The sequence below is a fragment of the Coffea arabica genome, chromosome 8e, assembly GCF_036785885.1.
Source record: "Coffea arabica cultivar ET-39 chromosome 8e, Coffea Arabica ET-39 HiFi, whole genome shotgun sequence".
Taxonomy (NCBI): Eukaryota; Viridiplantae; Streptophyta; class Magnoliopsida; order Gentianales; family Rubiaceae; genus Coffea; species Coffea arabica.
This window is the reverse complement of record NC_092324.1, coordinates 9,778,421-9,850,509: the sequence shown is the minus strand read 5'-3', so window position 1 is coordinate 9,850,509 and position 72,089 is coordinate 9,778,421.

Here is a 72,089-nt window from a genome sequence, read left to right as displayed (position 1 = left end):
GATTGGGTAGTAAGGCTAATATAAAAGAATAATTTCCAAATAAAAGGGTATTTTTAAGAAAAATATAAAGAATTTTACGGGTCCTCACATAACTTATATAACTTGATAACGAAAACGCGAATATCCTAGATGGGTCAAGTGATAATCACTCTCAAGCCGTACGCAAGTTGCAAGCATCTACCTAATCCTCGAGCATAAATTTGGGCAACACGCCCTTTGAATTTACCTATTTTCCAGCAATTTATGGCTTCATTCTTTTCCTCAATCAATCCCAAAGTTACACACAAAATAATCTCATTTCAATAGCCGTTCAATAGGCTCAAGGTCATGCAAGTACAAAATCAAGCTAACGACATGTGCGGAAATGAAGTTTAGCAAAAGACAGATTTGACGTTGTTTTGCGTAACGGACACAACCGAAACTACGCTTTTTGGATTGGGGTGCAATTTATACCGTTTCGAAGCTAAGGCAGAGAGCTACAACTTTGATGAAGATCACCTAGTCCAGTTTGTAGTGTATCTAGGTCAAAATTTTGAATTACTAAACCAGAAGCGCACAAACAGGTCAGTTAACTGCGCTATGTTTAAACAACAATAACTCAGGCTACCGAAATCCAAACGAGGTGATTCCAAGGGCGTTGGAAAGATAAGACATAGCACTACAACTTTCATGTTTTGGCTAAATGCTAATTCAGTACAAATCAGGGTGAACAGACACGGTTAGTGTTGTGTAATATCAAAATTGTCCATTGGGCTAAACCTATGAGAGTCAGGGGTATTTTTGTCTTTTCATAAGCTACGTTGCTCCGATTGAGGTGAAATTTTGTAGAAAACTATAAAAAATCATTCTCTACAACTTTCATGTTTTATGGTAAGTCTAATTCGGCCTCTAACATAATGAACTGGAACCGGGCAGAACTGAAGCTACAATTTCCAGAAATCTGGAATTTTGTTATAATTCACATTTTTACCTTAACGCTACCACTACTTTCTCCTTTACAAGATTATATACCATATATATACATCATATAACACCTAACCCACAAGAAATATAAGTGAATCAATCAAAACCCTAACTCAAAATCATCACTCCAATCATCAAAACCATTTGAAACAAGCATCACAAGCACAATTCTAACATTAATACCCAACTTAATCATGATTAATGGAGAAAGAAAGGTTGATCAGCCATTATACCTCAAGACAAGAGCTTGCAAGAAGGATCCTCCACTTCTCCTTGAAATTTTTTGGTTCCTCAAGCTTCCCAAGCTTCCAAACTAGTGATTAATCGGTTTAGTTTTTCTTGTTTGCACTCAAAAGGTTGGATTCAAGGTTGAAAATTGAAAACTCTCTTCACTCTTTTGCCTCTCCTTGCTCTCGGCCAAAACAGAAAAAAAATGGTGAAGAATGAACTCAAATGAAAGATAAGAAGGTAAGACATTGGCTTGGTCAAGGAACTATAGGTGGCCAACACTTGTCACCACCAAAACCAACTAAAATTTTGTTTTCTTTTCCTTGCATTTTGGGTCAAATATTTCGGCTATAAGGGCTGAGGATGAGGGAGATATTTTGCAACAATATCAAGGAAATATGGTGGTAGGGAAGTGGTAGTCAAGTGGTGTGTTCAATCGGTAGTGATCGATACCCGTCGGTTTGAGCTGATTTTTCTTAAATCGCGTATACTAGGGTTTTTAACTTATAATCACTAACTTATTATTATCACTTCTAATCATATAATATTTCCGCATCCAAAAGTCACTCTTACCTACCAAATTTGATCCTCACTCCGTACCAAATAATCACACTACGAAAAAACGTGAAAATCCTAATTCGCGCTAACTTGAAAACGGAAAGAGAAAACCCTTACTTCTATATTCATTTGCACTTATTGTGGAGTGATTGGGTAGTAAGGCTAATATAAAAGAATAATTTCCAAATAAAAGGGTATTTTTAAGAAAAATATAAAGAATTTTACGGGTCCTCACATAACTTATATAACTTGATAACGAAAACGCGAATATCCTAGATGGGTCAAGTGATAATCACTCTCAAGCCGTACGCAAGTTGCAAGCATCTACCTAATCCTCGAGCATAAATTTGGGCAACACGCCCTTTGAATTTACCTATTTTCCAGCAATTTATGGCTTCATTCTTTTCCTCAATCAATCCCAAAGTTACACACAAAATAATCTCATTTCAATAGCCGTTCAATAGGCTCAAGGTCATGCAAGTACAAAATCAAGCTAACGACATGTGCGGAAATGAAGTTTAGCAAAAGACAGATTTGACGTTGTTTTGCGTAACGGACACAACCGAAACTACGCTTTTTGGATTGGGGTGCAATTTATACCGTTTCGAAGCTAAGGCAGAGAGCTACAACTTTGATGAAGATCACCTAGTCCAGTTTGTAGTGTATCTATGTCAAAATTTTGAATTACTAAACCAGAAGCGCACAAACAGGTCAGTTAACTGCGCTATGTTTAAACAACAATAACTCAGGCTACCGAAATCCAAACGAGGTGATTCCAAGGGCGTTGGAAAGATAATACATAGCACTACAACTTTCATGTTTTGGCTAAATGCTAATTCAGTACAAATCAGGGTGAACAGACACGGTTAGTGTTGTGTAATATCAAAATTGTCCATTGGGCTAAACCTATGAGAGTCAGGGGTATTGTTGTCTTTTCATAAGCTACGTTGCTCCGATTGAGGTGAAATTTTGTAGAAAACTATAAAAAATCATTCTCTACAACTTTCATGTTTTATGGTAAGTCTAATTCGGCCTCTAACATAATGAACTGGAACCGGGCAGAACTGAAGCTACAATTTCCAGAAATCTGGAATTTTGTTATAATTCACATTTTTACCTTAACGCTACCACTACTTTCTCCTTTACAAGATTATATACCATATATATACATCATATAACACCTAACCCACAAGAAATATAAGTGAATCAATCAAAACCCTAACTCAAAATCATCACTCCAATCATCAAAACCATTTGAAACAAGCATCACAAGCACAATTCTAACATTAATACCCAACTTAATCATGATTAATGGAGAAAGAAAGGTTGATCAGCCATTATACCTCAAGACAAGAGCTTGCAAGAAGGATCCTCCACTTCTCCTTGAAATTTTTTGGTTCCTCAAGCTTCCCAAGCTTCCAAACTAGTGATTAATCGGTTTAGTTTTTCTTGTTTGCACTCAAAAGGTTGGATTCAAGGTTGAAAATTGAAAACTCTCTTCACTCTTTTGCCTCTCCTTGCTCTCGGCCAAAACAGAAAAAAAATGGTGAAGAATGAACTCAAATGAAAGATAAGAAGGTAAGACATTGGCTTGGTCAAGGAACCATAGGTGGCCAACACTTGTCACCACCAAAACCAACTAAAATTTTGTTTTCTTTTCCTTGCATTTTGGGTCAAATATTTCGGCTATAAGGGCTGAGGATGAGGGAGATATTTTGCAACAATATCAAGGAAATATGGTGGTAGGGAAGTGGTAGTCAAGTGGTGTGTTCAATCGGTAGTGATCGATACCCGTCGGTTTGAGCTGATTTTTCTTAAATCGCGTATACTAGGGTTTTTAACTTATAATCACTAACTTATTATTATCACTTCTAATCATATAATATTTCCGCATCCAAAAGTCACTCTTACCTACCAAATTTGATCCTCACTCCGTACCAAATAATCACACTACGAAAAAACGTGAAAATCCTAATTCGCGCTAACTTGAAAACGGAAAGAGAAAACCCTTACTTCTATATTCATTTGCACTTATTGTGGAGTGATTGGGTAGTAAGGCTAATATAAAAGAATAATTTCCAAATAAAAGGGTATTTTTAAGAAAAATATAAAGAATTTTACGGGTCCTCACATAACTTATATAACTTGATAACGAAAACGCGAATATCCTAGATGGGTCAAGTGATAATCACTCTCAAGCCGTACGCAAGTTGCAAGCATCTACCTAATCCTCGAGCATAAATTTGGGCAACACGCCCTTTGAATTTACCTATTTTCCAGCAATTTATGGCTTCATTCTTTTCCTCAATCAATCCCAAAGTTACACACAAAATAATCTCATTTCAATAGCCGTTCAATAGGCTCAAGGTCATGCAAGTACAAAATCAAGCTAACGACATGTGCGGAAATGAAGTTTAGCAAAAGACAGATTTGACGTTGTTTTGCGTAACGGACACAACCGAAACTACGCTTTTTGGATTGGGGTGCAATTTATACCGTTTCGAAGCTAAGGCAGAGAGCTACAACTTTGATGAAGATCACCTAGTCCAGTTTGTAGTGTATCTAGGTCAAAATTTTGAATTACTAAACCAGAAGCGCACAAACAGGTCAGTTAACTGCGCTATGTTTAAACAACAATAACTCAGGCTACCGAAATCCAAACGAGGTGATTCCAAGGGCGTTGGAAAGATAAGACATAGCACTACAACTTTCATGTTTTGGCTAAATGCTAATTCAGTACAAATCAGGGTGAACAGACACGGTTAGTGTTGTGTAATATCAAAATTGTCCATTGGGCTAAACCTATGAGAGTCAGGGGTATTTTTGTCTTTTCATAAGCTACGTTGCTCCGATTGAGGTGAAATTTTGTAGAAAACTATAAAAAATCATTCTCTACAACTTTCATGTTTTATGGTAAGTCTAATTCGGCCTCTAACATAATGAACTGGAACCGGGCAGAACTGAAGCTACAATTTCCAGAAATCTGGAATTTTGTTATAATTCACATTTTTACCTTAACGCTACCACTACTTTCTCCTTTACAAGATTATATACCATATATATACATCATATAACACCTAACCCACAAGAAATATAAGTGAATCAATCAAAACCCTAACTCAAAATCATCACTCCAATCATCAAAACCATTTGAAACAAGCATCACAAGCACAATTCTAACATTAATACCCAACTTAATCATGATTAATGGAGAAAGAAAGGTTGATCAGCCATTATACCTCAAGACAAGAGCTTGCAAGAAGGATCCTCCACTTCTCCTTGAAATTTTTTGGTTCCTCAAGCTTCCCAAGCTTCCAAACTAGTGATTAATCGGTTTAGTTTTTCTTGTTTGCACTCAAAAGGTTGGATTCAAGGTTGAAAATTGAAAACTCTCTTCACTCTTTTGCCTCTCCTTGCTCTCGGCCAAAACAGAAAAAAAATGGTGAAGAATGAACTCAAATGAAAGATAAGAAGGTAAGACATTGGCTTGGTCAAGGAACCATAGGTGGCCAACACTTGTCACCACCAAAACCAACTAAAATTTTGTTTTCTTTTCCTTGCATTTTGGGTCAAATATTTCGGCTATAAGGGCTGAGGATGAGGGAGATATTTTGCAACAATATCAAGGAAATATGGTGGTAGGGAAGTGGTAGTCAAGTGGTGTGTTCAATCGGTAGTGATCGATACCCGTCGGTTTGAGCTGATTTTTCTTAAATCGCGTATACTAGGGTTTTTAACTTATAATCACTAACTTATTATTATCACTTCTAATCATATAATATTTCCGCATCCAAAAGTCACTCTTACCTACCAAATTTGATCCTCACTCCGTACCAAATAATCACACTACGAAAAAACGTGAAAATCCTAATTCGCGCTAACTTGAAAACGGAAAGAGAAAACCCTTACTTCTATATTCATTTGCACTTATTGTGGAGTGATTGGGTAGTAAGGCTAATATAAAAGAATAATTTCCAAATAAAAGGGTATTTTTAAGAAAAATATAAAGAATTTTACGGGTCCTCACATAACTTATATAACTTGATAACGAAAACGCGAATATCCTAGATGGGTCAAGTGATAATCACTCTCAAGCCGTACGCAAGTTGCAAGCATCTACCTAATCCTCGAGCATAAATTTGGGCAACACGCCCTTTGAATTTACCTATTTTCCAGCAATTTATGGCTTCATTCTTTTCCTCAATCAATCCCAAAGTTACACACAAAATAATCTCATTTCAATAGCCGTTCAATAGGCTCAAGGTCATGCAAGTACAAAATCAAGCTAACGACATGTGCGGAAATGAAGTTTAGCAAAAGACAGATTTGACGTTGTTTTGCGTAACGGACACAACCGAAACTACGCTTTTTGGATTGGGGTGCAATTTATACCGTTTCGAAGCTAAGGCAGAGAGCTACAACTTTGATGAAGATCACCTAGTCCAGTTTGTAGTGTATCTAGGTCAAAATTTTGAATTACTAAACCAGAAGCGCACAAACAGGTCAGTTAACTGCGCTATGTTTAAACAACAATAACTCAGGCTACCGAAATCCAAACGAGGTGATTCCAAGGGCGTTGGAAAGATAAGACATAGCACTACAACTTTCATGTTTTGGCTAAATGCTAATTCAGTACAAATCAGGGTGAACAGACACGGTTAGTGTTGTGTAATATCAAAATTGTCCATTGGGCTAAACCTATGAGAGTCAGGGGTATTTTTGTCTTTTCATAAGCTACGTTGCTCCGATTGAGGTGAAATTTTGTAGAAAACTATAAAAAATCATTCTCTACAACTTTCATGTTTTATGGTAAGTCTAATTCGGCCTCTAACATAATGAACTGGAACCGGGCAGAACTGAAGCTACAATTTCCAGAAATCTGGAATTTTGTTATAATTCACATTTTTACCTTAACGCTACCACTACTTTCTCCTTTACAAGATTATATACCATATATATACATCATATAACACCTAACCCACAAGAAATATAAGTGAATCAATCAAAACCCTAACTCAAAATCATCACTCCAATCATCAAAACCATTTGAAACAAGCATCACAAGCACAATTCTAACATTAATACCCAACTTAATCATGATTAATGGAGAAAGAAAGGTTGATCAGCCATTATACCTCAAGACAAGAGCTTGCAAGAAGGATCCTCCACTTCTCCTTGAAATTTTTTGGTTCCTCAAGCTTCCCAAGCTTCCAAACTAGTGATTAATCGGTTTAGTTTTTCTTGTTTGCACTCAAAAGGTTGGATTCAAGGTTGAAAATTGAAAACTCTCTTCACTCTTTTGCCTCTCCTTGCTCTCGGCCAAAACAGAAAAAAAATGGTGAAGAATGAACTCAAATGAAAGATAAGAAGGTAAGACATTGGCTTGGTCAAGGAACCATAGGTGGCCAACACTTGTCACCACCAAAACCAACTAAAATTTTGTTTTCTTTTCCTTGCATTTTGGGTCAAATATTTCGGCTATAAGGGCTGAGGATGAGGGAGATATTTTGCAACAATATCAAGGAAATATGGTGGTAGGGAAGTGGTAGTCAAGTGGTGTGTTCAATCGGTAGTGATCGATACCCGTCGGTTTGAGCTGATTTTTCTTAAATCGCGTATACTAGGGTTTTTAACTTATAATCACTAACTTATTATTATCACTTCTAATCATATAATATTTCCGCATCCAAAAGTCACTCTTACCTACCAAATTTGATCCTCACTCCGTACCAAATAATCACACTACGAAAAAACGTGAAAATCCTAATTCGCGCTAACTTGAAAACGGAAAGAGAAAACCCTTACTTCTATATTCATTTGCACTTATTGTGGAGTGATTGGGTAGTAAGGCTAATATAAAAGAATAATTTCCAAATAAAAGGGTATTTTTAAGAAAAATATAAAGAATTTTACGGGTCCTCACATAACTTATATAACTTGATAACGAAAACGCGAATATCCTAGATGGGTCAAGTGATAATCACTCTCAAGCCGTACGCAAGTTGCAAGCATCTACCTAATCCTCGAGCATAAATTTGGGCAACACGCCCTTTGAATTTACCTATTTTCCAGCAATTTATGGCTTCATTCTTTTCCTCAATCAATCCCAAAGTTACACACAAAATAATCTCATTTCAATAGCCGTTCAATAGGCTCAAGGTCATGCAAGTACAAAATCAAGCTAACGACATGTGCGGAAATGAAGTTTAGCAAAAGACAGATTTGACGTTGTTTTGCGTAACGGACACAACCGAAACTACGCTTTTTGGATTGGGGTGCAATTTATACCGTTTCGAAGCTAAGGCAGAGAGCTACAACTTTGATGAAGATCACCTAGTCCAGTTTGTAGTGTATCTAGGTCAAAATTTTGAATTACTAAACCAGAAGCGCACAAACAGGTCAGTTAACTGCGCTATGTTTAAACAACAATAACTCAGGCTACCGAAATCCAAACGAGGTGATTCCAAGGGCGTTGGAAAGATAAGACATAGCACTACAACTTTCATGTTTTGGCTAAATGCTAATTCAGTACAAATCAGGGTGAACAGACACGGTTAGTGTTGTGTAATATCAAAATTGTCCATTGGGCTAAACCTATGAGAGTCAGGGGTATTTTTGTCTTTTCATAAGCTACGTTGCTCCGATTGAGGTGAAATTTTGTAGAAAACTATAAAAAATCATTCTCTACAACTTTCATGTTTTATGGTAAGTCTAATTCGGCCTCTAACATAATGAACTGGAACCGGGCAGAACTGAAGCTACAATTTCCAGAAATCTGGAATTTTGTTATAATTCACATTTTTACCTTAACGCTACCACTACTTTCTCCTTTACAAGATTATATACCATATATATACATCATATAACACCTAACCCACAAGAAATATAAGTGAATCAATCAAAACCCTAACTCAAAATCATCACTCCAATCATCAAAACCATTTGAAACAAGCATCACAAGCACAATTCTAACATTAATACCCAACTTAATCATGATTAATGGAGAAAGAAAGGTTGATCAGCCATTATACCTCAAGACAAGAGCTTGCAAGAAGGATCCTCCACTTCTCCTTGAAATTTTTTGGTTCCTCAAGCTTCCCAAGCTTCCAAACTAGTGATTAATCGGTTTAGTTTTTCTTGTTTGCACTCAAAAGGTTGGATTCAAGGTTGAAAATTGAAAACTCTCTTCACTCTTTTGCCTCTCCTTGCTCTCGGCCAAAACAGAAAAAAAATGGTGAAGAATGAACTCAAATGAAAGATAAGAAGGTAAGACATTGGCTTGGTCAAGGAACCATAGGTGGCCAACACTTGTCACCACCAAAACCAACTAAAATTTTGTTTTCTTTTCCTTGCATTTTGGGTCAAATATTTCGGCTATAAGGGCTGAGGATGAGGGAGATATTTTGCAACAATATCAAGGAAATATGGTGGTAGGGAAGTGGTAGTCAAGTGGTGTGTTCAATCGGTAGTGATCGATACCCGTCGGTTTGAGCTGATTTTTCTTAAATCGCGTATACTAGGGTTTTTAACTTATAATCACTAACTTATTATTATCACTTCTAATCATATAATATTTCCGCATCCAAAAGTCACTCTTACCTACCAAATTTGATCCTCACTCCGTACCAAATAATCACACTACGAAAAAACGTGAAAATCCTAATTCGCGCTAACTTGAAAACGCAAAGAGAAAACCCTTACTTCTATATTCATTTGCACTTATTGTGGAGTGATTGGGTAGTAAGGCTAATATAAAAGAATAATTTCCAAATAAAAGGGTATTTTTAAGAAAAATATAAAGAATTTTACGGGTCCTCACATAACTTATATAACTTGATAACGAAAACGCGAATATCCTAGATGGGTCAAGTGATAATCACTCTCAAGCCGTACGCAAGTTGCAAGCATCTACCTAATCCTCGAGCATAAATTTGGGCAACACGCCCTTTGAATTTACCTATTTTCCAGCAATTTATGGCTTCATTCTTTTCCTCAATCAATCCCAAAGTTACACACAAAATAATCTCATTTCAATAGCCGTTCAATAGGCTCAAGGTCATGCAAGTACAAAATCAAGCTAACGACATGTGCGGAAATGAAGTTTAGCAAAAGACAGATTTGACGTTGTTTTGCGTAACGGACACAACCGAAACTACGCTTTTTGGATTGGGGTGCAATTTATACCGTTTCGAAGCTAAGGCAGAGAGCTACAACTTTGATGAAGATCACCTAGTCCAGTTTGTAGTGTATCTAGGTCAAAATTTTGAATTACTAAACCAGAAGCGCACAAACAGGTCAGTTAACTGCGCTATGTTTAAACAACAATAACTCAGGCTACCGAAATCCAAACGAGGTGATTCCAAGGGCGTTGGAAAGATAAGACATAGCACTACAACTTTCATGTTTTGGCTAAATGCTAATTCAGTACAAATCAGGGTGAACAGACACGGTTAGTGTTGTGTAATATCAAAATTGTCCATTGGGCTAAACCTATGAGAGTCAGGGGTATTTTTGTCTTTTCATAAGCTACGTTGCTCCGATTGAGGTGAAATTTTGTAGAAAACTATAAAAAATCATTCTCTACAACTTTCATGTTTTATGGTAAGTCTAATTCGGCCTCTAACATAATGAACTGGAACCGGGCAGAACTGAAGCTACAATTTCCAGAAATCTGGAATTTTGTTATATTCAAGCTATAATTCACATTTTTACCTTAACGCTACCACTACTTTCTCCTTTACAAGATTATATACCATATATATACATCATATAACACCTAACCCACAAGAAATATAAGTGAATCAATCAAAACCCTAACTCAAAATCATCACTCCAATCATCAAAACCATTTGAAACAAGCATCACAAGCACAATTCTAACATTAATACCCAACTTAATCATGATTAATGGAGAAAGAAAGGTTGATCAGCCATTATACCTCAAGACAAGAGCTTGCAAGAAGGATCCTCCACTTCTCCTTGAAATTTTTTGGTTCCTCAAGCTTCCCAAGCTTCCAAACTAGTGATTAATCGGTTTAGTTTTTCTTGTTTGCACTCAAAAGGTTGGATTCAAGGTTGAAAATTGAAAACTCTCTTCACTCTTTTGCCTCTCCTTGCTCTCGGCCAAAACAGAAAAAAAATGGTGAAGAATGAACTCAAATGAAAGATAAGAAGGTAAGACATTGGCTTGGTCAAGGAACCATAGGTGGCCAACACTTGTCACCACCAAAACCAACTAAAATTTTGTTTTCTTTTCCTTGCATTTTGGGTCAAATATTTCGGCTATAAGGGCTGAGGATGAGGGAGATATTTTGCAACAATATCAAGGAAATATGGTGGTAGGGAAGTGGTAGTCAAGTGGTGTGTTCAATCGGTAGTGATCGATACCCGTCGGTTTGAGCTGATTTTTCTTAAATCGCGTATACTAGGGTTTTTAACTTATAATCACTAACTTATTATTATCACTTCTAATCATATAATATTTCCGCATCCAAAAGTCACTCTTACCTACCAAATTTGATCCTCACTCCGTACCAAATAATCACACTACGAAAAAACGTGAAAATCCTAATTCGCGCTAACTTGAAAACGCAAAGAGAAAACCCTTACTTCTATATTCATTTGCACTTATTGTGGAGTGATTGGGTAGTAAGGCTAATATAAAAGAATAATTTCCAAATAAAAGGGTATTTTTAAGAAAAATATAAAGAATTTTACGGGTCCTCACATAACTTATATAACTTGATAACGAAAACGCGAATATCCTAGATGGGTCAAGTGATAATCACTCTCAAGCCGTACGCAAGTTGCAAGCATCTACCTAATCCTCGAGCATAAATTTGGGCAACACGCCCTTTGAATTTACCTATTTTCCAGCAATTTATGGCTTCATTCTTTTCCTCAATCAATCCCAAAGTTACACACAAAATAATCTCATTTCAATAGCCGTTCAATAGGCTCAAGGTCATGCAAGTACAAAATCAAGCTAACGACATGTGCGGAAATGAAGTTTAGCAAAAGACAGATTTGACGTTGTTTTGCGTAACGGACACAACCGAAACTACGCTTTTTGGATTGGGGTGCAATTTATACCGTTTCGAAGCTAAGGCAGAGAGCTACAACTTTGATGAAGATCACCTAGTCCAGTTTGTAGTGTATCTAGGTCAAAATTTTGAATTACTAAACCAGAAGCGCACAAACAGGTCAGTTAACTGCGCTATGTTTAAACAACAATAACTCAGGCTACCGAAATCCAAACGAGGTGATTCCAAGGGCGTTGGAAAGATAAGACATAGCACTACAACTTTCATGTTTTGGCTAAATGCTAATTCAGTACAAATCAGGGTGAACAGACACGGTTAGTGTTGTGTAATATCAAAATTGTCCATTGGGCTAAACCTATGAGAGTCAGGGGTATTTTTGTCTTTTCATAAGCTACGTTGCTCCGATTGAGGTGAAATTTTGTAGAAAACTATAAAAAATCATTCTCTACAACTTTCATGTTTTATGGTAAGTCTAATTCGGCCTCTAACATAATGAACTGGAACCGGGCAGAACTGAAGCTACAATTTCCAGAAATCTGGAATTTTGTTATAATTCACATTTTTACCTTAACGCTACCACTACTTTCTCCTTTACAAGATTATATACCATATATATACATCATATAACACCTAACCCACAAGAAATATAAGTGAATCAATCAAAACCCTAACTCAAAATCATCACTCCAATCATCAAAACCATTTGAAACAAGCATCACAAGCACAATTCTAACATTAATACCCAACTTAATCATGATTAATGGAGAAAGAAAGGTTGATCAGCCATTATACCTCAAGACAAGAGCTTGCAAGAAGGATCCTCCACTTCTCCTTGAAATTTTTTGGTTCCTCAAGCTTCCCAAGCTTCCAAACTAGTGATTAATCGGTTTAGTTTTTCTTGTTTGCACTCAAAAGGTTGGATTCAAGGTTGAAAATTGAAAACTCTCTTCACTCTTTTGCCTCTCCTTGCTCTCGGCCAAAACAGAAAAAAAATGGTGAAGAATGAACTCAAATGAAAGATAAGAAGGTAAGACATTGGCTTGGTCAAGGAACCATAGGTGGCCAACACTTGTCACCACCAAAACCAACTAAAATTTTGTTTTCTTTTCCTTGCATTTTGGGTCAAATATTTCGGCTATAAGGGCTGAGGATGAGGGAGATATTTTGCAACAATATCAAGGAAATATGGTGGTAGGGAAGTGGTAGTCAAGTGGTGTGTTCAATCGGTAGTGATCGATACCCGTCGGTTTGAGCTGATTTTTCTTAAATCGCGTATACTAGGGTTTTTAACTTATAATCACTAACTTATTATTATCACTTCTAATCATATAATATTTCCGCATCCAAAAGTCACTCTTACCTACCAAATTTGATCCTCACTCCGTACCAAATAATCACACTACGAAAAAACGTGAAAATCCTAATTCGCGCTAACTTGAAAACGGAAAGAGAAAACCCTTACTTCTATATTCATTTGCACTTATTGTGGAGTGATTGGGTAGTAAGGCTAATATAAAAGAATAATTTCCAAATAAAAGGGTATTTTTAAGAAAAATATAAAGAATTTTACGGGTCCTCACATAACTTATATAACTTGATAACGAAAACGCGAATATCCTAGATGGGTCAAGTGATAATCACTCTCAAGCCGTACGCAAGTTGCAAGCATCTACCTAATCCTCGAGCATAAATTTGGGCAACACGCCCTTTGAATTTACCTATTTTCCAGCAATTTATGGCTTCATTCTTTTCCTCAATCAATCCCAAAGTTACACACAAAATAATCTCATTTCAATAGCCGTTCAATAGGCTCAAGGTCATGCAAGTACAAAATCAAGCTAACGACATGTGCGGAAATGAAGTTTAGCAAAAGACAGATTTGACGTTGTTTTGCGTAACGGACACAACCGAAACTACGCTTTTTGGATTGGGGTGCAATTTATACCGTTTCGAAGCTAAGGCAGAGAGCTACAACTTTGATGAAGATCACCTAGTCCAGTTTGTAGTGTATCTAGGTCAAAATTTTGAATTACTAAACCAGAAGCGCACAAACAGGTCAGTTAACTGCGCTATGTTTAAACAACAATAACTCAGGCTACCGAAATCCAAACGAGGTGATTCCAAGGGCGTTGGAAAGATAAGACATAGCACTACAACTTTCATGTTTTGGCTAAATGCTAATTCAGTACAAATCAGGGTGAACAGACACGGTTAGTGTTGTGTAATATCAAAATTGTCCATTGGGCTAAACCTATGAGAGTCAGGGGTATTTTTGTCTTTTCATAAGCTACGTTGCTCCGATTGAGGTGAAATTTTGTAGAAAACTATAAAAAATCATTCTCTACAACTTTCATGTTTTATGGTAAGTCTAATTCGGCCTCTAACATAATGAACTGGAACCGGGCAGAACTGAAGCTACAATTTCCAGAAATCTGGAATTTTGTTATATTCAAGCTATAATTCACATTTTTACCTTAACGCTACCACTACTTTCTCCTTTACAAGATTATATACCATATATATACATCATATAACACCTAACCCACAAGAAATATAAGTGAATCAATCAAAACCCTAACTCAAAATCATCACTCCAATCATCAAAACCATTTGAAACAAGCATCACAAGCACAATTCTAACATTAATACCCAACTTAATCATGATTAATGGAGAAAGAAAGGTTGATCAGCCATTATACCTCAAGACAAGAGCTTGCAAGAAGGATCCTCCACTTCTCCTTGAAATTTTTTGGTTCCTCAAGCTTCCCAAGCTTCCAAACTAGTGATTAATCGGTTTAGTTTTTCTTGTTTGCACTCAAAAGGTTGGATTCAAGGTTGAAAATTGAAAACTCTCTTCACTCTTTTGCCTCTCCTTGCTCTCGGCCAAAACAGAAAAAAAATGGTGAAGAATGAACTCAAATGAAAGATAAGAAGGTAAGACATTGGCTTGGTCAAGGAACCATAGGTGGCCAACACTTGTCACCACCAAAACCAACTAAAATTTTGTTTTCTTTTCCTTGCATTTTGGGTCAAATATTTCGGCTATAAGGGCTGAGGATGAGGGAGATATTTTGCAACAATATCAAGGAAATATGGTGGTAGGGAAGTGGTAGTCAAGTGGTGTGTTCAATCGGTAGTGATCGATACCCGTCGGTTTGAGCTGATTTTTCTTAAATCGCGTATACTAGGGTTTTTAACTTATAATCACTAACTTATTATTATCACTTCTAATCATATAATATTTCCGCATCCAAAAGTCACTCTTACCTACCAAATTTGATCCTCACTCCGTACCAAATAATCACACTACGAAAAAACGTGAAAATCCTAATTCGCGCTAACTTGAAAACGCAAAGAGAAAACCCTTACTTCTATATTCATTTGCACTTATTGTGGAGTGATTGGGTAGTAAGGCTAATATAAAAGAATAATTTCCAAATAAAAGGGTATTTTTAAGAAAAATATAAAGAATTTTACGGGTCCTCACATAACTTATATAACTTGATAACGAAAACGCGAATATCCTAGATGGGTCAAGTGATAATCACTCTCAAGCCGTACGCAAGTTGCAAGCATCTACCTAATCCTCGAGCATAAATTTGGGCAACACGCCCTTTGAATTTACCTATTTTCCAGCAATTTATGGCTTCATTCTTTTCCTCAATCAATCCCAAAGTTACACACAAAATAATCTCATTTCAATAGCCGTTCAATAGGCTCAAGGTCATGCAAGTACAAAATCAAGCTAACGACATGTGCGGAAATGAAGTTTAGCAAAAGACAGATTTGACGTTGTTTTGCGTAACGGACACAACCGAAACTACGCTTTTTGGATTGGGGTGTAATTTATACCGTTTCGAAGCTAAGGCAGAGAGCTACAACTTTGATGAAGATCACCTAGTCCAGTTTGTAGTGTATCTAGGTCAAAATTTTGAATTACTAAACCAGAAGCGCACAAACAGGTCAGTTAACTGCGCTATGTTTAAACAACAATAACTCAGGCTACCGAAATCCAAACGAGGTGATTCCAAGGGCGTTGGAAAGATAAGACATAGCACTACAACTTTCATGTTTTGGCTAAATGCTAATTCAGTACAAATCAGGGTGAACAGACACGGTTAGTGTTGTGTAATATCAAAATTGTCCATTGGGCTAAACCTATGAGAGTCAGGGGTATTTTTGTCTTTTCATAAGCTACGTTGCTCCGATTGAGGTGAAATTTTGTAGAAAACTATAAAAAATCATTCTCTACAACTTTCATGTTTTATGGTAAGTCTAATTCGGCCTCTAACATAATGAACTAGAACCGGGCAGAACTGAAGCTACAATTTCCAGAAATCTGGAATTTTGTTATAATTCACATTTTTACCTTAACGCTACCACTACTTTCTCCTTTACAAGATTATATACCATATATATACATCATATAACACCTAACCCACAAGAAATATAAGTGAATCAATCAAAACCCTAACTCAAAATCATCACTCCAATCATCAAAACCATTTGAAACAAGCATCACAAGCACAATTCTAACATTAATACCCAACTTAATCATGATTAATGGAGAAAGAAAGGTTGATCAGCCATTATACCTCAAGACAAGAGCTTGCAAGAAGGATCCTCCACTTCTCCTTGAAATTTTTTGGTTCCTCAAGCTTCCCAAGCTTCCAAACTAGTGATTAATCGGTTTAGTTTTTCTTGTTTGCACTCAAAAGGTTGGATTCAAGGTTGAAAATTGAAAACTCTCTTCACTCTTTTGCCTCTCCTTGCTCTCGGCCAAAACAGAAAAAAAATGGTGAAGAATGAACTCAAATGAAAGATAAGAAGGTAAGACATTGGCTTGGTCAAGGAACTATAGGTGGCCAACACTTGTCACCACCAAAACCAACTAAAATTTTGTTTTCTTTTCCTTGCATTTTGGGTCAAATATTTCGGCTATAAGGGCTGAGGATGAGGGAGATATTTTGCAACAATATCAAGGAAATATGGTGGTAGGGAAGTGGTAGTCAAGTGGTGTGTTCAATCGGTAGTGATCGATACCCGTCGGTTTGAGCTGATTTTTCTTAAATCGCGTATACTAGGGTTTTTAACTTATAATCACTAACTTATTATTATCACTTCTAATCATATAATATTTCCGCATCCAAAAGTCACTCTTACCTACCAAATTTGATCCTCACTCCGTACCAAATAATCACACTACGAAAAAACGTGAAAATCCTAATTCGCGCTAACTTGAAAACGGAAAGAGAAAACCCTTACTTCTATATTCATTTGCACTTATTGTGGAGTGATTGGGTAGTAAGGCTAATATAAAAGAATAATTTCCAAATAAAAGGGTATTTTTAAGAAAAATATAAAGAATTTTACGGGTCCTCACATAACTTATATAACTTGATAACGAAAACGCGAATATCCTAGATGGGTCAAGTGATAATCACTCTCAAGCCGTACGCAAGTTGCAAGCATCTACCTAATCCTCGAGCATAAATTTGGGCAACACGCCCTTTGAATTTACCTATTTTCCAGCAATTTATGGCTTCATTCTTTTCCTCAATCAATCCCAAAGTTACACACAAAATAATCTCATTTCAATAGCCGTTCAATAGGCTCAAGGTCATGCAAGTACAAAATCAAGCTAACGACATGTGCGGAAATGAAGTTTAGCAAAAGACAGATTTGACGTTGTTTTGCGTAACGGACACAACCGAAACTACGCTTTTTGGATTGGGGTGCAATTTATACCGTTTCGAAGCTAAGGCAGAGAGCTACAACTTTGATGAAGATCACCTAGTCCAGTTTGTAGTGTATCTATGTCAAAATTTTGAATTACTAAACCAGAAGCGCACAAACAGGTCAGTTAACTGCGCTATGTTTAAACAACAATAACTCAGGCTACCGAAATCCAAACGAGGTGATTCCAAGGGCGTTGGAAAGATAATACATAGCACTACAACTTTCATGTTTTGGCTAAATGCTAATTCAGTACAAATCAGGGTGAACAGACACGGTTAGTGTTGTGTAATATCAAAATTGTCCATTGGGCTAAACCTATGAGAGTCAGGGGTATTGTTGTCTTTTCATAAGCTACGTTGCTCCGATTGAGGTGAAATTTTGTAGAAAACTATAAAAAATCATTCTCTACAACTTTCATGTTTTATGGTAAGTCTAATTCGGCCTCTAACATAATGAACTGGAACCGGGCAGAACTGAAGCTACAATTTCCAGAAATCTGGAATTTTGTTATAATTCACATTTTTACCTTAACGCTACCACTACTTTCTCCTTTACAAGATTATATACCATATATATACATCATATAACACCTAACCCACAAGAAATATAAGTGAATCAATCAAAACCCTAACTCAAAATCATCACTCCAATCATCAAAACCATTTGAAACAAGCATCACAAGCACAATTCTAACATTAATACCCAACTTAATCATGATTAATGGAGAAAGAAAGGTTGATCAGCCATTATACCTCAAGACAAGAGCTTGCAAGAAGGATCCTCCACTTCTCCTTGAAATTTTTTGGTTCCTCAAGCTTCCCAAGCTTCCAAACTAGTGATTAATCGGTTTAGTTTTTCTTGTTTGCACTCAAAAGGTTGGATTCAAGGTTGAAAATTGAAAACTCTCTTCACTCTTTTGCCTCTCCTTGCTCTCGGCCAAAACAGAAAAAAAATGGTGAAGAATGAACTCAAATGAAAGATAAGAAGGTAAGACATTGGCTTGGTCAAGGAACCATAGGTGGCCAACACTTGTCACCACCAAAACCAACTAAAATTTTGTTTTCTTTTCCTTGCATTTTGGGTCAAATATTTCGGCTATAAGGGCTGAGGATGAGGGAGATATTTTGCAACAATATCAAGGAAATATGGTGGTAGGGAAGTGGTAGTCAAGTGGTGTGTTCAATCGGTAGTGATCGATACCCGTCGGTTTGAGCTGATTTTTCTTAAATCGCGTATACTAGGGTTTTTAACTTATAATCACTAACTTATTATTATCACTTCTAATCATATAATATTTCCGCATCCAAAAGTCACTCTTACCTACCAAATTTGATCCTCACTCCGTACCAAATAATCACACTACGAAAAAACGTGAAAATCCTAATTCGCGCTAACTTGAAAACGGAAAGAGAAAACCCTTACTTCTATATTCATTTGCACTTATTGTGGAGTGATTGGGTAGTAAGGCTAATATAAAAGAATAATTTCCAAATAAAAGGGTATTTTTAAGAAAAATATAAAGAATTTTACGGGTCCTCACATAACTTATATAACTTGATAACGAAAACGCGAATATCCTAGATGGGTCAAGTGATAATCACTCTCAAGCCGTACGCAAGTTGCAAGCATCTACCTAATCCTCGAGCATAAATTTGGGCAACACGCCCTTTGAATTTACCTATTTTCCAGCAATTTATGGCTTCATTCTTTTCCTCAATCAATCCCAAAGTTACACACAAAATAATCTCATTTCAATAGCCGTTCAATAGGCTCAAGGTCATGCAAGTACAAAATCAAGCTAACGACATGTGCGGAAATGAAGTTTAGCAAAAGACAGATTTGACGTTGTTTTGCGTAACGGACACAACCGAAACTACGCTTTTTGGATTGGGGTGCAATTTATACCGTTTCGAAGCTAAGGCAGAGAGCTACAACTTTGATGAAGATCACCTAGTCCAGTTTGTAGTGTATCTAGGTCAAAATTTTGAATTACTAAACCAGAAGCGCACAAACAGGTCAGTTAACTGCGCTATGTTTAAACAACAATAACTCAGGCTACCGAAATCCAAACGAGGTGATTCCAAGGGCGTTGGAAAGATAAGACATAGCACTACAACTTTCATGTTTTGGCTAAATGCTAATTCAGTACAAATCAGGGTGAACAGACACGGTTAGTGTTGTGTAATATCAAAATTGTCCATTGGGCTAAACCTATGAGAGTCAGGGGTATTTTTGTCTTTTCATAAGCTACGTTGCTCCGATTGAGGTGAAATTTTGTAGAAAACTATAAAAAATCATTCTCTACAACTTTCATGTTTTATGGTAAGTCTAATTCGGCCTCTAACATAATGAACTGGAACCGGGCAGAACTGAAGCTACAATTTCCAGAAATCTGGAATTTTGTTATAATTCACATTTTTACCTTAACGCTACCACTACTTTCTCCTTTACAAGATTATATACCATATATATACATCATATAACACCTAACCCACAAGAAATATAAGTGAATCAATCAAAACCCTAACTCAAAATCATCACTCCAATCATCAAAACCATTTGAAACAAGCATCACAAGCACAATTCTAACATTAATACCCAACTTAATCATGATTAATGGAGAAAGAAAGGTTGATCAGCCATTATACCTCAAGACAAGAGCTTGCAAGAAGGATCCTCCACTTCTCCTTGAAATTTTTTGGTTCCTCAAGCTTCCCAAGCTTCCAAACTAGTGATTAATCGGTTTAGTTTTTCTTGTTTGCACTCAAAAGGTTGGATTCAAGGTTGAAAATTGAAAACTCTCTTCACTCTTTTGCCTCTCCTTGCTCTCGGCCAAAACAGAAAAAAAATGGTGAAGAATGAACTCAAATGAAAGATAAGAAGGTAAGACATTGGCTTGGTCAAGGAACCATAGGTGGCCAACACTTGTCACCACCAAAACCAACTAAAATTTTGTTTTCTTTTCCTTGCATTTTGGGTCAAATATTTCGGCTATAAGGGCTGAGGATGAGGGAGATATTTTGCAACAATATCAAGGAAATATGGTGGTAGGGAAGTGGTAGTCAAGTGGTGTGTTCAATCGGTAGTGATCGATACCCGTCGGTTTGAGCTGATTTTTCTTAAATCGCGTATACTAGGGTTTTTAACTTATAATCACTAACTTATTATTATCACTTCTAATCATATAATATTTCCGCATCCAAAAGTCACTCTTACCTACCAAATTTGATCCTCACTCCGTACCAAATAATCACACTACGAAAAAACGTGAAAATCCTAATTCGCGCTAACTTGAAAACGGAAAGAGAAAACCCTTACTTCTATATTCATTTGCACTTATTGTGGAGTGATTGGGTAGTAAGGCTAATATAAAAGAATAATTTCCAAATAAAAGGGTATTTTTAAGAAAAATATAAAGAATTTTACGGGTCCTCACATAACTTATATAACTTGATAACGAAAACGCGAATATCCTAGATGGGTCAAGTGATAATCACTCTCAAGCCGTACGCAAGTTGCAAGCATCTACCTAATCCTCGAGCATAAATTTGGGCAACACGCCCTTTGAATTTACCTATTTTCCAGCAATTTATGGCTTCATTCTTTTCCTCAATCAATCCCAAAGTTACACACAAAATAATCTCATTTCAATAGCCGTTCAATAGGCTCAAGGTCATGCAAGTACAAAATCAAGCTAACGACATGTGCGGAAATGAAGTTTAGCAAAAGACAGATTTGACGTTGTTTTGCGTAACGGACACAACCGAAACTACGCTTTTTGGATTGGGGTGCAATTTATACCGTTTCGAAGCTAAGGCAGAGAGCTACAACTTTGATGAAGATCACCTAGTCCAGTTTGTAGTGTATCTAGGTCAAAATTTTGAATTACTAAACCAGAAGCGCACAAACAGGTCAGTTAACTGCGCTATGTTTAAACAACAATAACTCAGGCTACCGAAATCCAAACGAGGTGATTCCAAGGGCGTTGGAAAGATAAGACATAGCACTACAACTTTCATGTTTTGGCTAAATGCTAATTCAGTACAAATCAGGGTGAACAGACACGGTTAGTGTTGTGTAATATCAAAATTGTCCATTGGGCTAAACCTATGAGAGTCAGGGGTATTTTTGTCTTTTCATAAGCTACGTTGCTCCGATTGAGGTGAAATTTTGTAGAAAACTATAAAAAATCATTCTCTACAACTTTCATGTTTTATGGTAAGTCTAATTCGGCCTCTAACATAATGAACTGGAACCGGGCAGAACTGAAGCTACAATTTCCAGAAATCTGGAATTTTGTTATAATTCACATTTTTACCTTAACGCTACCACTACTTTCTCCTTTACAAGATTATATACCATATATATACATCATATAACACCTAACCCACAAGAAATATAAGTGAATCAATCAAAACCCTAACTCAAAATCATCACTCCAATCATCAAAACCATTTGAAACAAGCATCACAAGCACAATTCTAACATTAATACCCAACTTAATCATGATTAATGGAGAAAGAAAGGTTGATCAGCCATTATACCTCAAGACAAGAGCTTGCAAGAAGGATCCTCCACTTCTCCTTGAAATTTTTTGGTTCCTCAAGCTTCCCAAGCTTCCAAACTAGTGATTAATCGGTTTAGTTTTTCTTGTTTGCACTCAAAAGGTTGGATTCAAGGTTGAAAATTGAAAACTCTCTTCACTCTTTTGCCTCTCCTTGCTCTCGGCCAAAACAGAAAAAAAATGGTGAAGAATGAACTCAAATGAAAGATAAGAAGGTAAGACATTGGCTTGGTCAAGGAACCATAGGTGGCCAACACTTGTCACCACCAAAACCAACTAAAATTTTGTTTTCTTTTCCTTGCATTTTGGGTCAAATATTTCGGCTATAAGGGCTGAGGATGAGGGAGATATTTTGCAACAATATCAAGGAAATATGGTGGTAGGGAAGTGGTAGTCAAGTGGTGTGTTCAATCGGTAGTGATCGATACCCGTCGGTTTGAGCTGATTTTTCTTAAATCGCGTATACTAGGGTTTTTAACTTATAATCACTAACTTATTATTATCACTTCTAATCATATAATATTTCCGCATCCAAAAGTCACTCTTACCTACCAAATTTGATCCTCACTCCGTACCAAATAATCACACTACGAAAAAACGTGAAAATCCTAATTCGCGCTAACTTGAAAACGGAAAGAGAAAACCCTTACTTCTATATTCATTTGCACTTATTGTGGAGTGATTGGGTAGTAAGGCTAATATAAAAGAATAATTTCCAAATAAAAGGGTATTTTTAAGAAAAATATAAAGAATTTTACGGGTCCTCACATAACTTATATAACTTGATAACGAAAACGCGAATATCCTAGATGGGTCAAGTGATAATCACTCTCAAGCCGTACGCAAGTTGCAAGCATCTACCTAATCCTCGAGCATAAATTTGGGCAACACGCCCTTTGAATTTACCTATTTTCCAGCAATTTATGGCTTCATTCTTTTCCTCAATCAATCCCAAAGTTACACACAAAATAATCTCATTTCAATAGCCGTTCAATAGGCTCAAGGTCATGCAAGTACAAAATCAAGCTAACGACATGTGCGGAAATGAAGTTTAGCAAATGACAGATTTGACGTTGTTTTGCGTAAGGGTTTTTAACTTATAATCACTAACTTATTATTATCACTTCTAATCATATAATATTTCCGCATCCAAAAGTCACTCTTACCTACCAAATTTGATCCTCACTCCGTACCAAATAATCACACTACGAAAAAACGTGAAAATCCTAATTCGCGCTAACTTGAAAACGCAAAGAGAAAACCCTTACTTCTATATTCATTTGCACTTATTGTGGAGTGATTGGGTAGTAAGGCTAATATAAAAGAATAATTTCCAAATAAAAGGGTATTTTTAAGAAAAATATAAAGAATTTTACGGGTCCTCACATAACTTATATAACTTGATAACGAAAACGCGAATATCCTAGATGGGTCAAGTGATAATCACTCTCAAGCCGTACGCAAGTTGCAAGCATCTACCTAATCCTCGAGCATAAATTTGGGCAACACGCCCTTTGAATTTACCTATTTTCCAGCAATTTATGGCTTCATTCTTTTCCTCAATCAATCCCAAAGTTACACACAAAATAATCTCATTTCAATAGCCGTTGAATAGGCTCAAGGTCATGCAAGTACAAAATCAAGCTAACGACATGTGCGGAAATGAAGTTTAGCAAAAGACAGATTTGACGTTGTTTTGCGTAACAGACACAACCGAAACTACGCTTTTTGGATTGGGGTGCAATTTATACCGTTTCGAAGCTAAGGCAGAGAGCTACAACTTTGATGAAGATCACCTAGTCCAGTTTGTAGTGTATCTAGGTCAAAATTTTGAATTACTAAACCAGAAGCGCACAAACAGGTCAGTTAACTGCGCTATGTTTAAACAACAATAACTCAGGCTACCGAAATTCAAACGAGGTGATTCCAGGGGCGTTGGAAAGATAAGACATAGCACTACAACTTTCATGTTTTGGCTAAATGCTAATTCAGTACAAATCAGGGTGAACAGACACGGTTAGTGTTGTGTAATATCAAAATTGTCCATTGGGCTAAACCTATGAGAGTCAGGGGTATTTTTGTCTTTTCATAAGCTACGTTGCTCCGATTGAGGTGAAATTTTGTAGAAAACTATAAAAAATCATTCTCTACAACTTTCATGTTTTATGGTAAGTCTAATTCGGCCTCTAACATAATGAACTGGAACCGGGCAGAACTGAAGCTACAATTTCCAGAAATCTGGAATTTTGTTATAATTCACATTTTTACCTTAACGCTACCACTACTTTCTCCTTTACAAGATTATATACCATATATATACATCATATAACACCTAAACCACAAGAAATATAAGTGAATCAATCAAAACCCTAACTCAAAATCATCACTCCAATCATCAAAACCATTTGAAACAAGCATCACAAGCACAATTCTAACATTAATACCCAACTTAATCATGATTAATGGAGAAAGAAAGGTTGGTCAGCCATTATACCTCAAGACAAGAGCTTGCAAGAAGGATCCTCCACTTCTCCTTGAAATTTTTTGGTTCCTCAAGCTTCCCAAGCTTCCAAACTAGTGATTAATCGGTTTAGTTTTTCTTGTTTGCACTCAAAAGGTTGGATTCAAGGTTGAAAATTGAAAACTCTCTTCACTCTTTTGCCTCTCCTTGCTCTCGGCCAAAACAGAAAAAAAAATGGTGAAGAATGAACTCAAATGAAAGATAAGAAGGTAAGACATTGGCTTGGTCAAGGAACCATAGGTGGCCAACACTTGTCACCACCAAAACCAACTAAAATTTTGTTTTCTTTTCCTTGCATTTTGGGTCAAATATTTCGGCTATAAGGGCTGAGGATGAGGGAGATATTTTGCAACAATATCAAGGAAATATGGTGGTAGGGAAGTGGTAGTCAAGTGGTGTGTTCAATCGGTAGTGATCGATACCCGTCGGTTTGAGCTGATTTTTCTTAAATCGCGTATACTAGGGTTTTTAACTTATAATCACTAACTTATTATTATCACTTCTAATCATATAATATTTCCGCATCCAAAAGTCACTCTTACCTACCAAATTTGATCCTCACTCCGTACCAAATAATCACACTACGAAAAAACGTGAAAATCCTAATTCGCGCTAACTTGAAAACGCAAAGAGAAAACCCTTACTTCTATATTCATTTGCACTTATTGTGGAGTGATTGGGTAGTAAGGCTAATATAAAAGAATAATTTCCAAATAAAAGGGTATTTTTAAGAAAAATATAAAGAATTTTACGGGTCCTCACATAACTTATATAACTTGATAACGAAAACGCGAATATCCTAGATGGGTCAAGTGATAATCACTCTCAAGCCGTACGCAAGTTGCAAGCATCTACCTAATCCTCGAGCATAAATTTGGGCAACACGCCCTTTGAATTTACCTATTTTCCAGCAATTTATGGCTTCATTCTTTTCCTCAATCAATCCCAAAGTTACACACAAAATAATCTCATTTCAATAGCCGTTCAATAGGCTCAAGGTCATGCAAGTACAAAATCAAGCTAACGACATGTGCGGGAATGAAGTTTAGCAAAAGACAGATTTGACGTTGTTTTGCGTAACGGACACAACCGAAACTACGCTTTTTGGATTGGGGTGCAATTTATACCGTTTCGAAGCTAAGGCAGAGAGCTACAACTTTGATGAAGATCACCTAGTCCAGTTTGTAGTGTATCTAGGTCAAAATTTTGAATTACTAAACCCGAAGCGCACAAACAGGTCAGTTAACTGCGCTATGTTTAAACAACAATAACTCAGGCTACCGAAATCCAAACGAGGTGATTCCAAGGGCGTTGGAAAGATAAGACATAGCACTACAACTTTCATGTTTTGGCTAAATGCTAATTCAGTACAAATCAGGGTGAACAGACACGGTTAGTGTTGTGTAATATCAAAATTGTCCATTGGGCTAAACCTATGAGAGTCAGGGGTATTTTTGTCTTTTCATAAGCTACGTTGCTCCGATTGAGGCGAAATTTTGTAGAAAACTATAAAAAATCATTCTCTACAACTTTCATGTTTTATGGTAAGTCTAATTCGGCCTCTAACATAATGAACTGGAACCGGGCAGAACTGAAGCTACAATTTCCAGAAATCTGGAATTTTGTTATATTCAAGCTATAATTCACATTTTTACCTTAACGCTACCACTACTTTCTCCTTTACAAGATTATATACCATATATATACATCATATAACACCTAACCCACAAGAAATATAAGTGAATCAATCAAAACCCTAACTCAAAATCATCACTCCAATCATCAAAACCATTTGAAACAAGCACAATTCTAACATTAATACCCAACTTAATCATGATTAATGGAGAAAGAAAGGTTGATCAGCCATTATACCTCAAGACAAGAGCTTGCAAGAAGGATCCTCCACTTCTCCTTGAAATTTTTTGGTTCCTCAAGCTTCCCAAGCTTCCAAACTAGTGATTAATCGGTTTAGTTTTTCTTGTTTGCACTCAAAAGGTTGGATTCAAGGTTGAAAATTGAAAACTCTCTTCACTCTTTTGCCTCTCCTTGCTCTCGGCCAAAACAGAAAAAAAAATGGTGAAGAATGAACTCAAATGAAAGATAAGAAGGTAAGACATTGGCTTGGTCAAGGAACCATAGGTGGCCAACACTTGTCACCACCAAAACCAACTAAAATTTTGTTTTCTTTTCCTTGCATTTTGGGTCAAATATTTCGGCTATAAGGGCTGAGGATGAGGGAGATATTTTGCAACAATATCAAGGAAATATGGTGGTAGGGAAGTGGTAGTCAAGTGGTGTGTTCAATCGGTAGTGATCGATACCCGTCGGTTTGAGCTGATTTTTCTTAAATCGCGTATACTAGGGTTTTTAACTTATAATCACTAACTTATTATTATCACTTCTAATCATATAATATTTCCGCATCCAAAAGTCACTCTTACCTACCAAATTTGATCCTCACTCCGTACCAAATAATCACACTACGAAAAAACGTGAAAATCCTAATTCGCGCTAACTTGAAAACGCAAAGAGAAAACCCTTACTTCTATATTCATTTGCACTTATTGTGGAGTGATTGGGTAGTAAGGCTAATATAAAAGAATAATTTCCAAATAAAAGGGTATTTTTAAGAAAAATATAAAGAATTTTACGGGTCCTCACATAACTTATATAACTTGATAACGAAAACGCGAATATCCTAGATGGGTCAAGTGATAATCACTCTCAAGCCGTACGCAAGTTGCAAGCATCTACCTAATCCTCGAGCATAAATTTGGGCAACACGCCCTTTGAATTTACCTATTTTCCAGCAATTTATGGCTTCATTCTTTTCCTCAATCAATCCCAAAGTTACACACAAAATAATCTCATTTCAATAGCCGTTCAATAGGCTCAAGGTCATGCAAGTACAAAATCAAGCTAACGACATGTGCGGGAATGAAGTTTAGCAAAAGACAGATTTGACGTTGTTTTGCGTAACGGACACAACCGAAACTACGCTTTTTGGATTGGGGTGCAATTTATACCGTTTCGAAGCTAAGGCAGAGAGCTACAACTTTGATGAAGATCACCTAGTCCAGTTTGTAGTGTATCTAGGTCAAAATTTTGAATTACTAAACCCGAAGCGCACAAACAGGTCAGTTAACTGCGCTATGTTTAAACAACAATAACTCAGGCTACCGAAATCCAAACGAGGTGATTCCAAGGGCGTTGGAAAGATAAGACATAGCACTACAACTTTCATGTTTTGGCTAAATGCTAATTCAGTACAAATCAGGGTGAACAGACACGGTTAGTGTTGTGTAATATCAAAATTGTCCATTGGGCTAAACCTATGAGAGTCAGGGGTATTTTTGTCTTTTCATAAGCTACGTTGCTCCGATTGAGGCGAAATTTTGTAGAAAACTATAAAAAATCATTCTCTACAACTTTCATGTTTTATGGTAAGTCTAATTCGGCCTCTAACATAATGAACTGGAACCGGGCAGAACTGAAGCTACAATTTCCAGAAATCTGGAATTTTGTTATATTCAAGCTATAATTCACATTTTTACCTTAACGCTACCACTACTTTCTCCTTTACAAGATTATATACCATATATATACATCATATAACACCTAACCCACAAGAAATATAAGTGAATCAATCAAAACCCTAACTCAAAATCATCACTCCAATCATCAAAACCATTTGAAACAAGCATCACAAGCACAATTCTAACATTAATACCCAACTTAATCATGATTAATGGAGAAAGAAAGGTTGATCAGCCATTATACCTCAAGACAAGAGCTTGCAAGAAGGATCCTCCACTTCTCCTTGAAATTTTTTGGTTCCTCAAGCTTCCCAAGCTTCCAAACTAGTGATTAATCGGTTTAGTTTTTCTTGTTTGCACTCAAAAGGTTGGATTCAAGGTTGAAAATTGAAAACTCTCTTCACTCTTTTGCCTCTCCTTGCTCTCGGCCAAAACAGAAAAAAAATGGTGAAGAATGAACTCAAATGAAAGATAAGAAGGTAAGACATTGGCTTGGTCAAGGAACCATAGGTGGCCAACACTTGTCACCACCAAAACCAACTAAAATTTTGTTTTCTTTTCCTTGCATTTTGGGTCAAATATTTCGGCTATAAGGGCTGAGGATGAGGGAGATATTTTGCAACAATATCAAGGAAATATGGTGGTAGGGAAGTGGTAGTCAAGTGGTGTGTTCAATCGGTAGTGATCGATACCCGTCGGTTTGAGCTGATTTTTCTTAAATCGCGTATACTAGGGTTTTTAACTTATAATCACTAACTTATTATTATCACTTCTAATCATATAATATTTCCGCATCCAAAAGTCACTCTTACCTACCAAATTTGATCCTCACTCCGTACCAAATAATCACACTACGAAAAAACGTGAAAATCCTAATTCGCGCTAACTTGAAAACGGAAAGAGAAAACCATTACTTCTATATTCATTTGCACTTATTGTGGGGTGATTGGGTAGTAAGGCTAATATAAAAGAATAATTTCCAAATAAAAGGGTATTTTTAAGAAAAATATAAAGAATTTTACGGGTCCTCACATAACTTATATAACTTGATAACGAAAACGCGAATATCCTAGATGGGTCAAGTGATAATCACTCTCAAGCCGTACGCAAGTTGCAAGCATCTACCTAATCCTCGAGCATAAATTTGGGCAACACGCCCTTTGAATTTACCTATTTTCCAGCAATTTATGGCTTCATTCTTTTCCTCAATCAATCCCAAAGTTACACACAAAATAATCTCATTTCAATAGCCGTTCAATAGGCTCAAGGTCATGCAAGTACAAAATCAAGCTAACGACATGTGCGGAAATGAAGTTTAGCAAAAGACAGATTTGACGTTGTTTTGCGTAACGGACACAACCGAAACTACGCTTTTTGGATTGGGGTGCAATTTATACCGTTTCGAAGCTAAGGCAGAGAGCTACAACTTTGATGAAGATCACCTAGTCCAGTTTGTAGTGTATCTAGGTCAAAATTTTGAATTACTAAACCAGAAGCGCACAAACAGGTCAGTTAACTGCGCTATGTTTAAACAACAATAACTCAGGCTACCGAAATCCAAACGAGGTGATTCCAAGGGCGTTGGAAAGATAAGACATAGCACTACAACTTTGATGTTTTGGCTAAATGCTAATTCTGTACAAATCAGGGTGAACAGACACGGTTAGTGTTGTGTAATATCAAAATTGTCCATTGGGCTAAACCAATGAGAGTCAGGGGTATTTTTGTCTTTTCATAAGCTACGTTGCTCCGATTGAGGCGAAATTTTGTAGAAAACTATAAAAAATCATTCTCTACAACTTTCATGTTTTATGGTAAGTCTAATTCGGCCTCTAACATAATGAACTGGAACCGGGCAGAACTGAAGCTACAATTTCCAGAAATCTGGAATTTTGTTATATTCAAGCTATAATTCACATTTTTACCTTAACGCTACCACTACTTTCTCCTTTACAAGATTATATACCATATATATACATCATATAACACCTAACCCACAAGAAATATAAGTGAATCAATCAAAACCCTAACTCAAAATCATCACTCCAATCATCAAAACCATTTGAAACAAGCATCACAAGCACAATTCTAACATTAATACCCAACTTAATCATGATTAATGGAGAAAGAAAGGTTGATCAGCCATTATACCTCAAGACAAGAGCTTGCAAGAAGGATCCTCCACTTCTCCTTGAAATTTTTTGGTTCCTCAAGCTTCCCAAGCTTCCAAACTAGTGATTAATCGGTTTAGTTTTTCTTGTTTGCACTCAAAAGGTTGGATTCAAGGTTGAAAATTGAAAACTCTCTTCACTCTTTTGCCTCTCCTTGCTCTCGGCCAAAACAGAAAAAAAATGGTGAAGAATGAACTCAAATGAAAGATAAGAAGGTAAGACATTGGCTTGGTCAAGGAACCATAGGTGGCCAACACTTGTCACCACCAAAACCAACTAAAATTTTGTTTTCTTTTCCTTGCATTTTGGGTCAAATATTTCGGCTATAAGGGCTGAGGATGAGGGAGATATTTTGCAACAATATCAAGGAAATATGGTGGTAGGGAAGTGGTAGTCAAGTGGTGTGTTCAATCGGTAGTGATCGATACCCGTCGGTTTGAGCTGATTTTTCTTAAATCGCGTATACTAGGGTTTTTAACTTATAATCACTAACTTATTATTATCACTTCTAATCATATAATATTTCCGCATCCAAAAGTCACTCTTACCTACCAAATTTGATCCTCACTCCGTACCAAATAATCACACTACGAAAAAACGTGAAAATCCTAATTCGCGCTAACTTGAAAACGGAAAGAGAAAACCCTTACTTCTATATTCATTTGCACTTATTGTGGGGTGATTGGGTAGTAAGGCTAATATAAAAGAATAATTTCCAAATAAAAGGGTATTTTTAAGAAAAATATAAAGAATTTTACGGGTCCTCACATAACTTATATAACTTGATAACGAAAACGCGAATATCCTAGATGGGTCAGGTGATAATCACTCTCAAGCCGTACGCAAGTTGCAAGCATCTACCTAATCCTCGAGCATAAATTTGGGCAACACGCCCTTTGAATTTACCTATTTTCCAGCAATTTATGGCTTCATTCTTTTCCTCAATCAATCCCAAAGTTACACACAAAATAATCTCATTTCAATAGCCGTTCAATAGGCTCAAGGTCATGCAAGTACAAAATCAAGCTAACGACATGTGCGGAAATGAAGTTTAGCAAAAGACAGATTTGACGTTGTTTTGCGTAACGGACACAACCGAAACTACGCTTTTTGGATTGGGGTGCAATTTATACCGTTTCGAAGCTAAGGCAGAGAGCTACAACTTTGATGAAGATCACCTAGTCCAGTTTGTAGTGTATCTAGGTCAAAATTTTGAATTACTAAACCAGAAGCGCACAAACAGGTCAGTTAACTGCGCTATGTTTAAACAACAATAACTCAGGCTACCGAAATCCAAACGAGGTGATTCCAAGGGCGTTGGAAAGATAAGACATATCACTACAACTTTCATGTTTTGGATAAATGCTAATTCAGTACAAATCAGGGTGAACAGACACGGTTAGTGTTGTGTAATATCAAAATTGTCCATTGGGCTAAACCAATGAGAGTCAGGGGTATTTTTGTCTTTTCATAAGCTACGTTGCTCCGATTGAGGCGAAATTTTGTAGAAAACTATAAAAAATCATTCTCTACAACTTTCATGTTTTATGGTAAGTCTAATTCGGCCTCTAACATAATGAACTGGAACCGGGCAGAACTGAAGCTACAATTTCCAGAAATCTGGAATTTTGTTATATTCAAGCTATAATTCACATTTTTACCTTAACGCTACCACTACTTTCTCCTTTACAAGATTATATACCATATATATACATCATATAACACCTAACCCACAAGAAATATAAGTGAATCAATCAAAACCCTAACTCAAAATCATCACTCCAATCATCAAAACCATTTGAAACAAGCATCACAAGCACAATTCTAACATTAATACCCAACTTAATCATGATTAATGGAGAAAGAAAGGTTGATCAGCCATTATACCTCAAGACAAGAGCTTGCAAGAAGGATCCTCCACTTCTCCTTGAAATTTTTTGGTTCCTCAAGCTTCCCAAGCTTCCAAACTAGTGATTAATCGGTTTAGTTTTTCTTGTTTGCACTCAAAAGGTTGGATTCAAGGTTGAAAATTGAAAACTCTCTTCACTCTTTTGCCTCTCCTTGCTCTCGGCCAAAACAGAAAAAAAATGGTGAAGAATGAACTCAAATGAAAGATAAGAAGGTAAGACATTGGCTTGGTCAAGGAACCATAGGTGGCCAACACTTGTCACCACCAAAACCAACTAAAATTTTGTTTTCTTTTCCTTGCATTTTGGGTCAAATATTTCGGCTATAAGGGCTGAGGATGAGGGAGATATTTTGCAACAATATCAAGGAAATATGGTGGTAGGGAAGTGGTAGTCAAGTGGTGTGTTCAATCGGTAGTGATCGATACCCGTCGGTTTGAGCTGATTTTTCTTAAATCGCGTATACTAGGGTTTTTAACTTATAATCACTAACTTATTATTATCACTTCTAATCATATAATATTTCCGCATCCAAAAGTCACTCTTACCTACCAAATTTGATCCTCACTCCGTACCAAATAATCACACTACGAAAAAACGTGAAAATCCTAATTCGCGCTAACTTGAAAACGGAAAGAGAAAACCCTTACTTCTATATTCATTTGCACTTATTGTGGGGTGATTGGGTAGTAAGGCTAATATAAAAGAATAATTTCCAAATAAAAGGGTATTTTTAAGAAAAATATAAAGAATTTTACGGGTCCTCACATAACTTATATAACTTGATAACGAAAACGCGAATATCCTAGATGGGTCAAGTGATAATCACTCTCAAGCCGTACGCAAGTTGCAAGCATCTACCTAATCCTCGAGCATAAATTTGGGCAACACGCCCTTTGAATTTACCTATTTTCCAGCAATTTATGGCTTCATTCTTTTCCTCAATCAATCCCAAAGTTACACACAAAATAATCTCATTTCAATAGCCGTTCAATAGGCTCAAGGTCATGCAAGTACAAAATCAAGCTAACGACATGTGCGGAAATGAAGTTTAGCAAAAGACAGATTTGACGTTGTTTTGCGTAACGGACACAACCGAAACTACGCTTTTTGGATTGGGGTGCAATTTATACCGTTTCGAAGCTAAGGCAGAGAGCTACAACTTTGATGAAGATCACCTAGTCCAGTTTGTAGTGTATCTAGGTCAAAATTTTGAATTACTAAAGCAGAAGCGCACAAACAGGTCAGTTAACTGCGCTATGTTTAAACAACAATAACTCAGGCTACCGAAATCCAAACGAGGTGATTCCAAGGGCGTTGGAAAGATAAGACATAGCACTACAACTTTCATGTTTTGGCTAAATGCTAATTCAGTACAAATCAGGGTGAACAGACACGGTTAGTGTTGTGTAATATCAAAATTGTCCATTGGGCTAAACCTATGAGAGTCAGGGGTATTTTTGTCTTTTCATAAGCTACGTTGCTCCGATTGAGGCGAAATTTTGTAGAAAACTATAAAAAATCATTCTCTACAACTTTCATGTTTTATGGTAAGTCTAATTCGGCCTCTAACATAATGAACTGGAACCGGGCAGAACTGAAGCTACAATTTCCAGAAATCTGGAATTTTGTTATAATTCACATTTTTACCTTAACGCTACCACTACTTTCTCCTTTACAAGATTATATACCATATATATACATCATATAACACCTAACCCACAAGAAATATAAGTGAATCAATCAAAACCCTAACTCAAAATCATCACTCCAATCATCAAAACCATTTGAAACAAGCATCACAAGCACAATTCTAACATTAATACCCAACTTAATCATGATTAATGGAGAAAGAAAGGTTGATCAGCCATTATACCTCAAGACAAGAGCTTGCAAGAAGGATCCTCCACTTCTCCTTGAAATTTTTTGGTTCCTCAAGCTTCCCAAGCTTCCAAACTAGTGATTAATCGGTTTAGTTTTTCTTGTTTGCACTCAAAAGGTTGGATTCAAGGTTGAAAATTGAAAACTCTCTTCACTCTTTTGCCTCTCCTTGCTCTCGGCCAAAACAGGAAAAAAAATGGTGAAGAATGAACTCAAATGAAAGATAAGAAGGTAAGACATTGGCTTGGTCAAGGAACCATAGGTGGCCAACACTTGTCACCACCAAAACCAACTAAAATTTTGTTTTCTTTTCCTTGCATTTTGGGTCAAATATTTCGGCTATAAGGGCTGAGGATGAGGGAGATATTTTGCAACAATATCAAGGAAATATGGTGGTAGGGAAGTGGTAGTCAAGTGGTGTGTTCAATCGGTAGTGATCGATACCCGTCGGTTTGAGCTGATTTTTCTTAAATCGCGTATACTAGGGTTTTTAACTTATAATCACTAACTTATTATTATCACTTCTAATCATATAATATTTCCGCATCCAAAAGTCACTCTTACCTACCAAATTTGATCCTCACTCCGTACCAAATAATCACACTACGAAAAAACGTGAAAATCCTAATTCGCGCTAACTTGAAAACGGAAAGAGAAAACCCTTACTTCTATATTCATTTGCACTTATTGTGGGGTGATTGGGTAGTAAGGCTAATATAAAAGAATAATTTCCAAATAAAAGGGTATTTTTAAGAAAAATATAAAGAATTTTACGGGTCCTCACATAACTTATATAACTTGATAACGAAAACGCGAATATCCTAGATGGGTCAAGTGATAATCACTCTCAAGCCGTACGCAAGTTGCAAGCATCTATCTAATCCTCGAGCATAAATTTGGGCAACACGCCCTTTGAATTTACCTATTTTCCAGCAATTTATGGCTTCATTCTTTTCCTCAATCAATCCCAAAGTTACACACAAAATAATCTCATTTCAATAGCCGTTCAATAGGCTCAAGGTCATGCAAGTACAAAATCAAGCTAACGACATGTGCGGAAATGAAGTTTAGCAAAAGACAGATTTGACGTTGTTTTGCGTAACGGACACAACCGAAACTACGCTTTTTGGATTGGGGTGCAATTTATACCGTTTCAAAGCTAAGGCAGAGAGCTACAACTTTGATGAAGATCACCTAGTCCAGTTTGTAGTGTATCTAGGTCAAAATTTTGAATTACTAAACCAGAAGCGCACAAACAGGTCAGTTAACTGCGCTATGTTTAAACAACAATAACTCAGGCTACCGAAATCCAAACGAGGTGATTCCAAGGGCGTTGGAAAGATAAGACATAGCACTACAACTTTCATGTTTTGGCTAAATGCTAATTCAGTACAAATCAGGGTGAACAGACACGGTTAGTGTTGTGTAATATCAAAATTGTCCATTGGGCTAAACCTATGAGAGTCAGGGGTATTTTTGTCTTTTCATAAGCTACGTTGCTCCGATTGAGGTGAAATTTTGTAGAAAACTATAAAAAATCATTCTCTACAACTTTCATGTTTTATGGTAAGTCTAATTCGGCCTCTAACATAATGAACTGGAACCGGGCAGAACTGAAGCTACAATTTCCAGAAATCTGGAATTTTGTTATAATTCACATTTTTACCTTAACGCTACCACTACTTTCTCCTTTACAAGATTATATACCATATATATACATCATATAACACCTAACCCACAAGAAATATAAGTGAATCAATCAAAACCCTAACTCAAAATCATCACTCCAATCATCAAAACCATTTGAAACAAGCATCACAAGCACAATTCTAACATTAATACCCAACTTAATCATGATTAATGGAGAAAGAAAGGTTGATCAGCCATTATACCTCAAGACAAGAGCTTGCAAGAAGGATCCTCCACTTCTCCTTGAAATTTTTTGGTTCCTCAAGCTTCCCAAGCTTCCAAACTAGTGATTAATCGGTTTAGTTTTTCTTGTTTGCACTCAAAAGGTTGGATTCAAGGTTGAAAATTGAAAACTCTCTTCACTCTTTTGCCTCTCCTTGCTCTCGGCCAAAACAGAAAAAAAATGGTGAAGAATGAACTCAAATGAAAGATAAGAAGGTAAGACATTGGCTTGGTCAAGGAACCATAGGTGGCCAACACTTGTCACCACCAAAACCAACTAAAATTTTGTTTTCTTTTCCTTGCATTTTGGGTCAAATATTTCGGCTATAAGGGCTGAGGATGAGGGAGATATTTTGCAACAATATCAAGGAAATATGGTGGTAGGGAAGTGGTAGTCAAGTGGTGTGTTCAATCGGTAGTGATCGATACCCGTCGGTTTGAGCTGATTTTTCTTAAATCGCGTATACTAGGGTTTTTAACTTATAATCACTAACTTATTATTATCACTTCTAATCATATAATATTTCCGCATCCAAAAGTCACTCTTACCTACCAAATTTGATCCTCACTCCGTACCAAATAATCACACTACGAAAAAACGTGAAAATCCTAATTCGCGCTAACTTGAAAACGCAAAGAGAAAACCCTTACTTCTATATTCATTTGCACTTATTGTGGAGTGATTGGGTAGTAAGGCTAATATAAAAGAATAATTTCCAAATAAAAGGGTATTTTTAAGAAAAATATAAAGAATTTTACGGGTCCTCACATAACTTATATAACTTGATAACGAAAACGCGAATATCCTAGATGGGTCAAGTGATAATCACTCTCAAGCCGTACGCAAGTTGCAAGCATCTACCTAATCCTCGAGCATAAATTTGGGCAACACGCCCTTTGAATTTACCTATTTTCCAGCAATTTATGGCTTCATTCTTTTCCTCAATCAATCCCAAAGTTACACACAAAATAATCTCATTTCAATAGCCGTTCAATAGGCTCAAGGTCATGCAAGTACAAAATCAAGCTAACGACATGTGCGGAAATGAAGTTTAGCAAAAGACAGATTTGACGTTGTTTTGCGTAACGGACACAACCGAAACTACGCTTTTTGGATTGGGGTGCAATTTATACCGTTTCGAAGCTAAGGCAGAGAGCTACAACTTTGATGAAGATCACCTAGTCCAGTTTGTAGTGTATCTAGGTCAAAATTTTGAATTACTAAACCAGAAGCGCACAAACAGGTCAGTTAACTGCGCTATGTTTAAACAACAATAACTCAGGCTACCGAAATCCAAACGAGGTGATTCCAAGGGCGTTGGAAAGATAAGACATAGCACTACAACTTTCATGTTTTGGCTAAATGCTAATTCAGTACAAATCAGGGTGAACAGACACGGTTAGTGTTGTGTAATATCAAAATTGTCCATTGGGCTAAACCTATGAGAGTCAGGGGTATTTTTGTCTTTTCATAAGCTACGTTGCTCCGATTGAGGCGAAATTTTGTAGAAAACTATAAAAAATCATTCTCTACAACTTTCATGTTTTATGGTAAGTCTAATTCGGCCTCTAACATAATGAACTGGAACCGGGCAGAACTGAAGCTACAATTTCCAGAAATCTGGAATTTTGTTATATTCAAGCTATAATTCACATTTTTACCTTAACGCTACCACTACTTTCTCCTTTACAAGATTATATACCATATATATACATCATATAACACCTAACCCACAAGAAATATAAGTGAATCAATCAAAACCCTAACTCAAAATCATCACTCCAATCATCAAAACCATTTGAAACAAGCATCACAAGCACAATTCTAACATTAATACCCAACTTAATCATGATTAATGGAGAAAGAAAGGTTGATCAGCCATTATACCTCAAGACAAGAGCTTGCAAGAAGGATCCTCCACTTCTCCTTGAAATTTTTTGGTTCCTCAAGCTTCCCAAGCTTCCAAACTAGTGATTAATCGGTTTAGTTTTTCTTGTTTGCACTCAAAAGGTTGGATTCAAGGTTGAAAATTGAAAACTCTCTTCACTCTTTTGCCTCTCCTTGCTCTCGGCCAAAACAGAAAAAAAAATGGTGAAGAATGAACTCAAATGAAAGATAAGAAGGTAAGACATTGGCTTGGTCAAGGAACCATAGGTGGCCAACACTTGTCACCACCAAAACCAACTAAAATTTTGTTTTCTTTTCCTTGCATTTTGGGTCAAATATTTCGGCTATAAGGGCTGAGGATGAGGGAGATATTTTGCAACAATATCAAGGAAATATGGTGGTAGGGAAGTGGTAGTCAAGTGGTGTGTTCAATCGGTAGTGATCGATACCCGTCGGTTTGAGCTGATTTTTCTTAAATCGCGTATACTAGGGTTTTTAACTTATAATCACTAACTTATTATTATCACTTCTAATCATATAATATTTCCGCATCCAAAAGTCACTCTTACCTACCAAATTTGATCCTCACTCCGTACCAAATAATCACACTACGAAAAAACGTGAAAATCCTAATTCGCGCTAACTTGAAAACGCAAAGAGAAAACCCTTACTTCTATATTCATTTGCACTTATTGTGGAGTGATTGGGTAGTAAGGCTAATATAAAAGAATAATTTCCAAATAAAAGGGTATTTTTAAGAAAAATATAAAGAATTTTACGGGTCCTCACATAACTTATATAACTTGATAACGAAAACGCGAATATCCTAGATGGGTCAAGTGATAATCACTCTCAAGCCGTACGCAAGTTGCAAGCATCTACCTAATCCTCGAGCATAAATTTGGGCAACACGCCCTTTGAATTTACCTATTTTCCAGCAATTTATGGCTTCATTCTTTTCCTCAATCAATCCCAAAGTTACACACAAAATAATCTCATTTCAATAGCCGTTCAATAGGCTCAAGGTCATGCAAGTACAAAATCAAGCTAACGACATGTGCGGAAATGAAGTTTAGCAAAAGACAGATTTGACGTTGTTTTGCGTAACGGACACAACCGAAACTACGCTTTTTGGATTGGGGTGCAATTTATACCGTTTCGAAGCTAAGGCAGAGAGCTACAACTTTGATGAAGATCACCTAGTCCAGTTTGTAGTGTATCTAGGTCAAAATTTTGAATTACTAAACCAGAAGCGCACAAACAGGTCAGTTAACTGCGCTATGTTTAAACAACAATAACTCAGGCTACCGAAATCCAAACGAGGTGATTCCAAGGGCGTTGGAAAGATAAGACATAGCACTACAACTTTCATGTTTTGGCTAAATGCTAATTCAGTACAAATCAGGGTGAACAGACACGGTTAGTGTTGTGTAATATCAAAATTGTCCATTGGGCTAAACCTATGAGAGTCAGGGGTATTTTTGTCTTTTCATAAGCTACGTTGCTCCGATTGAGGCGAAATTTTGTAGAAAACTATAAAAAATCATTCTCTACAACTTTCATGTTTTATGGTAAGTCTAATTCGGCCTCTAACATAATGAACTGGAACCGGGCAGAACTGAAGCTACAATTTCCAGAAATCTGGAATTTTGTTATATTCAAGCTATAATTCACATTTTTACCTTAACGCTACCACTACTTTCTCCTTTACAAGATTATATACCATATATATACATCATATAACACCTAACCCACAAGAAATATAAGTGAATCAATCAAAACCCTAACTCAAAATCATCACTCCAATCATCAAAACCATTTGAAACAAGCACAATTCTAACATTAATACCCAACTTAATCATGATTAATGGAGAAAGAAAGGTTGATCAGCCATTATACCTCAAGACAAGAGCTTGCAAGAAGGATCCTCCACTTCTCCTTGAAATTTTTTGGTTCCTCAAGCTTCCCAAGCTTCCAAACTAGTGATTAATCGGTTTAGTTTTTCTTGTTTGCACTCAAAAGGTTGGATTCAAGGTTGAAAATTGAAAACTCTCTTCACTCTTTTGCCTCTCCTTGCTCTCGGCCAAAACAGAAAAAAAAATGGTGAAGAATGAACTCAAATGAAAGATAAGAAGGTAAGACATTGGCTTGGTCAAGGAACCATAGGTGGCCAACACTTGTCACCACCAAAACCAACTAAAATTTTGTTTTCTTTTCCTTGCATTTTGGGTCAAATATTTCGGCTATAAGGGCTGAGGATGAGGGAGATATTTTGCAACAATATCAAGGAAATATGGTGGTAGGGAAGTGGTAGTCAAGTGGTGTGTTCAATCGGTAGTGATCGATACCCGTCGGTTTGAGCTGATTTTTCTTAAATCGCGTATACTAGGGTTTTTAACTTATAATCACTAACTTATTATTATCACTTCTAATCATATAATATTTCCGCATCCAAAAGTCACTCTTACCTACCAAATTTGATCCTCACTCCGTACCAAATAATCACACTACGAAAAAACGTGAAAATCCTAATTCGCGCTAACTTGAAAACGCAAAGAGAAAACCCTTACTTCTATATTCATTTGCACTTATTGTGGAGTGATTGGGTAGTAAGGCTAATATAAAAGAATAATTTCCAAATAAAAGGGTATTTTTAAGAAAAATATAAAGAATTTTACGGGTCCTCACATAACTTATATAACTTGATAACGAAAACGCGAATATCCTAGATGGGTCAAGTGATAATCACTCTCAAGCCGTACGCAAGTTGCAAGCATCTACCTAATCCTCGAGCATAAATTTGGGCAACACGCCCTTTGAATTTACCTATTTTCCAGCAATTTATGGCTTCATTCTTTTCCTCAATCAATCCCAAAGTTACACACAAAATAATCTCATTTCAATAGCCGTTCAATAGGCTCAAGGTCATGCAAGTACAAAATCAAGCTAACGACATGTGCGGAAATGAAGTTTAGCAAAAGACAGATTTGACGTTGTTTTGCGTAACGGACACAACCGAAACTACGCTTTTTGGATTGGGGTGCAATTTATACCGTTTCGAAGCTAAGGCAGAGAGCTACAACTTTGATGAAGATCACCTAGTCCAGTTTGTAGTGTATCTAGGTCAAAATTTTGAATTACTAAACCAGAAGCGCACAAACAGGTCAGTTAACTGCGCTATGTTTAAACAACAATAACTCAGGCTACCGAAATCCAAACGAGGTGATTCCAAGGGCGTTGGAAAGATAAGACATAGCACTACAACTTTCATGTTTTGGCTAAATGCTAATTCAGTACAAATCAGGGTGAACAGACACGGTTAGTGTTGTGTAATATCAAAATTGTCCATTGGGCTAAACCTATGAGAGTCAGGGGTATTTTTGTCTTTTCATAAGCTACGTTGCTCCGATTGAGGCGAAATTTTGTAGAAAACTATAAAAAATCATTCTCTACAACTTTCATGTTTTATGGTAAGTCTAATTCGGCCTCTAACATAATGAACTGGAACCGGGCAGAACTGAAGCTACAATTTCCAGAAATCTGGAATTTTGTTATATTCAAGCTATAATTCACATTTTTACCTTAACGCTACCACTACTTTCTCCTTTACAAGATTATATACCATATATATACATCATATAACACCTAACCCACAAGAAATATAAGTGAATCAATCAAAACCCTAACTCAAAATCATCACTCCAATCATCAAAACCATTTGAAACAAGCATCACAAGCACAATTCTAACATTAATACCCAACTTAATCATGATTAATGGAGAAAGAAAGGTTGATCAGCCATTATACCTCAAGACAAGAGCTTGCAAGAAGGATCCTCCACTTCTCCTTGAAATTTTTTGGTTCCTCAAGCTTCCCAAGCTTCCAAACTAGTGATTAATCGGTTTAGTTTTTCTTGTTTGCACTCAAAAGGTTGGATTCAAGGTTGAAAATTGAAAACTCTCTTCACTCTTTTGCCTCTCCTTGCTCTCGGCCAAAACAGAAAAAAAATGGTGAAGAATGAACTCAAATGAAAGATAAGAAGGTAAGACATTGGCTTGGTCAAGGAACCATAGGTGGCCAACACTTGTCACCACCAAAACCAACTAAAATTTTGTTTTCTTTTCCTTGCATTTTGGGTCAAATATTTCGGCTATAAGGGCTGAGGATGAGGGAGATATTTTGCAACAATATCAAGGAAATATGGTGGTAGGGAAGTGGTAGTCAAGTGGTGTGTTCAATCGGTAGTGATCGATACCCGTCGGTTTGAGCTGATTTTTCTTAAATCGCGTATACTAGGGTTTTTAACTTATAATCACTAACTTATTATTATCACTTCTAATCATATAATATTTCCGCATCCAAAAGTCACTCTTACCTACCAAATTTGATCCTCACTCCGTACCAAATAATCACACTACGAAAAAACGTGAAAATCCTAATTCGCGCTAACTTGAAAACGGAAAGAGAAAACCCTTACTTCTATATTCATTTGCACTTATTGTGGGGTGATTGGGTAGTAAGGCTAATATAAAAGAATAATTTCCAAATAAAAGGGTATTTTTAAGAAAAATATAAAGAATTTTACGGGTCCTCACATAACTTATATAACTTGATAACGAAAACGCGAATATCCTAGATGGGTCAAGTGATAATCACTCTCAAGCCGTACGCAAGTTGCAAGCATCTACCTAATCCTCGAGCATAAATTTGGGCAACACGCCCTTTGAATTTACCTATTTTCCAGCAATTTATGGCTTCATTCTTTTCCTCAATCAATCCCAAAGTTACACACAAAATAATCTCATTTCAATAGCCGTTCAATAGGCTCAAGGTCATGCAAGTACAAAATCAAGCTAACGACATGTGCGGAAATGAAGTTTAGCAAAAGACAGATTTGACGTTGTTTTGCGTAACGGACACAACCGAAACTACGCTTTTTGGATTGGGGTGCAATTTATACCGTTTCGAAGCTAAGGCAGAGAGCTACAACTTTGATGAAGATCACCTAGTCCAGTTTGTAGTGTATCTAGGTCAAAATTTTGAATTACTAAACCAGAAGCGCACAAACAGGTCAGTTAACTGCGCTATGTTTAAACAACAATAACTCAGGCTACCGAAATCCAAACGAGGTGATTCCAAGGGCGTTGGAAAGATAAGACATAGCACTACAACTTTCATGTTTTGGCTAAATGCTAATTCAGTACAAATCAGGGTGAACAGACACGGTTAGTGTTGTGTAATATCAAAATTGTCCATTGGGCTAAACCTATGAGAGTCAGGGGTATTTTTGTCTTTTCATAAGCTACGTTGCTCCGATTGAGGCGAAATTTTGTAGAAAACTATAAAAAATCATTCTCTACAACTTTCATGTTTTATGGTAAGTCTAATTCGGCCTCTAACATAATGAACTGGAACCGGGCAGAACTGAAGCTACAATTTCCAGAAATCTGGAATTTTGTTATATTCAAGCTATAATTCACATTTTTACCTTAACGCTACCACTACTTTCTCCTTTACAAGATTATATACCATATATATACATCATATAACACCTAACCCACAAGAAATATAAGTGAATCAATCAAAACCCTAACTCAAAATCATCACTCCAATCATCAAAACCATTTGAAACAAGCATCACAAGCACAATTCTAACATTAATACCCAACTTAATCATGATTAATGGAGAAAGAAAGGTTGATCAGCCATTATACCTCAAGACAAGAGCTTGCAAGAAGGATCCTCCACTTCTCCTTGAAATTTTTTGGTTCCTCAAGCTTCCCAAGCTTCCAAACTAGTGATTAATCGGTTTAGTTTTTCTTGTTTGCACTCAAAAGGTTGGATTCAAGGTTGAAAATTGAAAACTCTCTTCACTCTTTTGCCTCTCCTTGCTCTCGGCCAAAACAGAAAAAAAATGGTGAAGAATGAACTCAAATGAAAGATAAGAAGGTAAGACATTGGCTTGGTCAAGGAACCATAGGTGGCCAACACTTGTCACCACCAAAACCAACTAAAATTTTGTTTTCTTTTCCTTGCATTTTGGGTCAAATATTTCGGCTATAAGGGCTGAGGATGAGGGAGATATTTTGCAACAATATCAAGGAAATATGGTGGTAGGGAAGTGGTAGTCAAGTGGTGTGTTCAATCGGTAGTGATCGATACCCGTCGGTTTGAGCTGATTTTTCTTAAATCGCGTATACTAGGGTTTTTAACTTATAATCACTAACTTATTATTATCACTTCTAATCATATAATATTTCCGCATCCAAAAGTCACTCTTACCTACCAAATTTGATCCTCACTCCGTACCAAATAATCACACTACGAAAAAACGTGAAAATCCTAATTCGCGCTAACTTGAAAACGGAAAGAGAAAACCCTTACTTCTATATTCATTTGCACTTATTGTGGGGTGATTGGGTAGTAAGGCTAATATAAAAGAATAATTTCCAAATAAAAGGGTATTTTTAAGAAAAATATAAAGAATTTTACGGGTCCTCACATAACTTATATAACTTGATAACGAAAACGCGAATATCCTAGATGGGTCAAGTGATAATCACTCTCAAGCCGTACGCAAGTTGCAAGCATCTACCTAATCCTCGAGCATAAATTTGGGCAACACGCCCTTTGAATTTACCTATTTTCCAGCAATTTATGGCTTCATTCTTTTCCTCAATCAATCCCAAAGTTACACACAAAATAATCTCATTTCAATAGCCGTTCAATAGGCTCAAGGTCATGCAAGTACAAAATCAAGCTAACGACATGTGCGGAAATGAAGTTTAGCAAAAGACAGATTTGACGTTGTTTTGCGTAACGGACACAACCGAAACTACGCTTTTTGGATTGGGGTGCAATTTATACCGTTTCGAAGCTAAGGCAGAGAGCTACAACTTTGATGAAGATCACCTAGTCCAGTTTGTAGTGTATCTAGGTCAAAATTTTGAATTACTAAACCAGAAGCGCACAAACAGGTCAGTTAACTGCGCTATGTTTAAACAACAATAACTCAGGCTACCGAAATCCAAACGAGGTGATTCCAAGGGCGTTGGAAAGATAAGACATAGCACTACAACTTTCATGTTTTGGCTAAATGCTAATTCAGTACAAATCAGGGTGAACAGACACGGTTAGTGTTGTGTAATATCAAAATTGTCCATTGGGCTAAACCTATGAGAGTCAGGGGTATTTTTGTCTTTTCATAAGCTACGTTGCTCCGATTGAGGCGAAATTTTGTAGAAAACTATAAAAAATCATTCTCTACAACTTTCATGTTTTATGGTAAGTCTAATTCGGCCTCTAACATAATGAACTGGAACCGGGCAGAACTGAAGCTACAATTTCCAGAAATCTGGAATTTTGTTATATTCAAGCTATAATTCACATTTTTACCTTAACGCTACCACTACTTTCTCCTTTACAAGATTATATACCATATATATACATCATATAACACCTAACCCACAAGAAATATAAGTGAATCAATCAAAACCCTAACTCAAAATCATCACTCCAATCATCAAAACCATTTGAAACAAGCATCACAAGCACAATTCTAACATTAATACCCAACTTAATCATGATTAATGGAGAAAGAAAGGTTGATCAGCCATTATACCTCAAGACAAGAGCTTGCAAGAAGGATCCTCCACTTCTCCTTGAAATTTTTTGGTTCCTCAAGCTTCCCAAGCTTCCAAACTAGTGATTAATCGGTTTAGTTTTTCTTGTTTGCACTCAAAAGGTTGGATTCAAGGTTGAAAATTGAAAACTCTCTTCACTCTTTTGCCTCTCCTTGCTCTCGGCCAAAACAGGAAAAAAATGGTGAAGAATGAACTCAAATGAAAGATAAGAAGGTAAGACATTGGCTTGGTCAAGGAACCATAGGTGGCCAACACTTGTCACCACCAAAACCAACTAAAATTTTGTTTTCTTTTCCTTGCATTTTGGGTCAAATATTTCGGCTATAAGGGCTGAGGATGAGGGAGATATTTTGCAACAATATCAAGGAAATATGGTGGTAGGGAAGTGGTAGTCAAGTGGTGTGTTCAATCGGTAGTGATCGATACCCGTCGGTTTGAGCTGATTTTTCTTAAATCGCGTATACTAGGGTTTTTAACTTATAATCACTAACTTATTATTATCACTTCTAATCATATAATATTTCCGCATCCAAAAGTCACTCTTACCTACCAAATTTGATCCTCACTCCGTACCAAATAATCACACTACGAAAAAACGTGAAAATCCTAATTCGCGCTAACTTGAAAACGGAAAGAGAAAACCCTTACTTCTATATTCATTTGCACTTATTGTGGGGTGATTGGGTAGTAAGGCTAATATAAAAGAATAATTTCCAAATAAAAGGGTATTTTTAAGAAAAATATAAAGAATTTTACGGGTCCTCACATAACTTATATAACTTGATAACGAAAACGCGAATATCCTAGATGGGTCAAGTGATAATCACTCTCAAGCCGTACGCAAGTTGCAAGCATCTACCTAATCCTCGAGCATAAATTTGGGCAACACGCCCTTTGAATTTACCTATTTTCCAGCAATTTATGGCTTCATTCTTTTCCTCAATCAATCCCAAAGTTACACACAAAATAATCTCATTTCAATAGCCGTTCAATAGGCTCAAGGTCATGCAAGTACAAAATCAAGCTAACGACATGTGCGGAAATGAAGTTTAGCAAAAGACAGATTTGACGTTGTTTTGCGTAACGGACACAACCGAAACTACGCTTTTTGGATTGGGGTGCAATTTATACCGTTTCGAAGCTAAGGCAGAGAGCTACAACTTTGATGAAGATCACCTAGTCCAGTTTGTAGTGTATCTAGGTCAAAATTTTGAATTACTAAAGCAGAAGCGCACAAACAGGTCAGTTAACTGCGCTATGTTTAAACAACAATAACTCAGGCTACCGAAATCCAAACGAGGTGATTCCAAGGGCGTTGGAAAGATAAGACATAGCACTACAACTTTCATGTTTTGGCTAAATGCTAATTCAGTACAAATCAGGGTGAACAGACACGGTTAGTGTTGTGTAATATCAAAATTGTCCATTGGGCTAAACCTATGAGAGTCAGGGGTATTTTTGTCTTTTCATAAGCTACGTTGCTCCGATTGAGGCGAAATTTTGTAGAAAACTATAAAAAATCATTCTCTACAACTTTCATGTTTTATGGTAAGTCTAATTCGGCCTCTAACATAATGAACTGGAACCGGGCAGAACTGAAGCTACAATTTCCAGAAATCTGGAATTTTGTTATATTCAAGCTATAATTCACATTTTTACCTTAACGCTACCACTACTTTCTCCTTTACAAGATTATATACCATATATATACATCATATAACACCTAACCCACAAGAAATATAAGTGAATCAATCAAAACCCTAACTCAAAATCATCACTCCAATCATCAAAACCATTTGAAACAAGCATCACAAGCACAATTCTAACATTAATACCCAACTTAATCATGATTAATGGAGAAAGAAAGGTTGATCAGCCATTATACCTCAAGACAAGAGCTTGCAAGAAGGATCCTCCACTTCTCCTTGAAATTTTTTGGTTCCTCAAGCTTCCCAAGCTTCCAAACTAGTGATTAATCGGTTTAGTTTTTCTTGTTTGCACTCAAAAGGTTGGATTCAAGGTTGAAAATTGAAAACTCTCTTCACTCTTTTGCCTCTCCTTGCTCTCGGCCAAAACAGGAAAAAAATGGTGAAGAATGAACTCAAATGAAAGATAAGAAGGTAAGACATTGGCTTGGTCAAGGAACCATAGGTGGCCAACACTTGTCACCACCAAAACCAACTAAAATTTTGTTTTCTTTTCCTTGCATTTTGGGTCAAATATTTCGGCTATAAGGGCTGAGGATGAGGGAGATATTTTGCAACAATATCAAGGAAATATGGTGGTAGGGAAGTGGTAGTCAAGTGGTGTGTTCAATCGGTAGTGATCGATACCCGTCGGTTTGAGCTGATTTTTCTTAAATCGCGTATACTAGGGTTTTTAACTTATAATCACTAACTTATTATTATCACTTCTAATCATATAATATTTCCGCATCCAAAAGTCACTCTTACCTACCAAATTTGATCCTCACTCCGTACCAAATAATCACACTACGAAAAAACGTGAAAATCCTAATTCGCGCTAACTTGAAAACGGAAAGAGAAAACCCTTACTTCTATATTCATTTGCACTTATTGTGGGGTGATTGGGTAGTAAGGCTAATATAAAAGAATAATTTCCAAATAAAAGGGTATTTTTAAGAAAAATATAAAGAATTTTACGGGTCCTCACATAACTTATATAACTTGATAACGAAAACGCGAATATCCTAGATGGGTCAAGTGATAATCACTCTCAAGCCGTACGCAAGTTGCAAGCATCTACCTAATCCTCGAGCATAAATTTGGGCAACACGCCCTTTGAATTTACCTATTTTCCAGCAATTTATGGCTTCATTCTTTTCCTCAATCAATCCCAAAGTTACACACAAAATAATCTCATTTCAATAGCCGTTCAATAGGCTCAAGGTCATGCAAGTACAAAATCAAGCTAACGACATGTGCGGAAATGAAGTTTAGCAAAAGACAGATTTGACGTTGTTTTGCGTAACGGACACAACCGAAACTACGCTTTTTGGATTGGGGTGCAATTTATACCGTTTCGAAGCTAAGGCAGAGAGCTACAACTTTGATGAAGATCACCTAGTCCAGTTTGTAGTGTATCTAGGTCAAAATTTTGAATTACTAAACCAGAAGCGCACAAACAGGTCAGTTAACTGCGCTATGTTTAAACAACAATAACTCAGGCTACCGAAATCCAAACGAGGTGATTCCAAGGGCGTTGGAAAGATAAGACATAGCACTACAACTTTCATGTTTTGGCTAAATGCTAATTCAGTACAAATCAGGGTGAACAGACACGGTTAGTGTTGTGTAATATCAAAATTGTCCATTGGGCTAAACCTATGAGAGTCAGGGGTATTTTTGTCTTTTCATAAGCTACGTTGCTCCGATTGAGGCGAAATTTTGTAGAAAACTATAAAAAATCATTCTCTACAACTTTCATGTTTTATGGTAAGTCTAATTCGGCCTCTAACATAATGAACTGGAACCGGGCAGAACTGAAGCTACAATTTCCAGAAATCTGGAATTTTGTTATATTCAAGCTATAATTCACATTTTTACCTTAACGCTACCACTACTTTCTCCTTTACAAGATTATATACCATATATATACATCATATAACACCTAACCCACAAGAAATATAAGTGAATCAATCAAAACCCTAACTCAAAATCATCACTCCAATCATCAAAACCATTTGAAACAAGCATCACAAGCACAATTCTAACATTAATACCCAACTTAATCATGATTAATGGAGAAAGAAAGGTTGATCAGCCATTATACCTCAAGACAAGAGCTTGCAAGAAGGATCCTCCACTTCTCCTTGAAATTTTTTGGTTCCTCAAGCTTCCCAAGCTTCCAAACTAGTGATTAATCGGTTTAGTTTTTCTTGTTTGCACTCAAAAGGTTGGATTCAAGGTTGAAAATTGAAAACTCTCTTCACTCTTTTGCCTCTCCTTGCTCTCGGCCAAAACAGAAAAAAAATGGTGAAGAATGAACTCAAATGAAAGATAAGAAGGTAAGACATTGGCTTGGTCAAGGAACCATAGGTGGCCAACACTTGTCACCACCAAAACCAACTAAAATTTTGTTTTCTTTTCCTTGCATTTTGGGTCAAATATTTCGGCTATAAGGGCTGAGGATGAGGGAGATATTTTGCAACAATATCAAGGAAATATGGTGGTAGGGAAGTGGTAGTCAAGTGGTGTGTTCAATCGGTAGTGATCGATACCCGTCGGTTTGAGCTGATTTTTCTTAAATCGCGTATACTAGGGTTTTTAACTTATAATCACTAACTTATTATTATCACTTCTAATCATATAATATTTCCGCATCCAAAAGTCACTCTTACCTACCAAATTTGATCCTCACTCCGTACCAAATAATCACACTACGAAAAAACGTGAAAATCCTAATTCGCGCTAACTTGAAAACGGAAAGAGAAAACCCTTACTTCTATATTCATTTGCACTTATTGTGGGGTGATTGGGTAGTAAGGCTAATATAAAAGAATAATTTCCAAATAAAAGGGTATTTTTAAGAAAAATATAAAGAATTTTACGGGTCCTCACATAACTTATATAACTTGATAACGAAAACGCGAATATCCTAGATGGGTCAAGTGATAATCACTCTCAAGCCGTACGCAAGTTGCAAGCATCTACCTAATCCTCGAGCATAAATTTGGGCAACACGCCCTTTGAATTTACCTATTTTCCAGCAATTTATGGCTTCATTCTTTTCCTCAATCAATCCCAAAGTTACACACAAAATAATCTCATTTCAATAGCCGTTCAATAGGCTCAAGGTCATGCAAGTACAAAATCAAGCTAACGACATGTGCGGAAATGAAGTTTAGCAAAAGACAGATTTGACGTTGTTTTGCGTAACGGACACAACCGAAACTACGCTTTTTGGATTGGGGTGCAATTTATACCGTTTCGAAGCTAAGGCAGAGAGCTACAACTTTGATGAAGATCACCTAGTCCAGTTTGTAGTGTATCTAGGTCAAAATTTTGAATTACTAAACCAGAAGCGCACAAACAGGTCAGTTAACTGCGCTATGTTTAAACAACAATAACTCAGGCTACCGAAATCCAAACGAGGTGATTCCAAGGGCGTTGGAAAGATAAGACATAGCACTACAACTTTCATGTTTTGGCTAAATGCTAATTCAGTACAAATCAGGGTGAACAGACACGGTTAGTGTTGTGTAATATCAAAATTGTCCATTGGGCTAAACCAATGAGAGTCAGGGGTATTTTTGTCTTTTCATAAGCTACGTTGCTCCGATTGAGGCGAAATTTTGTAGAAAACTATAAAAAATCATTCTCTACAACTTTCATGTTTTATGGTAAGTCTAATTCGGCCTCTAACATAATGAACTGGAACCGGGCAGAACTGAAGCTACAATTTCCAGAAATCTGGAATTTTGTTATATTCAAGCTATAATTCACATTTTTACCTTAACGCTACCACTACTTTCTCCTTTACAAGATTATATACCATATATATACATCATATAACACCTAACCCACAAGAAATATAAGTGAATCAATCAAAACCCTAACTCAAAATCATCACTCCAATCATCAAAACCATTTGAAACAAGCATCACAAGCACAATTCTAACATTAATACCCAACTTAATCATGATTAATGGAGAAAGAAAGGTTGATCAGCCATTATACCTCAAGACAAGAGCTTGCAAGAAGGATCCTCCACTTCTCCTTGAAATTTTTTGGTTCCTCAAGCTTCCCAAGCTTCCAAACTAGTGATTAATCGGTTTAGTTTTTCTTGTTTGCACTCAAAAGGTTGGATTCAAGGTTGAAAATTGAAAACTCTCTTCACTCTTTTGCCTCTCCTTGCTCTCGGCCAAAACAGAAAAAAAAATGGTGAAGAATGAACTCAAATGAAAGATAAGAAGGTAAGACATTGGCTTGGTCAAGGAACCATAGGTGGCCAACACTTGTCACCACCAAAACCAACTAAAATTTTGTTTTCTTTTCCTTGCATTTTGGGTCAAATATTTCGGCTATAAGGGCTGAGGATGAGGGAGATATTTTGCAACAATATCAAGGAAATATGGTGGTAGGGAAGTGGTAGTCAAGTGGTGTGTTCAATCGGTAGTGATCGATACCCGTCGGTTTGAGCTGATTTTTCTTAAATCGCGTATACTAGGGTTTTTAACTTATAATCACTAACTTATTATTATCACTTCTAATCATATAATATTTCCGCATCCAAAAGTCACTCTTACCTACCAAATTTGATCCTCACTCCGTACCAAATAATCACACTACGAAAAAACGTGAAAATCCTAATTCGCGCTAACTTGAAAACGGAAAGAGAAAACCCTTACTTCTATATTCATTTGCACTTATTGTGGGGTGATTGGGTAGTAAGGCTAATATAAAAGAATAATTTCCAAATAAAAGGGTATTTTTAAGAAAAATATAAAGAATTTTACGGGTCCTCACATAACTTATATAACTTGATAACGAAAACGCGAATATCCTAGATGGGTCAAGTGATAATCACTCTCAAGCCGTACGCAAGTTGCAAGCATCTACCTAATCCTCGAGCATAAATTTGGGCAACACGCCCTTTGAATTTACCTATTTTCCAGCAATTTATGGCTTCATTCTTTTCCTCAATCAATCCCAAAGTTACACACAAAATAATCTCATTTCAATAGCCGTTCAATAGGCTCAAGGTCATGCAAGTACAAAATCAAGCTAACGACATGTGCGGAAATGAAGTTTAGCAAAAGACAGATTTGACGTTGTTTTGCGTAACGGACACAACCGAAACTACGCTTTTTGGATTGGGGTGCAATTTATACCGTTTCGAAGCTAAGGCAGAGAGCTACAACTTTGATGAAGATCACCTAGTCCAGTTTGTAGTGTATCTAGGTCAAAATTTTGAATTACTAAACCAGAAGCGCACAAACAGGTCAGTTAACTGCGCTATGTTTAAACAACAATAACTCAGGCTACCGAAATCCAAACGAGGTGATTCCAAGGGCGTTGGAAAGATAAGACATAGCACTACAACTTTCATGTTTTGGCTAAATGCTAATTCAGTACAAATCAGGGTGAACAGACACGGTTAGTGTTGTGTAATATCAAAATTGTCCATTGGGCTAAACCAATGAGAGTCAGGGGTATTTTTGTCTTTTCATAAGCTACGTTGCTCCGATTGAGGCGAAATTTTGTAGAAAACTATAAAAAATCATTCTCTACAACTTTCATGTTTTATGGTAAGTCTAATTCGGCCTCTAACATAATGAACTGGAACCGGGCAGAACTGAAGCTACAATTTCCAGAAATCTGGAATTTTGTTATATTCAAGCTATAATTCACATTTTTACCTTAACGCTACCACTACTTTCTCCTTTACAAGATTATATACCATATATATACATCATATAACACCTAACCCACAAGAAATATAAGTGAATCAATCAAAACCCTAACTCAAAATCATCACTCCAATCATCAAAACCATTTGAAACAAGCATCACAAGCACAATTCTAACATTAATACCCAACTTAATCATGATTAATGGAGAAAGAAAGGTTGATCAGCCATTATACCTCAAGACAAGAGCTTGCAAGAAGGATCCTCCACTTCTCCTTGAAATTTTTTGGTTCCTCAAGCTTCCCAAGCTTCCAAACTAGTGATTAATCGGTTTAGTTTTTCTTGTTTGCACTCAAAAGGTTGGATTCAAGGTTGAAAATTGAAAACTCTCTTCACTCTTTTGCCTCTCCTTGCTCTCGGCCAAAACAGAAAAAAAATGGTGAAGAATGAACTCAAATGAAAGATAAGAAGGTAAGACATTGGCTTGGTCAAGGAACCATAGGTGGCCAACACTTGTCACCACCAAAACCAACTAAAATTTTGTTTTCTTTTCCTTGCATTTTGGGTCAAATATTTCGGCTATAAGGGCTGAGGATGAGGGAGATATTTTGCAACAATATCAAGGAAATATGGTGGTAGGGAAGTGGTAGTCAAGTGGTGTGTTCAATCGGTAGTGATCGATACCCGTCGGTTTGAGCTGATTTTTCTTAAATCGCGTATACTAGGGTTTTTAACTTATAATCACTAACTTATTATTATCACTTCTAATCATATAATATTTCCGCATCCAAAAGTCACTCTTACCTACCAAATTTGATCCTCACTCCGTACCAAATAATCACACTACGAAAAAACGTGAAAATCCTAATTCGCGCTAACTTGAAAACGGAAAGAGAAAACCCTTACTTCTATATTCATTTGCACTTATTGTGGGGTGATTGGGTAGTAAGGCTAATATAAAAGAATAATTTCCAAATAAAAGGGTATTTTTAAGAAAAATATAAAGAATTTTACGGGTCCTCACATAACTTATATAACTTGATAACGAAAACGCGAATATCCTAGATGGGTCAAGTGATAATCACTCTCAAGCCGTACGCAAGTTGCAAGCATCTACCTAATCCTCGAGCATAAATTTGGGCAACACGCCCTTTGAATTTACCTATTTTCCAGCAATTTATGGCTTCATTCTTTTCCTCAATCAATCCCAAAGTTACACACAAAATAATCTCATTTCAATAGCCGTTCAATAGGCTCAAGGTCATGCAAGTACAAAATCAAGCTAACGACATGTGCGGAAATGAAGTTTAGCAAAAGACAGATTTGACGTTGTTTTGCGTAACGGACACAACCGAAACTACGCTTTTTGGATTGGGGTGCAATTTATACCGTTTCGAAGCTAAGGCAGAGAGCTACAACTTTGATGAAGATCACCTAGTCCAGTTTGTAGTGTATCTAGGTCAAAATTTTGAATTACTAAACCAGAAGCGCACAAACAGGTCAGTTAACTGCGCTATGTTTAAACAACAATAACTCAGGCTACCGAAATCCAAACGAGGTGATTCCAAGGGCGTTGGAAAGATAAGACATAGCACTACAACTTTCATGTTTTGGCTAAATGCTAATTCAGTACAAATCAGGGTGAACAGACACGGTTAGTGTTGTGTAATATCAAAATTGTCCATTGGGCTAAACCAATGAGAGTCAGGGGTATTTTTGTCTTTTCATAAGCTACGTTGCTCCGATTGAGGCGAAATTTTGTAGAAAACTATAAAAAATCATTCTCTACAACTTTCATGTTTTATGGTAAGTCTAATTCGGCCTCTAACATAATGAACTGGAACCGGGCAGAACTGAAGCTACAATTTCCAGAAATCTGGAATTTTGTTATATTCAAGCTATAATTCACATTTTTACCTTAACGCTACCACTACTTTCTCCTTTACAAGATTATATACCATATATATACATCATATAACACCTAACCCACAAGAAATATAAGTGAATCAATCAAAACCCTAACTCAAAATCATCACTCCAATCATCAAAACCATTTGAAACAAGCATCACAAGCACAATTCTAACATTAATACCCAACTTAATCATGATTAATGGAGAAAGAAAGGTTGATCAGCCATTATACCTCAAGACAAGAGCTTGCAAGAAGGATCCTCCACTTCTCCTTGAAATTTTTTGGTTCCTCAAGCTTCCCAAGCTTCCAAACTAGTGATTAATCGGTTTAGTTTTTCTTGTTTGCACTCAAAAGGTTGGATTCAAGGTTGAAAATTGAAAACTCTCTTCACTCTTTTGCCTCTCCTTGCTCTCGGCCAAAACAGAAAAAAAATGGTGAAGAATGAACTCAAATGAAAGATAAGAAGGTAAGACATTGGCTTGGTCAAGGAACCATAGGTGGCCAACACTTGTCACCACCAAAACCAACTAAAATTTTGTTTTCTTTTCCTTGCATTTTGGGTCAAATATTTCGGCTATAAGGGCTGAGGATGAGGGAGATATTTTGCAACAATATCAAGGAAATATGGTGGTAGGGAAGTGGTAGTCAAGTGGTGTGTTCAATCGGTAGTGATCGATACCCGTCGGTTTGAGCTGATTTTTCTTAAATCGCGTATACTAGGGTTTTTAACTTATAATCACTAACTTATTATTATCACTTCTAATCATATAATATTTCCGCATCCAAAAGTCACTCTTACCTACCAAATTTGATCCTCACTCCGTACCAAATAATCACACTACGAAAAAACGTGAAAATCCTAATTCGCGCTAACTTGAAAACGGAAAGTGAAAACCCTTACTTCTATATTCATTTGCACTTATTGTGGGGTGATTGGGTAGTAAGGCTAATATAAAAGAACTCCTGAAGATAAACGCTGCTGGACTCAAGGCCTTGTACCTTTCCTTAAGCAGCCACCCAGGGCTCGGCTCCGTATAATCCGTTGGATGGTCCCTCCCATGGGCTACGTGAAGTTAAATGTTGATGGTTCTTCTCTTGGGAACCCGGGAGATGCGGGGGGAGGAGGCCTCATCCGGGATAGCGAGGGGAGGCTACTCTATGGTTTTTCCACTTTCTATGGTTGGCAGACCAATATGAGTGCTGAAGCAATGGCTCTCCTCGAAGGGTTACAGCTTTGCAAATCTCATGGCTTCCCCCACGTTGAGATTGAAATTGACTCGCTGACTCTCCTCAAGGTAGTACGACGTGAGATGAAGTGTCCGTGGAGGATTTGGGGGGTGGTTTGCCACATTCGACATCTACTTGAGGACTTCACCTCGGTCTTGCATCATTGCTACAGAGAGCTCAATGCTGTGGCGGACTCGCTTGCCAAATTAGCCAGCACGTCCCGTGCGTCCTCATCCTACTGTGCTACCTCTTTTCCAAGGGACATTCGTGGGCTTCTTCAGTTAGACAGAGTTAGCTATCCTTACATTCGCCGGCAATGGAAGCCTTAGTTTACTATGTAGGACTGTTTTTCATGACAGGGCGTTTTAGCTCCTCTCCATTGTAATTTTCTTACCATTAATAAAGGTTTTGATTAAAAAAAAAAAAAAAAAAAAAAAAAAAGGCTAATATAAAAGAATAATTTCCAAATAAAAGGGTATTTTTAAGAAAAATATAAAGAATTTTACGGGTCCTCACATAACTTATATAACTTGATAACGAAAACGCGAATATCCTAGATGGGTCAAGTGATAATCACTCTCAAGCCGTACGCAAGTTGCAAGCATCTACCTAATCCTCGAGCATAAATTTGGGCAACACGCCCTTTGAATTTACCTATTTTCCAGCAATTTATGGCTTCATTCTTTTCCTCAATCAATCCCAAAGTTACACACAAAATAATCTCATTTCAATAGCCGTTCAATAGGCTCAAGGTCATGCAAGTACAAAATCAAGCTAACGACATGTGCGGAAATGAAGTTTAGCAAAAGACAGATTTGACGTTGTTTTGCGTAACGGACACAACCGAAACTACGCTTTTTGGATTGGGGTGCAATTTATACCGTTTCGAAGCTAAGGCAGAGAGCTACAACTTTGATGAAGATCACCTAGTCCAGTTTGTAGTGTATCTAGGTCAAAATTTTGAATTACTAAACCAGAAGCGCACAAACAGGTCAGTTAACTGCGCTATGTTTAAACAACAATAACTCAGGCTACCGAAATCCAAACGAGGTGATTCCAAGGGCGTTGGAAAGATAAGACATAGCACTACAACTTTCATGTTTTGGCTAAATGCTAATTCAGTACAAATCAGGGTGAACAGACACGGTTAGTGTTGTGTAATATCAAAATTGTCCATTGGGCTAAACCTATGAGAGTCAGGGGTATTTTTGTCTTTTCATAAGCTACGTTGCTCCGATTGAGGCGAAATTTTGTAGAAAACTATAAAAAATCATTCTCTACAACTTTCATGTTTTATGGTAAGTCTAATTCGGCCTCTAACATAATGAACTGGAACCGGGCAGAACTGAAGCTACAATTTCCAGAAATCTGGAATTTTGTTATATTCAAGCTATAATTCACATTTTTACCTTAACGCTACCACTACTTTCTCCTTTACAAGATTATATACCATATATATACATCATATAACACCTAACCCACAAGAAATATAAGTGAATCAATCAAAACCCTAACTCAAAATCATCACTCCAATCATCAAAACCATTTGAAACAAGCATCACAAGCACAATTCTAACATTAATACCCAACTTAATCATGATTAATGGAGAAAGAAAGGTTGATCAGCCATTATACCTCAAGACAAGAGCTTGCAAGAAGGATCCTCCACTTCTCCTTGAAATTTTTTGGTTCCTCAAGCTTCCCAAGCTTCCAAACTAGTGATTAATCGGTTTAGTTTTTCTTGTTTGCACTCAAAAGGTTGGATTCAAGGTTGAAAATTGAAAACTCTCTTCACTCTTTTGCCTCTCCTTGCTCTCGGCCAAAACAGGAAAAAAATGGTGAAGAATGAACTCAAATGAAAGATAAGAAGGTAAGACATTGGCTTGGTCAAGGAACCATAGGTGGCCAACACTTGTCACCACCAAAACCAACTAAAATTTTGTTTTCTTTTCCTTGCATTTTGGGTCAAATATTTCGGCTATAAGGGCTGAGGATGAGGGAGATATTTTGCAACAATATCAAGGAAATATGGTGGTAGGGAAGTGGTAGTCAAGTGGTGTGTTCAATCGGTAGTGATCGATACCCGTCGGTTTGAGCTGATTTTTCTTAAATCGCGTATACTAGGGTTTTTAACTTATAATCACTAACTTATTATTATCACTTCTAATCATATAATATTTCCGCATCCAAAAGTCACTCTTACCTACCAAATTTGATCCTCACTCCGTACCAAATAATCACACTACGAAAAAACGTGAAAATCCTAATTCGCGCTAACTTGAAAACGGAAAGTGAAAACCCTTACTTCTATATTCATTTGCACTTATTGTGGGGTGATTGGGTAGTAAGGCTAATATAAAAGAACTCCTGAAGATAAACGCTGCTGGACTCAAGGCCTTGTACCTTTCCTTAAGCAGCCACCCAGGGCTCGGCTCCGTATAATCCGTTGGATGGTCCCTCCCATGGGCTACGTGAAGTTAAATGTTGATGGTTCTTCTCTTGGGAACCCGGGAGATGCGGGGGGAGGAGGCCTCATCCGGGATAGCGAGGGGAGGCTACTCTATGGTTTTTCCACTTTCTATGGTTGGCAGACCAATATGAGTGCTGAAGCAATGGCTCTCCTCGAAGGGTTACAGCTTTGCAAATCTCATGGCTTCCCCCACGTTGAGATTGAAATTGACTCGCTGACTCTCCTCAAGGTAGTACGACGTGAGATGAAGTGTCCGTGGAGGATTTGGGGGGTGGTTTGCCACATTCGACATCTACTTGAGGACTTCACCTCGGTCTTGCATCATTGCTACAGAGAGCTCAATGCTGTGGCGGACTCGCTTGCCAAATTAGCCAGCACGTCCCGTGCGTCCTCATCCTACTGTGCTACCTCTTTTCCAAGGGACATTCGTGGGCTTCTTCAGTTAGACAGAGTTAGCTATCCTTACATTCGCCGGCAATGGAAGCCTTAGTTTACTATGTAGGACTGTTTTTCATGACAGGGCGTTTTAGCTCCTCTCCATTGTAATTTTCTTACCATTAATAAAGGTTTTGATTAAAAAAAAAAAAAAAAAAAAAAAAAAAGGCTAATATAAAAGAATAATTTCCAAATAAAAGGGTATTTTTAAGAAAAATATAAAGAATTTTACGGGTCCTCACATAACTTATATAACTTGATATGTTTAAACAACAATAACTCAGGCTACCGAAATCCAAACGAGGTGATTCCAAGGGCGTTGGAAAGATAAGACATAGCACTACAACTTTCATGTTTTGGCTAAATGCTAATTCAGTACAAATCAGGGTGAACAGACACGGTTAGTGTTGTGTAATATCAAAATTGTCCATTGGGCTAAACCTATGAGAGTCAGGGGTATTTTTGTCTTTTCATAAGCTACGTTGCTCCGATTGAGGCGAAATTTTGTAGAAAACTATAAAAAATCATTCTCTACAACTTTCATGTTTTATGGTAAGTCTAATTCGGCCTCTAACATAATGAACTGGAACCGGGCAGAACTGAAGCTACAATTTCCAGAAATCTGGAATTTTGTTATATTCAAGCTATAATTCACATTTTTACCTTAACGCTACCACTACTTTCTCCTTTACAAGATTATATACCATATATATACATCATATAACACCTAACCCACAAGAAATATAAGTGAATCAATCAAAACCCTAACTCAAAATCATCACTCCAATCATCAAAACCATTTGAAACAAGCATCACAAGCACAATTCTAACATTAATACCCAACTTAATCATGATTAATGGAGAAAGAAAGGTTGATCAGCCATTATACCTCAAGACAAGAGCTTGCAAGAAGGATCCTCCACTTCTCCTTGAAATTTTTTGGTTCCTCAAGCTTCCCAAGCTTCCAAACTAGTGATTAATCGGTTTAGTTTTTCTTGTTTGCACTCAAAAGGTTGGATTCAAGGTTGAAAATTGAAAACTCTCTTCACTCTTTTGCCTCTCCTTGCTCTCGGCCAAAACAGGAAAAAAATGGTGAAGAATGAACTCAAATGAAAGATAAGAAGGTAAGACATTGGCTTGGTCAAGGAACCATAGGTGGCCAACACTTGTCACCACCAAAACCAACTAAAATTTTGTTTTCTTTTCCTTGCATTTTGGGTCAAATATTTCGGCTATAAGGGCTGAGGATGAGGGAGATATTTTGCAACAATATCAAGGAAATATGGTGGTAGGGAAGTGGTAGTCAAGTGGTGTGTTCAATCGGTAGTGATCGATACCCGTCGGTTTGAGCTGATTTTTCTTAAATCGCGTATACTAGGGTTTTTAACTTATAATCACTAACTTATTATTATCACTTCTAATCATATAATATTTCCGCATCCAAAAGTCACTCTTACCTACCAAATTTGATCCTCACTCCGTACCAAATAATCACACTACGAAAAAACGTGAAAATCCTAATTCGCGCTAACTTGAAAACGGAAAGAGAAAACCCTTACTTCTATATTCATTTGCACTTATTGTGGGGTGATTGGGTAGTAAGGCTAATATAAAAGAATAATTTCCAAATAAAAGGGTATTTTTAAGAAAAATATAAAGAATTTTACGGGTCCTCACATAACTTATATAACTTGATAACGAAAACGCGAATATCCTAGATGGGTCAAGTGATAATCACTCTCAAGCCGTACGCAAGTTGCAAGCATCTACCTAATCCTCGAGCATAAATTTGGGCAACACGCCCTTTGAATTTACCTATTTTCCAGCAATTTATGGCTTCATTCTTTTCCTCAATCAATCCCAAAGTTACACACAAAATAATCTCATTTCAATAGCCGTTCAATAGGCTCAAGGTCATGCAAGTACAAAATCAAGCTAACGACATGTGCGGAAATGAAGTTTAGCAAAAGACAGATTTGACGTTGTTTTGCGTAACGGACACAACCGAAACTACGCTTTTTGGATTGGGGTGCAATTTATACCGTTTCGAAGCTAAGGCAGAGAGCTACAACTTTGATGAAGATCACCTAGTCCAGTTTGTAGTGTATCTAGGTCAAAATTTTGAATTACTAAAGCAGAAGCGCACAAACAGGTCAGTTAACTGCGCTATGTTTAAACAACAATAACTCAGGCTACCGAAATCCAAACGAGGTGATTCCAAGGGCGTTGGAAAGATAAGACATAGCACTACAACTTTCATGTTTTGGCTAAATGCTAATTCAGTACAAATCAGGGTGAACAGACACGGTTAGTGTTGTGTAATATCAAAATTGTCCATTGGGCTAAACCTATGAGAGTCAGGGGTATTTTTGTCTTTTCATAAGCTACGTTGCTCCGATTGAGGCGAAATTTTGTAGAAAACTATAAAAAATCATTCTCTACAACTTTCATGTTTTATGGTAAGTCTAATTCGGCCTCTAACATAATGAACTGGAACCGGGCAGAACTGAAGCTACAATTTCCAGAAATCTGGAATTTTGTTATATTCAAGCTATAATTCACATTTTTACCTTAACGCTACCACTACTTTCTCCTTTACAAGATTATATACCATATATATACATCATATAACACCTAACCCACAAGAAATATAAGTGAATCAATCAAAACCCTAACTCAAAATCATCACTCCAATCATCAAAACCATTTGAAACAAGCATCACAAGCACAATTCTAACATTAATACCCAACTTAATCATGATTAATGGAGAAAGAAAGGTTGATCAGCCATTATACCTCAAGACAAGAGCTTGCAAGAAGGATCCTCCACTTCTCCTTGAAATTTTTTGGTTCCTCAAGCTTCCCAAGCTTCCAAACTAGTGATTAATCGGTTTAGTTTTTCTTGTTTGCACTCAAAAGGTTGGATTCAAGGTTGAAAATTGAAAACTCTCTTCACTCTTTTGCCTCTCCTTGCTCTCGGCCAAAACAGGAAAAAAATGGTGAAGAATGAACTCAAATGAAAGATAAGAAGGTAAGACATTGGCTTGGTCAAGGAACCATAGGTGGCCAACACTTGTCACCACCAAAACCAACTAAAATTTTGTTTTCTTTTCCTTGCATTTTGGGTCAAATATTTCGGCTATAAGGGCTGAGGATGAGGGAGATATTTTGCAACAATATCAAGGAAATATGGTGGTAGGGAAGTGGTAGTCAAGTGGTGTGTTCAATCGGTAGTGATCGATACCCGTCGGTTTGAGCTGATTTTTCTTAAATCGCGTATACTAGGGTTTTTAACTTATAATCACTAACTTATTATTATCACTTCTAATCATATAATATTTCCGCATCCAAAAGTCACTCTTACCTACCAAATTTGATCCTCACTCCGTACCAAATAATCACACTACGAAAAAACGTGAAAATCCTAATTCGCGCTAACTTGAAAACGGAAAGAGAAAACCCTTACTTCTATATTCATTTGCACTTATTGTGGGGTGATTGGGTAGTAAGGCTAATATAAAAGAATAATTTCCAAATAAAAGGGTATTTTTAAGAAAAATATAAAGAATTTTACGGGTCCTCACATAACTTATATAACTTGATAACGAAAACGCGAATATCCTAGATGGGTCAAGTGATAATCACTCTCAAGCCGTACGCAAGTTGCAAGCATCTACCTAATCCTCGAGCATAAATTTGGGCAACACGCCCTTTGAATTTACCTATTTTCCAGCAATTTATGGCTTCATTCTTTTCCTCAATCAATCCCAAAGTTACACACAAAATAATCTCATTTCAATAGCCGTTCAATAGGCTCAAGGTCATGCAAGTACAAAATCAAGCTAACGACATGTGCGGAAATGAAGTTTAGCAAAAGACAGATTTGACGTTGTTTTGCGTAACGGACACAACCGAAACTACGCTTTTTGGATTGGGGTGCAATTTATACCGTTTCGAAGCTAAGGCAGAGAGCTACAACTTTGATGAAGATCACCTAGTCCAGTTTGTAGTGTATCTAGGTCAAAATTTTGAATTACTAAACCAGAAGCGCACAAACAGGTCAGTTAACTGCGCTATGTTTAAACAACAATAACTCAGGCTACCGAAATCCAAACGAGGTGATTCCAAGGGCGTTGGAAAGATAAGACATAGCACTACAACTTTCATGTTTTGGCTAAATGCTAATTCAGTACAAATCAGGGTGAACAGACACGGTTAGTGTTGTGTAATATCAAAATTGTCCATTGGGCTAAACCTATGAGAGTCAGGGGTATTTTTGTCTTTTCATAAGCTACGTTGCTCCGATTGAGGCGAAATTTTGTAGAAAACTATAAAAAATCATTCTCTACAACTTTCATGTTTTATGGTAAGTCTAATTCGGCCTCTAACATAATGAACTGGAACCGGGCAGAACTGAAGCTACAATTTCCAGAAATCTGGAATTTTGTTATATTCAAGCTATAATTCACATTTTTACCTTAACGCTACCACTACTTTCTCCTTTACAAGATTATATACCATATATATACATCATATAACACCTAACCCACAAGAAATATAAGTGAATCAATCAAAACCCTAACTCAAAATCATCACTCCAATCATCAAAACCATTTGAAACAAGCATCACAAGCACAATTCTAACATTAATACCCAACTTAATCATGATTAATGGAGAAAGAAAGGTTGATCAGCCATTATACCTCAAGACAAGAGCTTGCAAGAAGGATCCTCCACTTCTCCTTGAAATTTTTTGGTTCCTCAAGCTTCCCAAGCTTCCAAACTAGTGATTAATCGGTTTAGTTTTTCTTGTTTGCACTCAAAAGGTTGGATTCAAGGTTGAAAATTGAAAACTCTCTTCACTCTTTTGCCTCTCCTTGCTCTCGGCCAAAACAGGAAAAAAATGGTGAAGAATGAACTCAAATGAAAGATAAGAAGGTAAGACATTGGCTTGGTCAAGGAACCATAGGTGGCCAACACTTGTCACCACCAAAACCAACTAAAATTTTGTTTTCTTTTCCTTGCATTTTGGGTCAAATATTTCGGCTATAAGGGCTGAGGATGAGGGAGATATTTTGCAACAATATCAAGGAAATATGGTGGTAGGGAAGTGGTAGTCAAGTGGTGTGTTCAATCGGTAGTGATCGATACCCGTCGGTTTGAGCTGATTTTTCTTAAATCGCGTATACTAGGGTTTTTAACTTATAATCACTAACTTATTATTATCACTTCTAATCATATAATATTTCCGCATCCAAAAGTCACTCTTACCTACCAAATTTGATCCTCACTCCGTACCAAATAATCACACTACGAAAAAACGTGAAAATCCTAATTCGCGCTAACTTGAAAACGGAAAGAGAAAACCCTTACTTCTATATTCATTTGCACTTATTGTGGGGTGATTGGGTAGTAAGGCTAATATAAAAGAATAATTTCCAAATAAAAGGGTATTTTTAAGAAAAATATAAAGAATTTTACGGGTCCTCACATAACTTATATAACTTGATAACGAAAACGCGAATATCCTAGATGGGTCAAGTGATAATCACTCTCAAGCCGTACGCAAGTTGCAAGCATCTACCTAATCCTCGAGCATAAATTTGGGCAACACGCCCTTTGAATTTACCTATTTTCCAGCAATTTATGGCTTCATTCTTTTCCTCAATCAATCCCAAAGTTACACACAAAATAATCTCATTTCAATAGCCGTTCAATAGGCTCAAGGTCATGCAAGTACAAAATCAAGCTAACGACATGTGCGGAAATGAAGTTTAGCAAAAGACAGATTTGACGTTGTTTTGCGTAACGGACACAACCGAAACTACGCTTTTTGGATTGGGGTGCAATTTATACCGTTTCGAAGCTAAGGCAGAGAGCTACAACTTTGATGAAGATCACCTAGTCCAGTTTGTAGTGTATCTAGGTCAAAATTTTGAATTACTAAACCAGAAGCGCACAAACAGGTCAGTTAACTGCGCTATGTTTAAACAACAATAACTCAGGCTACCGAAATCCAAACGAGGTGATTCCAAGGGCGTTGGAAAGATAAGACATAGCACTACAACTTTCATGTTTTGGCTAAATGCTAATTCAGTACAAATCAGGGTGAACAGACACGGTTAGTGTTGTGTAATATCAAAATTGTCCATTGGGCTAAACCTATGAGAGTCAGGGGTATTTTTGTCTTTTCATAAGCTACGTTGCTCCGATTGAGGCGAAATTTTGTAGAAAACTATAAAAAATCATTCTCTACAACTTTCATGTTTTATGGTAAGTCTAATTCGGCCTCTAACATAATGAACTGGAACCGGGCAGAACTGAAGCTACAATTTCCAGAAATCTGGAATTTTGTTATATTCAAGCTATAATTCACATTTTTACCTTAACGCTACCACTACTTTCTCCTTTACAAGATTATATACCATATATATACATCATATAACACCTAACCCACAAGAAATATAAGTGAATCAATCAAAACCCTAACTCAAAATCATCACTCCAATCATCAAAACCATTTGAAACAAGCATCACAAGCACAATTCTAACATTAATACCCAACTTAATCATGATTAATGGAGAAAGAAAGGTTGATCAGCCATTATACCTCAAGACAAGAGCTTGCAAGAAGGATCCTCCACTTCTCCTTGAAATTTTTTGGTTCCTCAAGCTTCCCAAGCTTCCAAACTAGTGATTAATCGGTTTAGTTTTTCTTGTTTGCACTCAAAAGGTTGGATTCAAGGTTGAAAATTGAAAACTCTCTTCACTCTTTTGCCTCTCCTTGCTCTCGGCCAAAACAGGAAAAAAATGGTGAAGAATGAACTCAAATGAAAGATAAGAAGGTAAGACATTGGCTTGGTCAAGGAACCATAGGTGGCCAACACTTGTCACCACCAAAACCAACTAAAATTTTGTTTTCTTTTCCTTGCATTTTGGGTCAAATATTTCGGCTATAAGGGCTGAGGATGAGGGAGATATTTTGCAACAATATCAAGGAAATATGGTGGTAGGGAAGTGGTAGTCAAGTGGTGTGTTCAATCGGTAGTGATCGATACCCGTCGGTTTGAGCTGATTTTTCTTAAATCGCGTATACTAGGGTTTTTAACTTATAATCACTAACTTATTATTATCACTTCTAATCATATAATATTTCCGCATCCAAAAGTCACTCTTACCTACCAAATTTGATCCTCACTCCGTACCAAATAATCACACTACGAAAAAACGTGAAAATCCTAATTCGCGCTAACTTGAAAACGGAAAGAGAAAACCCTTACTTCTATATTCATTTGCACTTATTGTGGGGTGATTGGGTAGTAAGGCTAATATAAAAGAATAATTTCCAAATAAAAGGGTATTTTTAAGAAAAATATAAAGAATTTTACGGGTCCTCACATAACTTATATAACTTGATAACGAAAACGCGAATATCCTAGATGGGTCAAGTGATAATCACTCTCAAGCCGTACGCAAGTTGCAAGCATCTACCTAATCCTCGAGCATAAATTTGGGCAACACGCCCTTTGAATTTACCTATTTTCCAGCAATTTATGGCTTCATTCTTTTCCTCAATCAATCCCAAAGTTACACACAAAATAATCTCATTTCAATAGCCGTTCAATAGGCTCAAGGTCATGCAAGTACAAAATCAAGCTAACGACATGTGCGGAAATGAAGTTTAGCAAAAGACAGATTTGACGTTGTTTTGCGTAACGGACACAACCGAAACTACGCTTTTTGGATTGGGGTGCAATTTATACCGTTTCGAAGCTAAGGCAGAGAGCTACAACTTTGATGAAGATCACCTAGTCCAGTTTGTAGTGTATCTAGGTCAAAATTTTGAATTACTAAACCAGAAGCGCACAAACAGGTCAGTTAACTGCGCTATGTTTAAACAACAATAACTCAGGCTACCGAAATCCAAACGAGGTGATTCCAAGGGCGTTGGAAAGATAAGACATAGCACTACAACTTTCATGTTTTGGCTAAATGCTAATTCAGTACAAATCAGGGTGAACAGACACGGTTAGTGTTGTGTAATATCAAAATTGTCCATTGGGCTAAACCTATGAGAGTCAGGGGTATTTTTGTCTTTTCATAAGCTACGTTGCTCCGATTGAGGCGAAATTTTGTAGAAAACTATAAAAAATCATTCTCTACAACTTTCATGTTTTATGGTAAGTCTAATTCGGCCTCTAACATAATGAACTGGAACCGGGCAGAACTGAAGCTACAATTTCCAGAAATCTGGAATTTTGTTATATTCAAGCTATAATTCACATTTTTACCTTAACGCTACCACTACTTTCTCCTTTACAAGATTATATACCATATATATACATCATATAACACCTAACCCACAAGAAATATAAGTGAATCAATCAAAACCCTAACTCAAAATCATCACTCCAATCATCAAAACCATTTGAAACAAGCATCACAAGCACAATTCTAACATTAATACCCAACTTAATCATGATTAATGGAGAAAGAAAGGTTGATCAGCCATTATACCTCAAGACAAGAGCTTGCAAGAAGGATCCTCCACTTCTCCTTGAAATTTTTTGGTTCCTCAAGCTTCCCAAGCTTCCAAACTAGTGATTAATCGGTTTAGTTTTTCTTGTTTGCACTCAAAAGGTTGGATTCAAGGTTGAAAATTGAAAACTCTCTTCACTCTTTTGCCTCTCCTTGCTCTCGGCCAAAACAGAAAAAAAATGGTGAAGAATGAACTCAAATGAAAGATAAGAAGGTAAGACATTGGCTTGGTCAAGGAACCATAGGTGGCCAACACTTGTCACCACCAAAACCAACTAAAATTTTGTTTTCTTTTCCTTGCATTTTGGGTCAAATATTTCGGCTATAAGGGCTGAGGATGAGGGAGATATTTTGCAACAATATCAAGGAAATATGGTGGTAGGGAAGTGGTAGTCAAGTGGTGTGTTCAATCGGTAGTGATCGATACCCGTCGGTTTGAGCTGATTTTTCTTAAATCGCGTATACTAGGGTTTTTAACTTATAATCACTAACTTATTATTATCACTTCTAATCATATAATATTTCCGCATCCAAAAGTCACTCTTACCTACCAAATTTGATCCTCACTCCGTACCAAATAATCACACTACGAAAAAACGTGAAAATCCTAATTCGCGCTAACTTGAAAACGGAAAGAGAAAACCCTTACTTCTATATTCATTTGCACTTATTGTGGGGTGATTGGGTAGTAAGGCTAATATAAAAGAATAATTTCCAAATAAAAGGGTATTTTTAAGAAAAATATAAAGAATTTTACGGGTCCTCACATAACTTATATAACTTGATAACGAAAACGCGAATATCCTAGATGGGTCAAGTGATAATCACTCTCAAGCCGTACGCAAGTTGCAAGCATCTACCTAATCCTCGAGCATAAATTTGGGCAACACGCCCTTTGAATTTACCTATTTTCCAGCAATTTATGGCTTCATTCTTTTCCTCAATCAATCCCAAAGTTACACACAAAATAATCTCATTTCAATAGCCGTTCAATAGGCTCAAGGTCATGCAAGTACAAAATCAAGCTAACGACATGTGCGGAAATGAAGTTTAGCAAAAGACAGATTTGACGTTGTTTTGCGTAACGGACACAACCGAAACTACGCTTTTTGGATTGGGGTGCAATTTATACCGTTTCGAAGCTAAGGCAGAGAGCTACAACTTTGATGAAGATCACCTAGTCCAGTTTGTAGTGTATCTAGGTCAAAATTTTGAATTACTAAACCAGAAGCGCACAAACAGGTCAGTTAACTGCGCTATGTTTAAACAACAATAACTCAGGCTACCGAAATCCAAACGAGGTGATTCCAAGGGCGTTGGAAAGATAAGACATAGCACTACAACTTTCATGTTTTGGCTAAATGCTAATTCAGTACAAATCAGGGTGAACAGACACGGTTAGTGTTGTGTAATATCAAAATTGTCCATTGGGCTAAACCTATGAGAGTCAGGGGTATTTTTGTCTTTTCATAAGCTACGTTGCTCCGATTGAGGCGAAATTTTGTAGAAAACTATAAAAAATCATTCTCTACAACTTTCATGTTTTATGGTAAGTCTAATTCGGCCTCTAACATAATGAACTGGAACCGGGCAGAACTGAAGCTACAATTTCCAGAAATCTGGAATTTTGTTATATTCAAGCTATAATTCACATTTTTACCTTAACGCTACCACTACTTTCTCCTTTACAAGATTATATACCATATATATACATCATATAACACCTAACCCACAAGAAATATAAGTGAATCAATCAAAACCCTAACTCAAAATCATCACTCCAATCATCAAAACCATTTGAAACAAGCATCACAAGCACAATTCTAACATTAATACCCAACTTAATCATGATTAATGGAGAAAGAAAGGTTGATCAGCCATTATACCTCAAGACAAGAGCTTGCAAGAAGGATCCTCCACTTCTCCTTGAAATTTTTTGGTTCCTCAAGCTTCCCAAGCTTCCAAACTAGTGATTAATCGGTTTAGTTTTTCTTGTTTGCACTCAAAAGGTTGGATTCAAGGTTGAAAATTGAAAACTCTCTTCACTCTTTTGCCTCTCCTTGCTCTCGGCCAAAACAGGAAAAAAATGGTGAAGAATGAACTCAAATGAAAGATAAGAAGGTAAGACATTGGCTTGGTCAAGGAACCATAGGTGGCCAACACTTGTCACCACCAAAACCAACTAAAATTTTGTTTTCTTTTCCTTGCATTTTGGGTCAAATATTTCGGCTATAAGGGCTGAGGATGAGGGAGATATTTTGCAACAATATCAAGGAAATATGGTGGTAGGGAAGTGGTAGTCAAGTGGTGTGTTCAATCGGTAGTGATCGATACCCGTCGGTTTGAGCTGATTTTTCTTAAATCGCGTATACTAGGGTTTTTAACTTATAATCACTAACTTATTATTATCACTTCTAATCATATAATATTTCCGCATCCAAAAGTCACTCTTACCTACCAAATTTGATCCTCACTCCGTACCAAATAATCACACTACGAAAAAACGTGAAAATCCTAATTCGCGCTAACTTGAAAACGGAAAGAGAAAACCCTTACTTCTATATTCATTTGCACTTATTGTGGGGTGATTGGGTAGTAAGGCTAATATAAAAGAATAATTTCCAAATAAAAGGGTATTTTTAAGAAAAATATAAAGAATTTTACGGGTCCTCACATAACTTATATAACTTGATAACGAAAACGCGAATATCCTAGATGGGTCAAGTGATAATCACTCTCAAGCCGTACGCAAGTTGCAAGCATCTACCTAATCCTCGAGCATAAATTTGGGCAACACGCCCTTTGAATTTACCTATTTTCCAGCAATTTATGGCTTCATTCTTTTCCTCAATCAATCCCAAAGTTACACACAAAATAATCTCATTTCAATAGCCGTTCAATAGGCTCAAGGTCATGCAAGTACAAAATCAAGCTAACGACATGTGCGGAAATGAAGTTTAGCAAAAGACAGATTTGACGTTGTTTTGCGTAACGGACACAACCGAAACTACGCTTTTTGGATTGGGGTGCAATTTATACCGTTTCGAAGCTAAGGCAGAGAGCTACAACTTTGATGAAGATCACCTAGTCCAGTTTGTAGTGTATCTAGGTCAAAATTTTGAATTACTAAACCAGAAGCGCACAAACAGGTCAGTTAACTGCGCTATGTTTAAACAACAATAACTCAGGCTACCGAAATCCAAACGAGGTGATTCCAAGGGCGTTGGAAAGATAAGACATAGCACTACAACTTTCATGTTTTGGCTAAATGCTAATTCAGTACAAATCAGGGTGAACAGACACGGTTAGTGTTGTGTAATATCAAAATTGTCCATTGGGCTAAACCTATGAGAGTCAGGGGTATTTTTGTCTTTTCATAAGCTACGTTGCTCCGATTGAGGCGAAATTTTGTAGAAAACTATAAAAAATCATTCTCTACAACTTTCATGTTTTATGGTAAGTCTAATTCGGCCTCTAACATAATGAACTGGAACCGGGCAGAACTGAAGCTACAATTTCCAGAAATCTGGAATTTTGTTATATTCAAGCTATAATTCACATTTTTACCTTAACGCTACCACTACTTTCTCCTTTACAAGATTATATACCATATATATACATCATATAACACCTAACCCACAAGAAATATAAGTGAATCAATCAAAACCCTAACTCAAAATCATCACTCCAATCATCAAAACCATTTGAAACAAGCATCACAAGCACAATTCTAACATTAATACCCAACTTAATCATGATTAATGGAGAAAGAAAGGTTGATCAGCCATTATACCTCAAGACAAGAGCTTGCAAGAAGGATCCTCCACTTCTCCTTGAAATTTTTTGGTTCCTCAAGCTTCCCAAGCTTCCAAACTAGTGATTAATCGGTTTAGTTTTTCTTGTTTGCACTCAAAAGGTTGGATTCAAGGTTGAAAATTGAAAACTCTCTTCACTCTTTTGCCTCTCCTTGCTCTCGGCCAAAACAGAAAAAAAATGGTGAAGAATGAACTCAAATGAAAGATAAGAAGGTAAGACATTGGCTTGGTCAAGGAACCATAGGTGGCCAACACTTGTCACCACCAAAACCAACTAAAATTTTGTTTTCTTTTCCTTGCATTTTGGGTCAAATATTTCGGCTATAAGGGCTGAGGATGAGGGAGATATTTTGCAACAATATCAAGGAAATATGGTGGTAGGGAAGTGGTAGTCAAGTGGTGTGTTCAATCGGTAGTGATCGATACCCGTCGGTTTGAGCTGATTTTTCTTAAATCGCGTATACTAGGGTTTTTAACTTATAATCACTAACTTATTATTATCACTTCTAATCATATAATATTTCCGCATCCAAAAGTCACTCTTACCTACCAAATTTGATCCTCACTCCGTACCAAATAATCACACTACGAAAAAACGTGAAAATCCTAATTCGCGCTAACTTGAAAACGGAAAGAGAAAACCCTTACTTCTATATTCATTTGCACTTATTGTGGGGTGATTGGGTAGTAAGGCTAATATAAAAGAATAATTTCCAAATAAAAGGGTATTTTTAAGAAAAATATAAAGAATTTTACGGGTCCTCACATA